At 43.0% G+C, this 72,089-nt stretch overlaps 1 protein-coding gene across 3 annotated transcripts; it reads left to right on the forward strand.

The window, feature by feature from the left end:
- The first annotated feature begins 10,305 nt into the window (after window positions 1–10,305).
- On the forward strand, window positions 10,306–54,582 carry EMCN (endomucin). 3 transcript variants are annotated; one of them, XM_081877284.1, is made up of 14 exons: window positions 10,306–10,477; window positions 24,505–24,546; window positions 25,227–25,256; window positions 26,692–26,745; window positions 29,790–29,882; window positions 34,675–34,740; window positions 36,691–36,795; window positions 40,865–40,915; window positions 41,812–41,907; window positions 43,917–43,941; window positions 49,068–49,129; window positions 52,422–52,500; window positions 53,036–53,112; window positions 54,238–54,582. In XM_081877284.1, the coding sequence occupies exons 1-13, from the start codon at window positions 10,384–10,386 to the stop codon at window positions 53,061–53,063; spliced, it is 825 nt and encodes a 274-aa protein (XP_081733410.1). In that variant the 5' UTR covers window positions 10,306–10,383; the 3' UTR covers window positions 53,064–53,112; window positions 54,238–54,582. The 3 variants fall into 3 exon arrangements, with proteins under 3 accessions (XP_081733410.1, XP_081733411.1, XP_081733412.1); XM_081877285.1 differs by having other exon boundaries at window positions 10,308–10,471; XM_081877286.1 differs by lacking the exon at window positions 52,422–52,500 and having other exon boundaries at window positions 10,313–10,477.
- The last annotated feature ends 17,507 nt before the right edge of the window (window positions 54,583–72,089 follow it).

Genomic DNA, 72,089 nt, shown 5'->3' on the forward strand with positions numbered 1-72,089 from the left:
GATTATTTAGGGAACTTTCAGGTCTTCTCCGAGATCTCCTCTGATTCCCCATTTGCTTCCAGGCCAACGTCAATGCATTAGTATTAGTGTATAAATCCCTTAACGGTTTTGGGCCACTTTACTTGCTGGATTGCCCTACCCCTTATTTGTCCACTGGACACACGCATACACACACCATTTCCTTGATTTAATTTCCTACATAAACCAATGTGACACCTTTCATCCCTTCTGGAGAGGTGGGCGAAGGCAGGTGGTGCTGTGGTCTAAACCACTGAGCCTCTTGGGTTTGCCAATCAGAAGGTCAGCTGAAATATACTCTATTTGCACAATGGGCCCCACATAATTGGCTAATTCCGGGATTCTCCTGTAGGCCAATCAGGTTGCGGATTCACTTCCACCTGGAGCTGGATTGGGTGGCTCCTGTGGACCAATCAGACTGCTGCATTCTGGGTCCTATTGTTCTAGGACCAATCAGACTGCTGCATTCTGGGTCCTATTGTTCTACGACCAATCAGACTGCTGCATTTTGGATCCTATTCAACTCAGTACATAACATCAGCGGTTCGAATCTCCGTGATGGGGTGAGCTCCTGTTGCTCTGTCCCAGCTCCTGCCAACCTAGCAGTTCGAAAGCACACCAGTGCAAGTAGATAAATAGGTACCATTGTGGCGAGAAGGTAAACAGCGTTTCCGTGCACTCTGGCTTCTGTCATGGTGTTCCATTGTGCCAGTAGCGGTTTAGTCATGCTGGTCACATGACCCAGAAAGCTGTCTGTGGACCAATGCCGGCTCCCTCAGCCTGAAAGCAAGATGTGCACCACACCCCATAGTCACCTTTGACTGGACTTAACCATCCAGGGGTCCTTTACTTTTTTACCTCTACCTTCTGGAGGGGTGGGGGAATGCAGGCACTAGCCAGCTGCCTGTAATATTTATTAATACCAGCTCAGCAACACAACTCAGTAAAGTTGTGGATGCATCTCAATAGGAAAAGAAGGGTGTTGACCTTGCAGTTTGTTCAATTCTTTTAACTGTTTATTGTGGCAGGAGAAACAGCATATGTGTGACTCGGTTAATTCATTTAACACAGAAATCATTGCTAGCTTGGCTTTTCTACTGCATTAAACCTCTCTTTGGGGGCATCCATCCAACCATCCTTTGTTAACTCATAAGCTTGACATGCTCGATGGATGAAGCTATTATGGAAGCTTCCCCAGCTCTTGTAATGACACATGATAGGCTCAGGTCTGTAATGTACTGTTATCATACTTACCTGAATGGATTAAATTATCCGTCTTTCAGAGCACAAGACACCCAGTTTCTAAAAGCCCAGCAAGAAGAATGATTGCAGATTGCAGAGGAGAATGTTCATTTTTTTTTGCTAAAGCAATGTGAACTGAATTCAGAGCAATTATGATCCCAGTGTTTTGATGTGATTAAAAAGCTTGTTTTCCTCAAAATTACACCTTCATAAACACAAGATTTCTAACCACTGCTCATGCAGATGAGTATTTATTCCCAGATTTTGCAGGTCTGTGAATGACCCAGTCTTGTAAGGCATGGTATGAAGAAGTTGGACAGAGAGGGGGGTTTTTCTCTCTCCCTCAAAATACTCTGCATTACCTTCAGGTAACATTCATCTGAACACCAGCCACTGAGGAACAAAAGTGGGAGAGGACTTCTGCCCTTATGACCTGCTTATAGATTTTCCAGAGGCATCTAAATCATTGGTCGATGTGATCCAGCAGTGCTCTTCAAATAGTCTCATGAAAATCTCAATTTTTTGTTTCGATTTCCAAATTTGGTATGGTGAATGTGCAGTCACAATTGAATAAATGTTATTGCTTGCAGTCATAGGTCATTGCTTACAGTACAGTTAGAAGAATAATGTCTGAAACACAGGCATACAGCATGACCAGTTAAGCTACCAGGACAAAGTACGATGAAAACAACAGCTTCCAAAAGCTTTCTCTTTGATCAAATTAGTGAATCGCTTTTACAGCCCACTGCCACTTTTTGCAAAAGGCCTGCAGGGATTTTCTTTGCTCAGTAAGATTTATCTGAGTGTTGATAAACCACTGCACAACTTATATTGGCCATACTAGTGCACAGGGACATCAAGAAAGTCCACTGCAGACTTGGCCAATGCTCTCCATTCATGGATACACATAAAATGTCTGAGTAATATAAGGATGTAAAGGATTTACAGTGCAGGCCTTCTACAGGACTATAAAGAAGAGAGTCCCATTGAGTTAAATGGGATTTAATCTCAGATAAATGTGACGGATCCATAGTTTATCTAGAATTAGTTTCCATTTCCACAAAATATTCCTGAATGAAATAACTTGCCCTCTGATACACGTTTGCCCAGGCAGGCGCATTATGTGACCCATGAGAGGAGCAAAAGACAGTAACCTGTACAACGGTGATGGGATAAAATCAGGCCAAATCTCTATTGACAGCAGCAGGCACGGCAAGGGTTGGCATGGCACTGGGTCCCAGGTTCAGTTCATCATTCCACAAGCCCCATGTTGATGGAATGGATCCGCTGGGTTTGGAGCGCTCCAAACCTGTACGATGGGAGTCAGTCAGTGTTGAACCGTGCCATGGTGCAGCCAAGCAAGCAAGGTCTCATGGGGGGACCAGGGGGCAGATTCCAACCAGGCAGATGCCGAACCCACGCTTGGATTTGCCATGGTCAATCATCCCCTCAGGCCCCTTGGGGGAGGGGCTATACTAGGTTGATCCTGTCCAATGCCATTTCTACCCTCATACAAACAACATTCTTCTGCCTAACAGAGGAAAGCCATAATTTCACTGAGGGGAGGGCAAAAAAACAACAACCCCCAACCAATTGCCAATCAGGTTGAGAGAGAAAAAAATCCTTTCCAGCCCTGTCAACCAACGACCCAAAATTGCTCTAACCTGAGGGTGGGCAGGTGGAAAGCTCTCAAAGCTCCAGGGGAAGCAGCCTTATATAGGCTTTCCCTCCCTCTCTTCAGCAAGGGTTCATGGGACAGGTTTTCCCCATGAGCCCATCACATAGAGGTGAGTATATCTGAAGGAGCATCTCCACCCTGATTGTTCTGCTCAGATGCTGAGGTCCAGCTTTGAGGGCCTTCTGGCGGTTTCCTCACTGTGAGAAGTCAAGTTACAGGGAACCAGGCAGAGGCCCTCCTTGGTAGTGGTGCCCGCCCGGTGGAACACCCTCCCACCAGATGTCAAAGAGAACAACAACTACCAGACTTTTAGAAGACATCTGAAGGCAGCCATGTTTAGGGAAGTTTTTAATGTTTAATGCATTACAGTATTTTAATATTTTGTTGGGGTAAAAATAAATTATTATTATTGTTATTATTATTATTATTATTATTATTATTATTAATTATACTGGGCAAAACCAACCTTCCTTCCTTCCTTCCTTCCTTCCTTGCTTCTTTTGCCCAGGAGCTTAGTTTAAAGGTTGTCTTCCAACCCTGGCTAGTTAGAAAGCCACAACAACAGATGAGTGCATGCTAGAATATACTGTTACGATGAAAAGCCCAGCAGTGTAATAAATTACTATAAGTGTGCATGTGTGAAAAATTGTCTCTACTTTCAACCTTTCTATGGGTAATTTGAAATATTGGCTTTCAGCAAGTTGCCCTGAACACTTTTGATTTTCGGCTGGTTACTTTACTGGCACAATTGATGGCTTTCCGTGGCATGGAAAATATTTCATCCTGCTTTATATGTCTTATATAAATTGGAAAGTGGAAACACAGACAGCAAGGGTGGGGGGAGGTGGGGTGGGGGAGGGGAGGCATGATAGCTGGAAGGAAGCAGATACAAGCTGATCACCAAGCAGCTGTAGTATCTGGGGTGTATTTTTTGAACACCGACAGAACTTCTGCCTATTCCTGTTATGTTTTCTGGGCTGATTTCCACAGTCACCAGTGTGTGGTAACTGCTAGAAATTTGTGGAACCTGCTGAATTATTATTATTATTATTTTACTATGCATGGTAAATTAAAATATTCATCTCACACACATATACACATTCTTCCAATCTGAGGGCCAAACGAGACATGACAAGTGCATATTTGCATTTATATGTCTTTTTTAAAATGCAAATGGGTGGGTGGGTGATAATTATGAGGATTGCAGCAGGCATATGGGGGAATGTAACCTTTTCCTTCCCTGCTGGAGTCCTAAGGAAAATCCCTCCCCTAAAACTTTGCACTGGGAAGAAATCTGCAAACCCCACCCAGCACTAATGGGGCACTTGCTCCCAAGGCTAACACTTCAGAGGAGGGAATTTCCTCATGATTTTAGCAGGGGAATTGAAGGCTTCAGTTCCCCATACACAAGCTGTTGCGGCCCTAATAATTGCCACATACATTTTTTAAATGTGAATTTCATTTGAATTAAAACGCAGGTTGATAAAATTTAAAGAGACAGAACGGCAATTTCAGAAAATAAGCTATTTCTTGCTTCCTTCCTTCCTTTCTTCCCTCCCCCCCACTACACACCATTCTAATGCTACCAATGTGGACTAATGATATAAGTGCTTAATGAGTAGACCTGGAATTATTATTATTAATAATAATAATAATAATAATAATAATAATAATAATAATAATAATTTATTTATACCCCGCCCATCTGGCTGGATATCCCCAGCCACTCTGGGCGGCTTCCAACAAAACAGGAAAAATACATTACACGCCCAAGCTTTTTCAGTAGGTAGACCAGGAGTCTGAAAATCCCAAAGCATCCTGTATATGTGTATGTTTAGGGAGGGGAAGCCTAGCCTCTCATGTTGGGCATTGGGATGGAATAACATATATCTCTATCTATCATAACTGTTTCCGACACTTCCTCCAAGGAACACAAGATAGTCATACACGAGATTTTCCTTACATGACATCATTTCATTTTTTTTCCAACAACTTTGTGAGGTTCTTTAGGCTGCAAAATAGTGGCTAGTCCAAAGCCATTGGCTCAACGGGAACTGGAATCTAGGTATCGCAAATCCATGTTTTGCTCACTGCCGCACCATGGCTTAGTCTTTGAGGTTCCAGGATAACTAGACTCCTCCTTCAAGGGGGAGGCAAAACAGCTGGGAAGCAACAGTCCAGAGCTCCATCCCAGATGGTGCCTCAAGCCATCCCTGAAGAGTGTGCACTGGAGTCAGGAACTGCTAACCAACCTATATGGTGATGGGACACTTGTGGAGAGCCATCGTGGTGTAGTGCTTGGAGTGTTGGACTAAAACCTGGGAGATTAGGATTCTAGATCCCATTCAGCCATGATTACCTCAATGGATGACTTTGGGCTGTCACTGTCTCTTCGTCTAATCTACCTGACAGGGTCGGTGTAAGGCTAAAATGAGGAGAAGTAGAACCCTGTACTTTGAGCACCTTGGAGAAAAAGATGGGGTATAAATAAAACATCAAGTCATGCCTACTGATTGAACTCTGTGAAGTGTGAGATTCAAGAGGGGTTTGTTGTTGTTGTTGTTGTTGTTGTTGTTGTTGTTGTTGTTGTTGTGTGAAAGAAGCAATGGCAAGAGATCCAATGATGCAGTGATTTGTGGAAAAACAATTTAAGCCACTATCAATGTAAGCCTGGTTTGTGCACCAAAATAAAGGAGAGACAGCTGATAGGCACGGCTAATAATGTTAAACTGAAGGAAGTTGTACCTCTTTATCTGCATTGCTAAGGCCTCTGCTCTATGACATAAACTTGGCTTTGACGGGTTTTGGCCCAGGGAAGGTGTTGGCATCATTTCCTGACTCACAGAATTGCTGTATTCTGAAGTGGAAAGCTACACCCAGTGAATTGAAACAAACAAACAAACAGGAGTCTGGGCACACACACACACACACACACACCCAAAGGCATAGAAGTCATTGCAGCAATGGAATGCACAGACTATCATCAGGTTGGCTTGCTTAAAAAGGCAGACTGAATAAATCCTGGTGTCCGCTGAGCTGGATGAAGACTAAGGCTGCTAAACCAGTGCTAGAGTATCTCAACTCACAGGAAGCCCCAGATAGCTCAGGGACTGCATATAAACTCTGTAACAGCCCTACCTCAGAAATATTTAGAGTGGTTAAAGCAAGTCACCCTTGGGGTGACAGGATTGGATCCTGGGTGTGTAAAAGGTGCTGTGGCTGGGAGTGCTTTTGCCCAGCTTTGGCTTGGATGCCCCAGCTGTGCCCCTTCCTGGAGAATACAGATCTGGCCACGGTGATACATGCTTCTCATTTGGATTTGTGCAATGCACTCTCATGGAGCTACCCTGGAAGACTGTTTGGAAACTTGAGGGGTTGCAAAATGCAGCCACCAGATAGTTGTCTGACGTGTGCTTTATGAACTATTGAAGAATAATCTTTTATCCACTGCACTGGCTTCCAAGTTGCTCATTCTTGCCTATAAGCCCTTAAATGGATTGGGATCAAGAAAGACCACCTCCGTCTCTTGTGAGCATGCCTTAAATGTATGATCTTCATCAGAGGCCCTGTTGTATGTCTCACAATTAGGAGAACCTAGGCTCATTGGTACCTGGGACAGGGCCTTTTTGGTTGCAGCACCCCTCCACACCGTGGAACTTCCTCTCTAGGAAGTTCGAGTTGGCCTGAACTTGCAAAACTTTCAGCAGGCTGTAAAAACTTTTTTTCTTTTGCCTTGCCTTTGATTCAAAACAATCTGCCCTCCAGTTCTGTTTTAATAAAGGTTTGGTCCTGTTTAAGCGGTGTTTTTTTAAAAAAAAAAAAATCCTGCATTGTTGTTTTTGATTATTTTATATTGCCAGGTTGCGGGGGCAGGGGCAGTGTTCTTGTGAGCCAGAAGGCAATAAATAATCAATCAACTGCTTAGGGGCTTACATAAAAACGACATCAACTATCTCTTATTTCCCAAAAGCCACAGCACCATCAGGATTTTGTGATTTTATTCCACCACCACAAGGGCTGAAATGTTTACAAGATAACTGAGTTATCATTTCCCATGTCCATTTAGCTTAAATATTTTTTCACCCAACCGGCCCATCCTCTCCTCCCCATTTCCATTCCTGTTTTCACGTCGCATGTCATTTGCATTAGGATGTGATTTGTACTTAGATAGATAGAGGTTGAGCTTGCACAGTCTTTTGGAAAATTGAGGCCTGGCCCCGAACACACAGCTTCTGTTTTGCTTCGTGAGAGACAGCCAAGAGTATAATCAGAGCATGCATTTTGAATAACAAAAGATGCCAAGGAGACTGACTCACTGTTTCCAATTTAATTAGCTTGGATCAGGATGTGGGGCTCATAAACACATATTGGGAAGGGGGACTTTATATGACACAATTATTCACAGAGTCCGTGGGCCTCAGTTTTGCTTTGCCTTGTCTCAGACTTCCAATCTCCTAAGCATGATGTTTTGTCTGGCTGCAGCCAACCAATAACCTTTTCCTTAATGGTGTATCAGGTTTTGCTTCTGATGAGCTGCTAAAGATGAACAAATCAACCTATTCCCATGTCAGCTCTGCGTGCTTTCAGTCGTAAGTCTGCTCTGTCCCCTTTTTTCTTTTTAAAAGACACAACATTTAAAATGTGTGTTTTAATTGCATGGAGCTTTCCCTTACGTATGCACTTTCCCTTAAAATATACATTTCATATGCATTTCCCGCCCTAAAAATAAGCACCTTTGAATGCCTTTTCCGGGAGGAGAGTAGGATGAGGTTATTTCCTTAACCAAAACTATATCGCAAACTTTGGAGCAGTGCACAAAGTTAATTAAGAAGTGCATTCTGATTTGCAGATAAGTCTAGGGACTGCAAATTAGCTAGGTGAGCATTAAAATATGGACTAAACTAAATTCTCCTCCAAACCTTACACATTGCAATGCCAAGAATATTGCTCTTTGCCTGATCCAAAGATGGATATGGGCTGGCACTTTCTCTTTTCAACAATGCATAGCTGTCAACTTTTCCCTTTTCCTGCGAGGAATCCTATTTGGGATAATAGGAATCCTATTTGGGATAAGGGATAAGTGGGCTGGCACTTTCTCTTTTCAACAATGCATAGCTGTCAACTTTTCCCTTTTCTTGCGAGGAATCCTATTTGGGATAAGGGAATTTCCCTTTAAAAAAGGGAAACATTGACAGCTATGCAACAATGTATTATTTACTTCCTTACTTACAGACTTCTAGTCTGCCTTTCACACACACCCCACAAGACACCTTACAGATAATTGTCATAAAAACTATAAATTCAACAATATGAGCAAAACAGTAAAAATAAATAAATAAATAACAGCACATCTTAAAACAGAACAAACCCGTTGGCACACAGAGAAATGAACAATAACACCCTTCCGGACTAAGGTCATGACTGCACCATACATTTAAAGCACATTTAGAGTACATAGCTCCCCCAAAAGAATCCCAGGAACTGTAAGTTTACCCCTCACACAGCTACAATTTCCATAACTCTTACCAAATTGCAGTTCCCAGAATCCTTTAGGGAAAGCAGAGGGAAATGAAATTTTTGAAATTGAAAAGTATGCAATTGTTGTTTTTTCCAGCGCCGTTAGAGATTGAAAGGCATTTTGTTACTTTAGTAACAAAGCATTATGTATAACTTGACCAGCCATTAAATTATGTTTGGTATTTTAAAAATACAATTAATTCAGTCAACAATTAAACATTGAATTTACTTTAAATTTTTTTAAAAAAATGTTTGTTTGTTTATACCCTGTCTTTCCTCCTGACAGGATTTATTTCTAGCTTTAATTAGAAATCCAAGTTAGTCATGACAATTAACTTCAGTGGGTCTACTCTGAGTAGGGTTAGCACTGAATACCACGGTCCTCTAGAGCAGGCATCCCCAAACTTGGCCCTCCAGCTGCTTTGGGACTACAACTCCCATCATCCCTGACCACTGGTCCGGTTAGCTAGGGATGATGGGAGTTGTAGTCCCAAAACAGCTGGAGGGCCGAGTTTGGGGGTGCCTGCTCTAGAGTGTCAAGCAGACATCAAGCACTCATTTCCACAAAAAGAGCCGTGAAAACAAGCCAAGATCCAATTAATACGACTTGAAATGTAATCAATCCATGTTGCAACTCATACTTCCCTGCTACTAAATTTGTATCTGACAAAGGAAGACAACTGAGCTTTGAGCAGTTCTTGCCCATGATGTAAATTATTGCCAAGAAGAAAGATCGGGAATGGGCTGCGTTGAGGATTATGTGGAAGGGCTGAGGGGTTTCAGCAAGGTGGGGAATGACTCAGTCATGGGAGTGAAAATACATCATATGCTTGTCACCCTAGGAGAGATGATTGAGGAAGAAATAGCGTTGCTTGTGGCAGGCCATGAAGACAACAATGACTGCAGTAACCAGCCAATCAGTTGCTTTGGCTGAAGATCACCTTTAGCTTCTCCTGTGAACCTCCTCCAACTAATCCTTAGATTACAGTAGTACCTCGGGTTACATACGCTTCAGGTTACATACGCTTCAGGTTACAGACTCCGCTAACCCAGAAATAGTGCTTCAGGTTAAGAATTTTGCTTCAGGAAAGTTCATGAGAACAGAAATCGTGCTCTGGCAGCACGGTGGCAGCAGGAGGCCCCATTAGCTAAAGTGGTGCTTCAGGTTAAGAACAGTTTCAGGTTAAGAACGGACCTCCAGAACAAATTAAGTACTTAACCCAAGGTACCACTGTGTCTGGTTCTGAAACTACTTTTGCTCCTCTCTTCTCTAACTTCTTGGTTCAGTCCTCAGGACAGGGACTAAGGAAAGGAAGACGAAAAATTTGTCTGAAGGCAGGAAAGCAAACTGATGGCTTTCATCACTTTATTTCCAGAAGTGCTCAGCTTATTTCTTCCTCTCGGTTGCTTTAATAAGCTGTTCCCCCAAAATGATAAAAAATAATATGAGGAGTGAAGAAAAATCAATTTGAAATTGCATGTTACCTGAATGAGGACATACTGAAGGTGTGTTAGAGCATAGGTAAACAGAGATATAGCTATAACCATAGCTATAGATGAGATAGAGACAGAGACAGAGACAGAGACAGAGACAGAGATAGAGATAGAGATAGAGATAGAGATAGATACACTGTAGATATATAAAAAACTGTGAATCTGGTCCTCTTCTCAAGCAAGATTTGCTCCCTTTGGAACCTTTCCTGACCTCTGAGGCTGAAGAAGAACAAACTAAAGTAGTAACAAAAACACGATTGCCTGCCAAGGAAAAGGAGTTCCTGCTAAAGGGCTGAAACAATAAATCTGAATTCCCAGAGGGAGTCTGTCGTATTTCCTCCTGTTCTTTATCAAGCTCCCAAAAATAAGCAGGACTGGGCAGTGGCCATTCATATGGGGAAAGAGTTTGGTGCTTTACTGCCTTTGGAGAAGGAATGCCTGCAGCACACACAACAAGCACTATGGAGCTGTTGGGAAGAGTCCTCCTCTCTGTGGCTTTGTTGACCCTCTGCTGTGTCCGCGGTAATGGTACATTCCTCTTTGCTACTCTTTTCTGGCTTGCTTGCTTGCTCGCTTGCTCGCTCAGAGCAGCTGGGGACAAGTAGAGGTTCCTGGCTAGCAAAAGGTTTGCCTGCTATACTGCTTTTCCTTGGGCTATACTACAGAGTGCTTCATTGCCACACATGCATGGACTGGCTGATTGCATGACTAGAGAAGGAAGGAAGGAGGTTATTTCTTATGGATCTCAGTGTATTCAGAGAATAATATCTCTTGCTGGTCAGCTCTTCTGGAGCTCTAGTATTTGAGAGTGGGCAGAAAAATCTGATTTATTTACCTATTGCATAGGGCCCTTAGGCATGGTCACTTAGCCTAATTTACCACAACTAGTAGCTCCTTGAACACATCATACCTCCTGGAGATTTATTTACCTATTGCATAGGGCCCTTAAGCATGGTCACTTAGCCTAATTCACCACAACTAGTAGCTCCTTGAACACATCATACCTCCTGGAGATTAACCCAATCAGACCTTTTATTACAAGCAAAGAATAAAGCTGCATTCCTAAGCACACTTACTAGGAACTAAGCGCCTTTGAAGGTAGTAGAAATTGCTTCTGGATACACATGCAGATATTTGTACTGTTAAGAGTGGTAAGCATTGTTCAAAGGAGACTGAAACAGGTAGAGGAATAAAACTGGGAGGGGAGTGTTGCCTTATTGCAGTGTCATTTTCTAATTTTGTTCTTTTTTAATTTTAAATTTTGAAGGAAAAGGGACATGGAGAATAAGAAATAAACACACAGATTAACACAGCGATATCATTGGGACTTTGCAGATCTAGGATTCCTTCTTATTTTAACTTTGGATTCTAATCATTGTATATCATTCAATCAGTTTTTGCAGTCTGTAGTGCAGAATTGTTGTGTTTTTTACAGTATTCAATTTTAAAGCAAAACAAAGGCTGATAACCAGAGAACAACTGGAGCTGTTATTTGAAAAGACAGTAATTCCATTTGACGCTAGGAAATGTTGTTTTTGCAGAAAGTGCTGTTTTGTGCAGTTGTCTCCTTTAAAAAGATGCAAAGTCTATACCCTTTCACAGATATATTATAAACAGACCAGTTGATTGAATGGTTACTAACCATGTAGCCGAATGCCTGCTGCTAAGTAATCACAAGTATTGGATCAAAGTCTTTTCCTCGGCTTACTCATTAGAATGGAAATAAATAGAAGCTTGGTGTGGCATAACCCATGTTGTTGGGCAGGCTCGCTGCTGTTCAAAAAGCTGACAAGGAGGTTGGCACCAAAGGTATCATCACTGAAAGATCTGCTTTCAAACCCATGTCATGTCAGCATACACTCTGAAAAATCCTCATTGGAGCCCCATTGGTGTCCTTCAGCATTTAGAAGAAGGAGCCCTGATGCCATGGTTAAACTTTGAAGGGGTTGTATGACTTCTGCAATTCAAGATGGAAAGGGGTCAATAGCAGCAGACACAGCTTGGTGTCCTGGTTATGAAAAAGTAGGGGTGGGGAAATCAGTCAATTTCAATTTTTCCAGTCTTCAGCTTTCCACATTTCCTCATCAGTTTGGAAACTCTTTTAAAAAAAAAATCCTCAAGAAAATCAAAAGTCAAAGCATCGCAAGAGGTGTTAAAATTTCGGGAGGTTGGATAATTACAGTGGAATGGTCTAGAGGGTGGGGTGCATATTCTTATTTTTATTTATCATTATTACTTTGTTAAAAAAATCAAAAATCAAAAACATTTTAGTGCAAATTTATGGCAATATACATGTGTTTGTATGCAAGTTTGCCTAATACGGTGGTACCTCAAGTTAAGTACTTAATTCGTTCCAGAGGTCTGTTCTTAACCTGAAACTGTTCTTAACCTGAAGCACCACTTTAACTAATGGGGCCTCCCGCTGCCGCCGCGCCACTGGAGCACGATTTCTGTTCTCATCCTGAAGCAAAGTTCTTAACCCGAGGTACTATTTCTGGGTTAGCAGAGTCTGTAACCTGAAGTGTATGTAACCCGAGGTACCACTGTATACTATTTTTGTTGAGCAATTCCCCCCATTATATGCACATTTGTACATGTTACTTGGCTGCAGAACTGCATTGCAAAATTCAGAGAAGCATGAATTTTGAAAGGTGACTTGCGCTGGTTCATGTATTGTTTCAGCAAGTGCAAGTGCAAAGATAGGTTTACCTTTAAACACAAATGAAATCTAATTCCCACCACCACCCACCACTGCAACCTGGAAAGTGCCCCCTGTTGGTTCTTGATGTCTCTCCCCTGCTGTGGCCATGCTTCATTTTCTACGTATCTCTCTTCCTTCCAAATCAATGGCTGCACCTTCCCCCCCCTCCCCAAACCGGTGAGTAATTACTACAGGTTGGGAAGGTATATTTCAGCCTGGGCAGGCCTTCTCCATTAGAGCTTCTTCCTAATTGAGTTCAGAGTGGAAGGGTAGCCAAATGACAACTTTGGATAGTGACTTAACCCAAACTGCCTAATGCTGAGTTTCATGACACCCCACATCCAACACGAACAGCCTACGCCAAGGATGGAACTCTTCAGTTGTTGACAGACTACAACGTCCACCATCCCTGACCTTTAACCATGCTGACTGTGTCTGATGGGAGTTGTTGTTCAACAGCATCAGTAGGCAACCAGTTCCCCACCCCTGTGCTATTATTTGAAAGGAGGGGCTTGCATTTTCAAGCCCCTTCCCCTTTGCAAATACATAAAGGTAAAGGGACCCCTGACCATTAGGTCCAGTCGTGACCGACTCTGGGGTTGCGGCACTCATCTCGCTTTATTGGCCGAGGGAGCCGGCGTACAGCTTCTGCATCATGTGGCCAGCATGACTAAGCTGCTTCTGGCGAACCAGAGCAGCACACGGAAATGCCGTTTACCTTCCCGCCGGAGCAGTACCTATTTATCTACTTGTATTGGCATGCTTTCGAACTGCTAGGTGGGCAGGAGCTGGGACCGAACAACGGGAGCTCACCCCGTCATGGGGATTCGAACTGCCAACCTTCTGATCGGCAAGTCCTAGGCTCTGTGGTTTAACCCACAGCGCCACCCGCGTCCCTTGCAAATACATACCCCATCCCTAATTGTACATAAATATATTTAAATTGTGTGGACAATGCCCCTAGCAATTAGTAACCATTGTCCTCAGTTCTTCTCTTCCTTGTTGGCATAAATTAGAGCAATATTAAAACTACTTTAGGAATAATCCAGTCCTTAAGACATGCTGCTAATAAGCAAAACCATTCACACAATTACCCTAATCCTATTTGTGTTGACCTAGTAGCATCTTCCATATTTTTCATTAATTAGAGATTAAAATGACCTGACCTACTTAGAGGTATTATCCAGCTCTTTGAAGGCAGTATATATAAAAAAATACACACATACACACATACTCCTCCTTTGAATATATTTTCCACAGCTTTGTCCAATCAAGGTTTTCAATTTATATGTCTTGTATGCCAAAGGATTTAGCTACTCTCTCTCTCTCTTTTCATTGCAGGCTGATGTAATGGGCTTCACCACATGGTTATTTTGGGTGTTATTCCATTTAAATGAATGCTATGACTGTTTAACAAAAATAAAAACCCACCCCATTGCTCTGTGTAATGGTCATCCCATTTCCCTTTATCTAGTTTCCATCCTACTTTGGTTTTTGGCCTTCTGATGCTTTGTGGGGTGTTTTTTTTTTAAAAAAATGTTATCCTTAGCTGGACTTCTCAGCCCAGTCATATTGAGAAAGGGCACACCCTGCTAAGAATGGGTAACCCAACTGCATCCCCACAAGTCATTGCTTTTGATAATCAGTAATAGCCATGTGTGGCACTGTGGGTTAAACCACAGAGCCTAGGACTTGCCAATCTGAAGGTCAGCGGTTCGAATCCCCGCGATGGGGTGAGCTCCCGTTGTTCAGTCCCAGCTCCTGCCACCTTAGCAGTTTTAAAGCACGTCAAAGTGCAAGTAGATAAATAGGTACCGCTCTGGCAGGAAGGTAAACGGCATCTCCGTGTGCTGCTCTGGTTCGCCAGAAGTGGCTTAGTCATGCTGGCCATATGACCCAGAAGCTGTACACCGGCTCCCTCGACCAATAAAGCGAGATGAGCGCCACAACCCCAGAGTCGGTCACGACTGGACCTAATGGTCAGGGGTCCCTTTACCTTTTAATAGCCATCTGTAACATTCTACTAGATGCCTTTTACAAGCATGGGCTTCCTTTACAAAGCTCTGCATGCAGCAGGCTGTTATCTCTGCCATTTTATTCGAAGTAGCCTCATAGAAAATGTAGGAAGCTGCCTGATACCAAGTCCACACCCTCCAACGCGACGCAGGGAAAAACCAGGATGCCATCTTCTGGGGCTGCATTCCCAGGCAAGTCATGTGACCTGTACGAGATCGTGACCCTGGGGAAAGTACTTTTCAGGGATGAGATTGCATCCTGAAATCACACAAGAGCACGGCGCCAAAAATGGCCATAATAATTTAAAATTCAGAATTAAAAACAGTTAAATTAGGTTACTGTCACAAGAATAGGCTGGGTCCTGAAAGCACACGACTCCAGTGTACAAGAATGAGGCTAAATCCCAGGTTAGAGCATCTGGTGAGTTTGGGGTTTTTTTCCACTCAGCCTAAGTCTGTCTCTCCAGATATCACAAAAAGAGCACTCCACAGCTTATGAAATGGCTTTACCATAATCCTATGGGCTGGCCGAAGTGTGCTCACCTGAACAAGCAGATATTTTATATGGAAACTACAAGTGATTCTTTCCTGAGGGGACTAGTTGCACACAGAGAATGCTGTTCAGCCCAAGAGACCGTGGTGGAAGTGCCCCTTCTGCTCCTTCAACAAGGCTGCTCATCCCTGCTGCCCAAGAATTTCAGGCAGCTTATCTTTCTGCGAGTTAAATTAAGAAGAGAGAGCCCTGACCATCCATCAAAATAAACTTCAGTGTAAGCCATAGGATTTCAATGGGGGTGGGGGAGAGAGAGTGATGATGTCAAGAGTTTGGATTCATTATGCATTTGGATTCAGGCGGGCAAAGCAAAGCAATGTCAGCAGCTGCCTCATACTTTTTGTTCACCCAGCTCAATACAGTCTGCTCTGGCATCAGCTCTCCAGGGTCTCAAGCATACACCTTCCCCTTCTTTGCTACTTGATATTTTTCTGTGGAGGTATCAAAGACTGAACCTTGCACCTTTGGTTTGCAAAGCATATGCTCTGTCACCAATCTGTGGTCCTTCCTACCTCATTGACGTCCATCAGACATTACTTTGTTTCATCATTTAGCTATCTTCTACCAAAGGCTGCTCACATGTAATCATCATATGGATGATTTGAAGTTCTAGGTGTGTATTTTCAGTGTCCTGTAACGTGCCATATTCCACATTTGTGTACATAGCTTTGGGGGACGGGACCTGGGTCATGGCTAAGTGGCAACACATCTGGCTTGCATTCAGAAGGTCCCAGACAGAACTAGATAGAACAGTAGATGAACTCTTGTAAGGCAGGTTCCTACGTTCCTTTGTTTACAAGGGAAGGACCATGGTAGAGCATCTGCCTTGCTGCCGTCTTCCCTGTGGTTCCCTGCAGGAGTGCTGAGGTTTCCCATTGCAGATTAGCAGCCAGAACCTTTGATGTAACCTGTAGCTATGTATTTCATCTCTGTACAAGCAGAGATGCCGCCTGACAGTAACATTCCCTTCCCCTGATCTAAGATATTTTGACATGTGATGCAGCTGTTCATACACACTCAGAACACTTTGTACATACGTTGTTCTTTCTAATATATATATATATATATATATGCTTTCGTAGATTTTCACGGGTACAGGAATGCAGGTTTTGGTGTCCTCGGGTGTCTTCCCGTGTAAAAGTTGGGGTGTCTAGGCGACGTTTCGACGAGGTCTCACTCGTCATCTTCAGGCTGGTGCTTTCGGCTTCTTGTTACTGGAACAGAGCAGGATCTCAGTGTTTGAGTTCCTATAAATACTGTAGAGGGGGTGTGGTGTATAGCCTCCAATGTTCTGGGCAGAGAGGAAGTTCCCAGGTTAGTGTGCCTTTTCTTCTTTTGTTCCTTAATTACTTGAGAGATATCTTGAGTGATTTCTTGAGTGATATCCTGAGTACCACTTAGGTGGGTCATTAGGTGTGGATTAGTTGTTAAAGTCTTTGTGTCTTGACCTCTTGAACTTTGTGAAGAGTTTTCCTGAGAAGATGGCTGTACTGTACTTAGTTGTGCTCTGGCTTGGCTTCGTGTATAGGGGCGAGCTGTGGTTTTGTGGCTTGTGTCAGCCAGATCTGTGTAGGGATTGCAGGGGGGTGCAGCATCCGGAGGTGCCACCATGGATTGGCTACTGGATGGTGTCTGTAATTCATCTGTGGAGAGGGTCTGGGTTTGGGTCTGGTGTGGTTGATTGGTGTTGGCGTTCTGTGTGCCTCTGGATCTGGTGTCAGTTTTTGTGGGGAGGGCTAATTTCCAGATGTCTGGCAAGCGGGATGTGTCGTCACGCTTGTTCATGTTGTGAGGGTGTTTCTCTATCTCGATGGCTTCCATGATTATTCTCTTGTGGTGATGTTCCGTGTTAAAGAGCAATTTGGAATCTGCAAAATTAATTTCGTGTCCTGTTTCTTTCATGTGTTGGAAAAGAGAGGAAGTTTTTTCTTCTTTTTTGACGGCATTCTTGTGTTCTGCGATACGTGCATTTATTCGTCTGTTTGTTTGTCCAATGTACGTGGCTGGGCAGACTTTGCAGGGTATTTCATAGATCCCTTGGTTTTCCAACTGGATTTTATCCTTGGGGTTTCTGAGGATATTGGCTATTTTTTGGTTGGTGCAAAAGGCTGTTTTGATATTGTGTTTATGGAGGATTTTGCTAATTTTATCTGTAGTGCCCTTGATATAAGGAAGGAGGGCCATGCCATTGTTTTCTTCTGTGTCTTGGTTTTTGGGGGGTGTTTCCTTTTGGATTAGCTTCGTAATCCTGTTTTGCTGGTATCCATTGGCAATTAACACGTTTGAGAGATTCTGTAACTCAGTTGTCAAGTGGTCTTTGTCAGCCAGGCGTTTGGTTCTGGAGATGAGAGTCTTGGCTACGGAGTTTATTTGTGCAGGGTGGTGGTGTGATTGTGCATGTAAGTAGCGGTTGGTGTGTGTTTTTTTCCGGTAGATAGTGTGTCCTAGGGAGCCATCAGGTTTTTTGTAGATTAGGACGTCAAGGAAGGGAAGTTTTACCCCAACTTTTACACGGGAAGACACCCGAGGACACCAAAACCTGCATATATATATATATATATATATATATATATATATATATATATATATTGGTGTCCTCGGGTGTCTTCCCGTGTAAAAGTTGGGGTGTCTAGGCGACGTTTCGACGAGGTCTCACTCGTCATCTTCAGGCTGGTGCTTTCGGCTTCTTGTTACTGGAACAGAGCAGGATCTCAGTGTTTGAGTTCCTATAAATACTGTAGAGGGGGTGTGGTGTATAGCCTCCAATGTTCTGGGCAGAGAGGAAGTTCCCAGGCTAGTGTGCCTTTTCTTCTTTTGTTCCTTAATTACTTGAGAGATATCTTGAGTGATTTCTTGAGTGATATCCTGAGTACCACTTAGGTGGGTCATTAGGTGTGGATTAGTTGCTAAAGTCTTTGTGTCTTGACCTCTTGAACTTTGTGAAGAGTTTTCATGAGAAGATGGCTGTACTGTACTTAGTTGTGCTCTGGCTTGGCTTCGTGTATAGGGGCGAGCTGTGGTTTTGTGGCTTGTGTCAGCGAGATCTGTGTAGGGATTGCAGGGGGGTGCAGCATCCGGAGGTGTCACCATGGATTGGCTACTGGATGGTGTCTGTAATTCATCTGTGGAGAGGGTCTGGGTTTGGGTCTGGTGTGGTTGATTGGTGTTGGCGTTCTGTGTGCCTCTGGATCTGGTGTCAGTTTTTGTGGGGAGGGCTAATTTCCAGATGTCTGGCAAGCGGGATGTGTCGTCACGCTTGTTCATGTTGTGAGGGTGTTTCTCTATCTCGATGGCTTCCATGATTATTCTCTTGTGGTGATGTTCCGTGTTAAAGAGCAATTTGGAATCTGCAAAATTAATTTCGTGTCCTGTTTCTTTCATGTGTTGGAAAAGAGAGGAAGTTTTTTCTTCTTTTTTGACGGCATTCTTGTGTTCTGCGATACGTGCATTTATTCGTCTGTTTGTTTGTCCAATGTACGTGGCTGGGCAGACTTTGCAGGGTATTTCATAGATCCCTTGGTTTTCCAACTGGATTTTATCCTTGGGGTTTCTGAGGATATTGGCTATTTTTTGGTTGGTGCAAAAGGCTGTTTTGATATTGTGTTTATGGAGGATTTTGCTAATTTTATCTGTAGTGCCCTTGATATAAGGAAGGACAAATAAACTCCGTAGCCAAGACTCTCATCTCCAGAACCAAACGCCTGGCTGACAAAGACCACTTGACAACTGAGTTACAGAATCTCTCAAACGTGTTAATTGCCAATGGATACCAGCAAAACAGGATTACGAAGCTAATCCAAAAGGAAACACCCCCCAAAAACCAAGACACAGAAGAAAACAATGGCATGGCCCTCCTTCCTTATATCAAGGGCACTACAGATAAAATTAGCAAAATCCTCCATAAACACAATATCAAAACAGCCTTTTGCACCAACCAAAAAATAGCCAATATCCTCAGAAACCCCAAGGATAAAATCCAGTTGGAAAACCAAGGGATCTATGAAATACCCTGCAAAGTCTGCCCAGCCACGTACATTGGACAAACAAACAGACGAATAAATGCACGTATCGCAGAACACAAGAATGCCGTCAAAAAAGAAGAAAAAACTTCCTCTCTTTTCCAACACATGAAAGAAACAGGACACGAAATTAATTTTGCAGATTCCAAATTGCTCTTTAACACGGAACATCACCACAAGAGAATAATCATGGAAGCCATCGAGATAGAGAAACACCCTCACAACATGAACAAGCGTGACGACACATCCCGCTTGCCAGACATCTGGAAATTAGCCCTCCCCACAAAAACTGACACCAGATCCAGAGGCACACAGAACGCCAACACCAATCAACCACACCAGACCCAAACCCAGACCCTCTCCACAGATGAATTACAGACACCATCCAGTAGCCAATCCATGGTGACACCTCCGGATGCTGCACCCCCCTGCAATCCCTACACAGATCTCGCTGACACAAGCCACAAAACCACAGCTCGCCCCTATACACGAAGCCAAGCCAGAGCACAACTAAGTACAGTACAGCCATCTTCTCATGAAAACTCTTCACAAAGTTCAAGAGGTCAAGACACAAAGACTTTAGCAACTAATCCACACCTAATGACCCACCTAAGTGGTACTCAGGATATCACTCAAGAAATCACTCAAGATATCTCTCAAGTAATTAAGGAACAAAAGAAGAAAAGGCACACTAGCCTGGGAACTTCCTCTCTGCCCAGAACATTGGAGGCTATACACCACACCCCCTCTACAGTATTTATAGGAACTCAAACACTGAGATCCTGCTCTGTTCCAGTAACAAGAAGCCGAAAGCACCAGCCTGAAGATGACGAGTGAGACCTCGTCGAAACGTCGCCTAGACACCCCAACTTTTACACGGGAAGACACCCGAGGACACCAAAACCTGCATTCCTGTACCCGTGAAAATCTACGAAAGCAAATATATATATATATATATATATATGGTTTTTCAAATTAAAATTTTACTGTCACATGTCCAACTTACAACATAAATACAAGATTCCAAGGAATCTCCTGGGCTTCCCTCCTCCCCTTTGTGGGTCTTATTGTTAATCATTTCCTCCTGCATCTTTTATGATAATCCAAAATCTTTTACCTCTCCATTGTGTCCAAAACTCACCATTAAACTACAAGTGATATTCCAATCCCACTAACAATTTAAACTGTTTGCACTAAAATGCGGTTGGAATTTCATGAGGATCTTTGGGGGGGGGAATAAATGCCACAAACTGATGTAGAAATGTGCAGAACCTAGCTAAAGAGTGGGTTGGTGGGAGAAATCAAGAAGAACCAAAATGGACAGATTTGCACATGTAAGAGAAGTCAGCGGATGGGGTGGGGGAACAGCTCTTCTGTTGTGTAGCAAACGATGGGCGGTGTTCTTTTTGCATTATTTGGTCGTATCTCGGTGTGTTGCTAGCTTGACCTTGCAGCTGCGGCTGTAATGCTCATATTTTTAGCATATCCTGTTATCTTCCACACACTCCCTGCAGCCACACCCTCACCACACTTCTCCCCCTGACACATTCCTGGAAGTGACTGCATTGGGATCAGGGAACAGAGACGGACTCCCACACGAAGCTTTCCGTGGGAATGTTGCTAGTCACTTCCACCAGGGATGGCAAATCCCTGCTGAATCCAGCCCAAGAGAGCCTTTCCTCTCAATGCTTGAAAAGATGAAGCTGTTGCAGCTAAAGGGATATCAGAAAAGCACAGGCTGGGGGAGGAATAAGCAGGTGACTGCTAAATAGAGGAGGCCATGAGAGGACGGACAATCTTTCTATCACTGTAACAAATAAGCGGAACAAATGAGGGGAAGGGCTCAGTGGACAGAGCATCTGCCTTGCAAGTGGAAGCTCCAAAGTTCAATCCCTGGTATCTCCAGGTAGGGCTGGGGAAACCCCTATCTAAAACCCTGAATAGCTGCATCCAGTCAGTGTAGACAATACTGAGCTAAAGGACCAATGGTCTGACTCAGAATAAGACAGCTTCTTATATTCCTATGACAGCCTTCCCCAACATGAGCCTTCTAGATACATACATACATACATACATACATACATACATACAGTCCATCAACATCTGGGGGAACCACCCTTGAATTAAAGCAGGCATGAGGAGCCCTGGTCATCCCTGGTCATTGGCCATGCTTGCTGGGGCTGATGGGAGTTGCAGCTCAGCAACATCTGGAAGACCACAGGTTCCTCTCACCTGGATTAAAGGATTAGTCCCATCCCTAAGCAAAATAGCTGACTTGTTGGTAACCGCTCTGTGAATGCTCCTAGACAAACGTTCATTGTTGACTCTGCCGCTCATGTGTGCAATTGTTGCTGGGGGGGTTTTGCAGCATCCACACAATACTGCTGACATCAAAATGCCAACTCTATTCCTCCCCAGACCATTCCAGATCTACCCTTTCCAGGGAAAACCTCTCTCTCTCTCTCTCTCTCTCTCTCTCTCTCTCTCTCTCTCTGTGTGTGTGTGTGTGTGTGTTGCCAACCACCCATTTACAATATGAAGCCCCCCTTGGAAGCCCCCTTCCCTCATCCTTGTTCTTTGTCATCAGCTTGCTCCTCATCATCCTTGCTCTTCATCATGGACGGAGAGCTTTATTTGGAGCTCTTGAGTGGACCAGAGGAGTAAAGTTCTCCCTCTGGTCCACTCTGAGGCACCTAGTCCAACTGGCACCACTGGGAGAGTAAATGGCTATCTTTCACTTACTTACTACTGTTATTATTTTTTAAATCTGCATACCGTCCTTCATCTGCAGATCTCATTGCACAGGATGTGTCCTGGCTGAAGTGGGGACCACGTTTTTGAAAGACCCACCCATTTCTTCACTATCTATAGGAAAGGGCTTCTGACATAAATAGTAAGCCTGATAAGATAGGGAAACAGGGCAGAAAGCTTCAGGTAGAGATATCAGAGAATTATGCAAAAGAAAAAGACTTTGCTTTAGTCTGTGTGTTCACATCTGCAGTTTACATTTATAGTTAGAAATGGAAATCAGTCAAGTGGCTATGATTGATATTCATTGATATAATTGTTTTAAGTTCATACATAATTAACTATGGGGGGTTTTCTGCATAGATGTTCCCTTTACATAGAAATTAATGTAAGTTATAGAAGTTATATAAATACTTAATTTATGTAATTTACATTACATAGTGGACAGTGAGATGAATAATGCAATATTGGAAGAAACTGAACTGCAGCAGACCAGAAACAGCACCGATTGTGATGAATACAGGTTGGAACAGAAATTGCTGCCTTCTTCCATCTCTAGCTCTAGGCTGCAATCCTGTCTACATTTACCAGGGAGCAACCCCCATCTTACTGAGTGTGACTTTATCCAGAGTAAACATACACAGAATTGCCCTACACATCATTTAAGAGTAAATAAGCTATTAAAATGTGAACTTAAAAATTGCCCCCCAACAAATCAGGGCCTTAACAATAAACAAAGTCTCTGAAATGACACGCTCTTGAAGGGAGAGGTTCACAACTAAAGTTGCTTAAAATCCTACAAACTTCAGCTTCTTGTATAGATGCAAACCAGCCTTTTCATCCATTCATGAAGTAATAAGATGGTTCGAATGTCACATAATTTTCTCTGCCTATGTGATTTCCCCAAACATCTCCTCCTGTGCTGCTATATATTTTCTGCAATAAGGATTGCAATTTACATTGCACATTTGCACTGAAAAATTCAGACCTGTCATCACTGGCAATGGCTTTTTTCTGTGTCTGGGTTTGCTACTATAATTTGCTTTTCACACTGTAATAACTGCCGTATAATTAAGCTTTTCATAGTGGATTGACCCCTTGCACAGCAAAGTCAATGTGTTGAGAACAGGGGCACTTAAGTCTATTTACTGGAAAGAAATTATACGAAGCCCAGCTCTCCATATAGTTAGCCTAGCTTCTTTTGGCTATGCAGCCATGCTATCGACTTCTGCTTATAGGTGCAAGTCCAGGAAAAAGCTTCCACTTAAAGGCACCAGCCAATTCCTGTTCCTGCTTTGGAGAAGAAAAAGAGAGAGAGTACATTTTTCATAAACAGGAAGCAAACTGTTCTTTCTGCAAACTGGTCTTTTCCTAAAATTACAAACCTGGTATCTCCTACTGTAGCTGTGAAATCATCATAATTTCAGTAAGGAATATCAGCAAAACACAACTGCCCACATTTTAACGAAAGGAGGATGTAAAAGAACAAAGTTGTAAAAATTTTTCCCCGAAATGAATGTGATAGGAATTTTATGGTCTTAGATATATGGTAATGTTCATAAGTGTACCAACCAAGCACGTACATAGATCAGCACAGGAAGACCAACCTGGAACCATTTTGATTCCTAAACTGAGGCAATGTTTCTCTGCAAGGTCAAAGTGGGAAACCTCCCCGTTGTCTTTTCCTTCACAAATCCTGTCTTAAGGGTATGTCTGTGTTTGAATAGGGTGTGAGCCTGTGACCTGGCCCAGGAACTAAGTATTTATCATTACAAAAGACTGGCCAGGCTACCCAGGAAATCCAATCAAGTAACCTGCCAGACAGGAGATAAACAAGGACAGGAGAAAAACAACATTCAAATTTCTGTTTAGACCGCCTTTTCTGTGATGTAGGTATGATATATCTGTGGGGTGGTCTTAGGTTACACCCCTTCTGTGATGTATGTATGACGTTTCTGGGGGTGGTCTTGATCTACAGGGTGGCAATTTCAAAAGTCTTTATAAGGCTTTGCACGCCATTTTTCTAGGTCCTCCTCCTCTCCTGCGGGTGAGGGGAGCACCCTGTTGCAACAGATCAATAAAGATCAAGCTTACTAGCTGCTTTGCTTCTCAATATTCTCTGGTTGGCCTCTGTTATTTTCTTCTACCAATAGGGAAACTTTGTAAGGACTCTATATGGGCTCTTGGATACCCCATAAGGAAAAAAGGGCAATTTTTGTTTACAACATGAACAAGCTGCCCTGAACACATTCTAGTACTGGTAGATAATAGGGAAATGCACCCAAATGGTGATTGGAATGGTAGCGCCTTATACCATTAAATAAGTGATGAGCTATAACAGAAAAGGTTAATCAATAAACCATCAAAGGAAAGCATTACCAACTGTTCAAACAGCTGCTCAGCAGAATGACTTCTGCTTTCATGGCATTGCCTCTGAGTGCTAATTCTTCATTTGACAGAGATTGTTGAGAACAATGATTAACACTCATACTTATGTGTGTGTGTTTTTAAATCTTCAGGAGACATGAATACAGCAACCAGCAAGGCCCAAACAACTCCTGGTAAGCAACAACCCTTTATTGTCTTATTTTTAACCATCTCTTGAGAACAGGCCCATACATTAGAGTGGCTTTGTTCCAGAAAAAGATACTTCTTCCTTGTTGCTGTTTATCAGCAAAGCACATCATGGGTCCTTGCTGATTCGGGGCTTAACTATGATGGTGCATGAGAGCCAGTGCAGTCAGCTTAGTGGTTACAGTGTCAGGCTAAGATCAGAAAGATCTGGTTTAAATCGCTTCTCATGCCCAGGGTGAGTATTCACTATCTCTTCCCAACCTACTTCACAGAGCTGTTGTGGGGATAAAAGAGTGAGGAGAGAACCATATATACATCACCTTAAGCAGGGTATAATGTAAATAGCAGGAGTAATAGTAATAGTAAATATGTAATGCCTTGCCTCCTCTGTCATTCCCAAGGATTGTCAGAACTCCAGGGGGTCACTAACTTTCAGAAACCCTTATTCTTGCAATCTGGGGTGCTCATATCATCATTGATCCTGTCTGTTAGTTTGTTTTATTTCTCCAGGTATTCCTTTTACGCTCCCACAACCTTCCTTTAGCATAGGTCCCCTGCCTTATGAAATCCCTTCTCAACAATTATTTTTAAGATGGCTGTTTAGTGTAACATTAATCTGAACTGCAAGATAAATCACCACAATGAATGCTTAATGTTATTTGTACAGGATCAACCACAACTATCTCAGCAACTACAAGTAAGCTATATAATTGTATATAATCATCTGGAATTTTAAATTCACTGCATATCATTTCTACTAATTCATGTAAACAATCGTTTTTAGCTTACTTCAGTGTCCATTGAAGGGTCCACTCGATTGGGTTAAACGCCTTTGCATTTGGTTTCCATTGCATTCATTTGCAAGGACTTTGCTTCAAGGTTTCCATTTCAGATCGATATATATATATATGGAGAAGTTGGAGATTAGTGTTATAGTACGTGTAAAAGGGAGGCTCCTTACTGTGGAGGTGAGAGGAATCCAATGGAAGAGGAGATATAATATTCAAAAGTGAAGCATGATAGGGCAATGGAGTCTGCTCCATTAGAGCAAATGGGCACTGCCCCACTAACCTTGATTCCACGAAGCCCACTTGTCTGCCTTCTGACTTGCAACCAGTCCTTATCTCCAGATAAGGTCCAGGCAGAAGGTACTATTTGTAGATCTCTGGGTTATTTGTAGCTAATCACCAATAACATCTGACTCCCAGTGGTTCAAAAATAGCACCAGCCTTTTCCCCTGAATTAGGCTTCTAATTTGTGGGGTGGGGGACTAGGATTTTTTTGTGAAAGAACTGTGACCTCATTTCTGGTACTGAAGACAAAGTCTTGGGCCGAGAGATGCTTTGTTCTTTCATTCTAAGTGTATATATGCCCTTCTTACATTTTGATACAGCTGGTATTTGGGTTTGTGGGTGGGAATCTGATCTTATAGGTTGGCAGTTCACCCAACCCTGCTTTAGATAATGATCAAGAATCCAGAAGTGAATTTTGAAGCACACACTCACACCCACCATTCATATTTTCATAATAAAGCTGATACCAATTTGCAGTTAACTAGGATATCTTAGGGAACACTTTCTCTCAAATAGATCTGTCCTGTCACTAAGGTCTTCTTCCTGGTGCTACTTTTCCAAATTTTAAAAAAACCAGGTTCTCTACTTAAATCATGATTTGTGTGCAGGAGTAGCTTGTCCCTCAAGTATCATGGTATGAAGACCTTTACTTCTCAAATAAAGTACAGCGAAATTGAAGGGTATTGTAACTTCAGAGGCCAATAAAAATTGTCAAATGCCTGGCTGAGCTCAGGAAGAGAATAGATTTTATTTTATTTTTTAAAAGGTATATTAAAGCAGTAAAGACACAGCAGTTTCATATACCAAAACCGCTCTCTTCATCTCCTAATACAAGCACAAAAGGGACAGGCAATGCTGCGAGATGGAACATTTGGCATGGTATATTTGAAATATGCTTTCAGGTAACTTTTATTTGAAATGTGGCATATATTGCCATGAGATATTATCATGTTCCAAAAGACCATTGGTCAACATATCTGAACCTTCTCCTTTCCCTCAAGCAGACTTGGTTGTTTTTAATAATAAAACTCATTTTGCTTTACCTTACCCTTCTCATAGCAAGCCAAAAAACCTCTTCCTCTTCCACGACCACAAGCAAAGCTGAAACTGCAGGTAATTTCTTCAACATTTGAATTATTTTTTTGCATGTGATTTTCTTCTTCTAGCTTCTGCTCTTTGATTAATCCATATCAGATGCTTTCTGCATGGGGTGCTGCACATAAAACCATGTTTGGCTGTGAAAGTGAGTTACAGTGAAGTTTGAAGAACACATTCTATATCTTGGCCACATCTGCAACATACATTTAAAGCACTGCTATACCACTTTAACAGTTCCAAAGAATTATGGGAGCTGTAGCTCGTTAAGGGTGCTAAGACCCCTCCTGCCCTACCAGAGGTACCATTTCCAGTTGCCTGGGAAGCAGGATTGATTGTTAAACCACTCTGGAAACTGTACACCTATGAAGAGAATAGGGTTTCCTAATGACTCTCATCATCTTTAGCAAACAGCAGCTTCCAGGATGCTTTGGGGGAAATCATGACTGTTTAAAGTAGTATAATACTGCTTCAAATGTAGGGCGTGGATGTGGACTTAGATTATTATTATTATTATTATTATTATTATTATTATTATTGCTGCTGCTGCTGCTGCTGCTGCTGCTGCTGCTGCTGTTGACCTACAACTCCCATCATTCCCATCCATGCTGGTTACAATGGTCAGGGTTGATGTGGGTTGTAGTTCAACAACCTCTGTGGAGCAACCCAAGCTTAGACAGTTGTCAGGCTTTGGGGACTTGGCCCATTTAAAGAGGCTTTAATGATCACAGCAAAAAAAAAAAAACAGCCATTCTCAGAATGAAGGTGTTCAAATTAAGGTTTATACCCACTTCCCCCCTTGTCACTTCCGCTTCTTGCAACCTGATCTCACAACCACTGTGCTTTTTTTGCTCTCCTTGACCTTGGACTGATAGGCTGCACACTTTCCAGCGAAAGAGTCTGTTAGCTCACTCTCTTCCTGTTCTTCTTCACTTTGCTGATCAACACACACACACACACACCTGTTCTTCCCAACTTTTGTCTTCAGAACTATGCCCCTCTGCAAACCACTGTTCCAAATCTGTACTGTTCCATTGCTCCTGGGCAACTTCAGGATCCTGGTCAGGAGCAGGGGGAGGGGGAGGTTCCCACAATTCCTCATCAGAGCTGTACTCCTCAGCCTGGTCTCTGACAACAGTATTGTAGGCAGTACTGTGCATGAGAGGCCTGTGGTCTGACTTGGAATAAGCTCGCTTCCTGAACTAAGCAGATCCAGAGCCGTCTGGGAAACCTACCTGAGAAAACCCAATGCATTATGGTTGAAAGGTAGGATATAATTGAGGTGATGTATTTATTTACTAGTGTAAAACATGTTCATCCTGACTTTCGATATCAGGGTGGTGCAGAGCATTAAACGAAAACAAACGAAACAACAGCAAACCAGCTAGAACTTGCACAGTTAAGGCTGAAATCCTATGCACACTTACCTGGGAATAAGTCCCGCTGAGTTTATGGGATTGCACTGTAAATCAGTAAAATCTTTTAAAATGTTTCAGTTTAATATCTAAATGATGGTGGGGTTGGTACTAGGTGAAGCCCTTTGGGGAGGCCATTCGGTAACTGGGCTACCACTGCTAATCAAGCCCTCTTCTTTTTAGATGATCTTCATACCTTTGATGGGAATATTTGGCTCAACCCTATCATTTTAGTTGACTTTCCCAGTATCTTCTTCCGTTCTGAGTCTTAGACACTTAACACTGCTAGCATAAGAAGGGAATGGAGCTGCATACACACCCACACACCCCAGTTTAAAGGGAAAGCATGCACTGGCATCCGGAACAGTGTGGCAGTAAAAAAGCAAATCATGTTTGGAATGATTTCCTCAGAGTGCCATTTACTCTTCTTGAAGTGATTAATTCTGTGCCACTGTCTACGAGTGAGGCTGTGTTTTCCCTTTGAAGAGCTGCACTCTGATGAAGGTGAACACTTTTTTCATTTTCGAAAACGCTTTAGCGGCATTTGCTAATTCATTTTTTGCAACTCCTCTGCAACGTAAGAGGGTAATAATATCATCATTCCTGCTTTATAGAGAAGCCCAGAGCTATTGCCAGAGTCAGCGACAGAAAAGGAGGGCAAAAATGGAAGCTGTAGATGGAGGTAGCTTTCTCAGTAGCTCTGACTTCAAAGCTGCTCTACTGTTTATGTGGGTATTTAAAACAACAATTAATTTTTTAATCATGGGGGTGGGGGAATGCTATGAATCAATGAACACCCATATAATATGGTCACAATTTACTGCACTTCCATGTTTCCCCCCTCAAATTAAAATCCCCATATGCTTTCTAGAACATGTAAACAGTGATTTCATCATGTGGAGTTGAAATCATAGAGCACCTGCCTGTGCAAAGCTTTAATAGAAATGGAGATTTAGGAAAGCAGCATTTTCCATTCAATTCTGTAATTGCCACATGCAGCACTGCTCCCATTCCGCAGCAGTTCCATCTTCTGCCCAAAACTGCTATTCATGTCAACTTAAGAGAAGAAGTCCCTGAGAAGCATCCTGAAACAGAAATAAAGCACGTCATCAACAAGGAGTGGGTGAAGTTGGTCCACTGTGGCAAAATTACATAACTTATGTGAATTACACTGGGTGGCATTCAGCTAAGTTTTACGCAGGGAAGACCTATTGAAATGAATGAACATGACTGATGAAATAATGAACATGAATGTGTGGACACCGTCAATTTTCACTCCCAGTTTTATTTTCATGTGAATTTTCTGACATCCCTACAGGGCAACAAAAATTAGACCTGAATCTCTTGTTCTTTCTCTTTGGACAATATTTCTGTCTGTGACAAGGATATATATATATATATAGTCTCAGGTATAGCCACAGGAAGTCAATAATCACACATCTGGATCAACAGGAGTGTCATTTACATATGCAGACAATGGCTTGGAGCTGCATCAGGAACACGGAAAGTAAACAGCATGGAATGCTGAGAGTTCTGTTGTCTTTTCATAAGCAGTGTTAGCAATAAACCATAAGCGTGTCACAGATCGGCTATGTTTATTTGGCAGAGGAAGAGTAACAGAAAAAAAATGTGTGTTCATTGTTTCAGGTAATACAACTACTGCGAATTCTTCAGCAATAGCCCGACCAACACAGGCCTCTGCACATGGGTCACTATCAACACCCAACAACACAGCAAGCAGTAGGTATTGTGTTTCTCTGGCTCACTGGTGAATTCATTGTAAGCCATACGTGAGGGTGAGAAAAGACCACCATGGCTGTGAAGCAGGGCACTGGTTTGTGGCGAAAGTCTTGACTCACTGATGGAGCAGATACATTGGACGCTAAAACCTCCCAGGTTCAATCCCCAGAATTTGCAAGAGACTCCTATGTGAAATCTTGGAAATCTGCTACCAATAGACCATAAAAGGTAAAGGTAAAGGGACCCCTGACCATTAGGTCCAATCGTGACCGACTCTGGGGTTGCGGCACTCAGCTCACTTTATTGGCCGAGGGAGCTTCCGGGTCATGTGGCCAGCATGACTAAGCCACTTCTGGCAAACCAGAGCAGCACATGGAAACGCCGTTTACCTTCCCGCCGGAGCAGTACCTATTTATCTACTTGCACTTCATGCTTTCGAACTGCTAGGTTGGCAGTAGCAGGGACTGAGCAAAGGGAGCTTACCCCATCACGGGAATTCAAACTGCCGACCTTCTGATCGGCACGCCCTAGGTTCTGTAGTTTAACCCACAGCACCAATAGACCCACTCCCACCAATAGACCATACTGAGCTAGATTAACCAATGATCTAACTTGGTACAAGGCAGTTTTCAATGTGTGACCCAGCTTCTTACTCCTGTGTTGGTGAACATGGGAGTGAAGAGTACTAGCGTAAGAGTGTTGGCTAGTCTTCATGCAGCCACAGCTGAAATAAAGGCTATGTACATGCAGGGCCTGGAATCTGTAGATCCACACCAGCTTAAAGTCTGCCCACCCCTGCAGTAAACCAGCATATTAATTGATGATGCTATCATTCTACAATATTTCCAGAGGGGTAGCTATGGTGATCTGCTGCAGCAGGAACAACAAAGAGGTCTGTGGCACATTAGCAATAAATCTGTTAGATCCTTAACACACTGCAAGACTCTTTTTCATGGTAGGCAGAAAAATGATGACAGACAGACAGTGTTGTATCTGCTCGCAAACTGCTCTCTGCAATGTCTCCACTGAACATATCTTGAAGAATAAGGTCATAGACCTGCATATATAATTTTACAATCTATTGATGCTTCCCTAGTCTCTCTCTCTCTCTCTCTCTGTGTGTGTGTGTGTGTGTGTGTGTGTGTGTGTTTGTTTGTGTGTGTGTGTGTGTGTGTGTGTGTGTCCAAAATATGCCTTTCAAAATAAATAGAGGAGAAGGAGAAAACTCATACTGGACTGGATATTACTTTTGTAGGGCAGTTAGTGGTGTAATTCATATGAAGCAATGTTGTGGAACCCCTCTGCCCCCTAGATCTTGGAGAAAGGTAAAATGGCAAGGGATCCGATTTCAAATCTCCACTGTCTCTTCTGTTTTTGGCCCTTGGTCTTGGGAATCAAGTGATAATGAAACCCAATTTTCTTGCACATGGTGCATTAGGCTAGATGAAGACATTTTCTTTGGCTTCTGAGCAGTTCTTTTGGGTCCACAACTCAACTTTCAACACCTAAGCCTCTCTGAATATGAAAGGCCCCTAAGGAAGGGGAAAGTCTGACCCTTCAGTTCTTTGCAGAAGGTCATTCCAGTTGACTCTCACATAACTCAAGCATGGCTACCGTCAGCTTTCTACATAAGGGTGTCTTATGGGGAAACTGTGGCTCTCCAGATTTTGTTGGACTCCAACTTCCATCAGCCCCAGTCAGCATAGCCAATGTTCAGGGCTGAAGGGAGCAAGGCCGGCCCACTCATGAGGTAAGGTGAGGTGACTGCCTCAGGCGGCAGCATCCACCAGTGCAACAAATCCTGATGTTGATTTTTCTTCCCCTCTTGTTCCTGATGTAAATATTCCCTCACCCCTTCTTCCCTGGTGGGGAGGGGGTGCCATTTTAGGGATTGCCTCAGGTGCCAAAATGTCTTGGGCCTGCCTTTGATGGAAGATGTAGCCCAACCAAATCTGGAGGGCCACAGGTTCCCCATCTTTGCTTTAGTATGTGAATGGAATACTGTAGACATTAAAAAAAATATGTACCCATAAATAATTGCACACAAAGGCATCTCAATTAACCATAGTCTTTGGGTGCACATCTTTTATTTTATACTTACCTACAGCACTAAAATACTGAACTGTCTGTCTCTGCTGTTACTGCACCAAATGAAGATTTGCTGATATAGAGCTGATGCTGTAGGCTATGAAGAAGCTTTTGCTTTTGTTTTGCTTTTGTCGTTCCACTTTATAGCAGAAGTCCTAATGGACAGAAACAAAACAAAACGAAAAGCCCACAAATGTGACTCCTTTTCTTTTAGGTCATGGAGAAGTTCCTCACTTGAGGGTATCCATAGAACAGAACCACCTATAATTAACCTGTACTGAAAGCTAAAGCTTGTGGCATGTAGGGAAAAGCTAATAAGCAAAGGCAGGCCTGTCTCTACAGCTTAGTTCATGGTAGTGCCCTGAATGAATACTGGAAGTTGACTACTTCCTTGCCCATAGTAGACCAACCTAGAACAATACCATTGGTGATGGTTTTTACGATCAGCTTCAAAGCTGAGCTTCTCCACCCATTCCAAGTGACTTCCTCAAGGGGTTTCGAGAAGAGGACAATGGCAGACGGGGCCTACCATGCCCATGAACTGCTTGTGAGCTTCCCACTGACCACTGGAGAAAAAGGATGCTAGATAGGAATTTGGTCTAATCCAGCAGACCTTTTCCTGGGTTCTTCACATTTATTTTGTGCTAACATTGTGGAAAATAGCTGTGGAAAAAACCTGGGAGTGCTGCAGCTTTTGGATTAGGAGAGGCATAAAAGCTGTTGCTCACAGAACTACACACCTTCCAGCAACCATAAAAAAGGCAGCTCTCGGGATTCTTTGGGGAAAGCCATGTGTTTTACACATACGGTGTATATGCAGCCTCAGTCAGCAATGCGCAAGTGTTGGGCAGCTGCTGACTATTCACCCTTTCTGGCATCAGCAAACCACCCCTACCCCCCAGATCATCTCGCAGCAGTCAGTGGTTTCTTCTTTTAAAAAGATAACTGTGTCACTACTAGTCGGGATGAACAGAACAGTCTATTTCTGGCCAGTGTGGTGTAGTGGTTAAGAGCGATAGACTTGTAATCTGGTGAACCGGGTTCGTGTCTCCGCTCCTCCACATGCAGCTGCTGGGTGACCTTGGGCTAGTCACACTTCTCTGCAGTCTCTCAGCCCCACTCACCTCACAGAGCATTTGTTGTCAGGGAGGAAAGGAAAGGAGAATGTTAGCCGCTTTGAGACTCCTTCGGGTAGTCATAAAGCGGGCTATCAAATCCAAACTCTTCTTCTACTACTACTCTTCTTTAAGTTTCAGGTGAGTTCATTCGTAAGACCTACTTCATACCAATCTGTGACTCTTCTAAAAATGTACCAAAGCCATTTTTTAGATATGTATCAATGCCTTTTATCTCAATATATACCTTACCATATGCATTTTATCCTAAAACACTTTTTAAAAATGAATTTGATACTTTTCGTTGTCTGGAACAGCATTGTGACATTCAGAGAAGTGCAGAATCTGAAGAATAGTTGCATTCTTATCAGTGTATTAATCCAGATGAGGTGAATTAGGCCACTATGCCCCATGATTGTAAGATGAAGGGCGGGATAAAAGTGTACCAACTAAATAATTAAACGGGCATCAAAGAAAATCCTCCTCCTTCCCTATCTGCCTGCCCCCAATAGCTTGAGCACTCCCTCGGGTAATAAAAGTTACTGATAGTCTCAAGAGGGATTGGCAGATTTTGCTGTGGGAAGATGTGCTTTGCAGCATATCTAAGTCTCTCCTCTGAAAATCAGAATTTCAAACCAAGGCATTCCTGGCCCTTTTTTCTTTAATATAACTTTATATTCTAGGTTTATATTCTAGGCTTTATATTTTCTAGGTTGGTCCTGCCAACCTAGCAGTTTGAAAGCATGTCAAAGTGCAAGTAGATAAATAGGTACCGCTCCGGCGGGAAGGTAAACGGCATTTATGTGCGCTGCTCTGGTTCACCAGAAGCAGCTTAGTCATGCTGGCCACATGACCCAGAAGCTGTACGCCAGCTCCCTTGGCCAATAAAGTGAGATGAGCGCCGCAACCCCAGAGTTGGTCACGACTGAACCTAATGGTCAGGGGTCCCTTTACCTTTACCTTTATCTATGGAATGACATTCTTCAGGTATTCAGACATTGCAGTGCTTAGAACAAAACACCACAAAGATAATCCCACCCTCTGTACAGCTGATCTCTGTATTCTGCAGAAGAGGGCATCATGCAACTAGCATTTCATTGTTAGGTCCATTGTCAAGTGCCAGAACCAGGCCTTTATTGTGACGGTGCCTACTCTTTGAAATTCACACCATCAGATAACCTCCATCCCTATTGTCTGTCTGGGAACTTGTTGAAAATCTTCCTCTTTTAACATGATTTTTTCAAACCATTCATTGTTTATTTAATTGATTTTCAAATTGTTGTTTAAATTGATTTTTTTTCTAAATTGCTTTTACATGTAATTGTTTCATGAATGTTTTTATTGTATTGTACATCGTCTCAAGAAGCCTCTTGGGAAGTGATTCATAAATGAAATAAATAACTATTAATAATAATAATAATAATAGGCACAGTTTTAAAGAAAAAGATGCAGCGACCTAAGGATGTTGAGACAACAGCTCTGCAGGATTACTCTGGTTTTCCCCACACTTGCATACTGATTATTCCTTTGACAAATATGTTTTGAGAACAGCAGTTAACACACTGTCATTTATCTTATCAAAATATCAGCAGGGACAGCTGAATCACCAGCACTGAGCTCTGTGACTTCATCTCACTTGACTCTAACAACTCCTGGTAAGACATCCCCTTTATAATCTAATTCATAATCAACTGTTGACAACTGGCCCATTAAACAATTATATGACTGTATTATAGCAGCGGTTTTGCTTCTGTGCTGCGATGTTGAGTAAAGCTTCAGTTTCCTTGCAGTAGATGCAGGCAGAGGTTTTTCGTGGTTGATTTTCCCCGGTAGCTTCTGGTTGTCGGGTAAACTTGATGAAAGGCTTGCAGGGGATGGGTCCAAGGAAAAGCATCTCCCAGCATGCTCCAGGGAGCAAACAGAATAACCTTTCAGGGGATGCTGTCCCTTTGGTCGGTTTTAGGGCATCCATGTGCCTTCCTTTGCAGAGGTGAGTACTCTGCTTGAAAAGCTATCCAGTCCCAAGCCTGGTTTAAATTGCCCACCAGCAGTTGTCATCAGGACAGGGGACTAAACAGGCACCCAGGTCACTACCCTCCCTGCTGTGATGAGATGTATTGCATTAAAAAAAAAAAGACTATTTCTAACTTTGCATCCATAAAATAAAGCAGCATGTGCACAATTTATGAAAAGCTGTGCTTTTTTATGGGTAATGCATTTTCTGATTCCCACCCCACCCCCAATGCATAAGCATCCATACTGGTTGACAGACCTAAACTATATATAGACCAATGCTCTACCTTGGTATAAGGCAAGTTTATTCTGCTCATATGTCATCTTGCAGCAGCCCTTGGGAAGGCTACACCTTTTGTCCTGGCATGTTGCTACAAAGCATGATGAGGCAGGGAAAAGATAGGGTTATCTCCCCTCCTCCCCTCTCCCAATGTGCCATGACTACTCCGACCAGCCAGATAAGTAGAGGAAAATGTTCTACAGATGGGAGCTGGTGGGGAAGTTGTTTTAGGAAGGCGGTTGTGGCGTTTGCCCTCCTAGCTGTGTGACATCATACTGGGTTCATAAGGAAAGGGTTAACTAATTGTAAAATGACTAACCAATGGGAACCCAAGAGGCAGTGTTAACCGTGTATAAGGTTTAAGCACAGAGGGGGGTTTTTTGGAGGAGTTAGAGTTAGGGTGGTTGAGAAGACAGTCTGGAGTTAGAAGAGACAGAGAAGATAAGTCTGTGGGTTGGGCTAGTCTGGTGTGAGAGAGGGAGAGAATTTGTTAAGAGGAGTCAGTCAAACAGTTGAGATAATCAATCAGAAGATACAGTGATGCCTCACAAGACGAAAATAATCCATTCTGCGAGTCTCTTCGTCTAGCGGTTTTTTCGTCTTGTGAAGCATCCCTATTAGCGGCTTAGCGGATTAGCGCTATTAACGGCTTAGCGGCTTAGGAAAGGGGGGGGAGGAAAAAAACTCGCAAGACTCGCAAGACTCGCAAGACGTTTTCGTCTTGCAAAGCAAGCCCATAGGGAAATTCGTCTTGCGAAGCGCCTCGAAAAACGGAAAACCCTTTCGTCTAGCGGGTTTTTCGTCTTGCGAGGCATTCGTCTTGCGGGGCACCACTGTATTAGGAACGTATAGGCCAGTAAAGAAACTAAGGTTAAGATACTGATAGGAATATTATGTGCGAAACCATAAACTTGTTAATGTTTGTACAATAAACTTGGTGGGTTTTTCTGGTTCACTTTTAACAACTGTCTGGACTCAGTGTTCTACCAGAGAGTAACTGGTTGGTGGCAGCAGGGAAGTGAGCACAGTGGTGGCACAGGGATCAATAGGCTTAAACATCTGGGGACCCTGTGTGATCGTCACAGTGGTGGACTGGCAAAGAGGGGATTCACCTCCACCCTGCCTCTCCAGATCCACTTCCACACTATCTCACCAGATCTCTCAATGTTTTATGAAAAGTCTGGTATGGGCACTCAGAAAGAGAGAGGGAGAACTGCCTTTGTTTCTGACTGAAAGCAGTCCTTCCTACCTAGACAAGAGTCTAAACCTTAGGGTGGTGTTTGTGTTTAACATGAGATTTCCTTCCTTGCAGATCAACATAACAAGACAACGACAACAAGGGCACTTCCCAGCGAGAAGGCCACTGAGAGAAGCATACAAGACCCGCTTCAAAAAGTAACTGAAGTTCCAACTGAAAGTAAGTAAAGGCAAATACTTCTCTGCTATTTTACCTCCAGACTGCCAGCATTTTGTGGGAGGGATTCCAGTGAATATGGAAAATTTAGCAATTGACATGGGTTAAAGTGCTTTATCCCCCTGGCGCATCAAATTCACTTCAAAAAACCAGTTTTGCATGTTGGGAAAGTTGTGGGGTAAATGCATTAAAATGTGTGGAATTAATAAATGATTATCAGGAACACCATTCTCCCATTCACACTGTGATTCCCCCCCCCCCTTCTTGCTTTGTGGCAAACCATAATTTGATATTATATATACAAAGCAGCAAACTTTCAGCTTGCCCTACAAATCTGAGTTGATAATCAGGACTCATAAATGAGTCACAAACAGAGCAAACCAGCCAGTTTAAGTTCTTGAGATCTTCTACTTTTGTCCTTTTTTCATTTTTGAATTTCTATCCCACCCTTCCTCCCCCAGGAGCCCAGGGCAGAAAACAGAAACACAAAAACACAAAAACAAAGCAAAAACATTTTAACACTGTAAAAACAATTTAAAAGCTGTTACAGTTTAAAACATCTAAAAGTAGTTACAGTTAAAAATATTCTTCCATCCAACAGTCTTAGGATTGCCACCAAATGCCGGGGTAAACAGGAATGGTTTCAAATGCCTCCTGAAAGCTCCAGGTGTTCAGGATAAAGGACCTTCCCCGCAGTGGGTTCATTTGTAACCACGTTTGGCAGGTTTTATTTCTATAATTTGGAGAATTGGGAAGTTTAGAACAACATACGTATGTGTCATTTTTAAAAAATGAAAAAGTGTAGATCTTGTTTGAGCTCCTCCACCTCCAAATTACAAAAACATACTTTGTGTATTTTAGCATCCCCTTTGAGCAATCAGTCAGGAGCGTACTTGAGCTTAGCTTCATTTGGTTGCCATCCAAAAAGGAAGGGGGGAAAGAAACAAATGGAAGAAGACTGCAGTTGTTTAGTCAAAGGGCCATTTGAGAACACAATGGAGGGAGGCTGGTTTGGGGTCTCTGTCTCCCATGCCATCTGCTGGTCTGTTAACCACCTACTAGAATGAGGCAAGGCAGCAATGCAAAAAAGAAGGGGGAAAATAGGAGGCTTTCTCTCTCCCCGCTTCATAGCTCATTGCCCAACAACAACTTATTCCAGACAATATTGCCCTCCTCATTTTTCAGTAATGAGTCTGGAAGTCTTCCCAGATTCCTTTTATAGGGCAGCTGCCCCTCTAAACTCACAGCCCCCAAAGGAGCGTGAGGTTGACATGGAAGAGGAACAGAACAAGTTCAATAAGTCTGCCAGTCATTGTCAATTTCTTGGGCTTTCTATAGCGATGACTGATGCGGTGCAAATTGCTCATTAAAGGCGAACTGAAAACCATGATACTGTTGACCAGATATGCCTAACAGCACAAGGATATAAGCAGCAGCTTGAGATTACTTGTCCATCTAGATAAGCACAGTAGTGCTTATTCTGACTGATGGCAACAGTCTGGTGGTTACAGGAGATCCTTTAGGTCAGGTCTGGGGAACCTTTGACTTCCAGGTGTTGCTCAACTGAACCAACTTCAGCCCTAGCAAGCATGGGTAATGTCGGGGGATGATGGGAGTTCTGATTCAGCAACATCTGGAGGGCCAAATGTCCCCTTCACCTACTCTATGTGACCTTGGGAGATTGAAATATACTCAGAGTCGCAAAGTGATTTCATGCTCTTTATTCAGCTCATAGTGGTGAGGAGGAATGAATGAATGTCCCCTCAAAGTATCTGCTTTATATACTTTATTTACACAATGGGCTGCACATGATTGACCAATTCTGGAATTCTACTGTAAGCCAATCAGGTTGTGGATTCACTTATATCTGGAACATGATTGGGTGGTTCCTGCCAACCAATCATACTGCTGCATTGTTCTAAGACCAATCATACTGCTGCATTGTTCTAAGACCAATCAGACTGCTGCATTCTGAATCCTATTGTTCTAGGACCAATCAGACTGCTGCAATTTGGATCCTATTGTTCTAGGACCAATCAGACTGCTGCAGTTTGGATCCTATTCAACTCCGTACATAACAGAGATACCAACAATTTATCCTGTAGCTTTATAGCAAAGGGTGGGGAGTTTTTGCAGCCCAAGGATTGGACTCCCCCTTGGTCAGCCCTTCAGGGGAACATGGCAGTGGCCAAGACGACAGTGAATGTGGCCAATGTGAGCATTTTAGCTTTTTCCAAGCCTTGTTGCTGAAGGATGGTTACCCATTCCCTCCTCTGCTGCTTTTTCCAGGAAGACCTTCCTTTCCTCTGAAGCTATGAGTACCCTGAAAATGGCTCCATCACAATGCAGTTAGGCTTGGAAAAAGCCTTCCATTGGTTCCAACAGAAGGCTTTCGTCAAGCCTTGTTGCATCAGGGAGGGGCAGATGAGATTCTGTTGGCTGTGGGGGGAAGGATGGCAGCAGGAGCTCTTAAGGCCTGCAAGTTAGTGATTCCACACCCTTGTTTTACAGGCCTTTGCAGACAACGTTTATGTTCTGCTACCGTGCTATAGGGCATTCAATTCTCAGCCATATGGCAAACTTACCTTTCACAAACGGAGGGAAAGGAAACCCTAGGAATAAATATAATGATCATGATTCACAACAGAATTTATAGTAAGGTTGTAGTCCTTTGATATGCCCTATTTTAGTAAATACTGACAGAAATATAGGAATTAAAGCATCTCAGAAACTTGAGGAGGTTAATATGTAGGCTTTTTATTTTTAAAAAAATTCACCTGGGATTCAGATAATAAGGTAAAGGTTAGCATGGATTGAGAAATGCTATCACTCAAGAAAGAAAGTAAAACAAATGGATATTTTTAAGATAATAACATCACCTAGAATGTAGGTTTCTTAAGTGTATATGAAAATTCAATAAAACATAATAATGGGTGCCAGATTATTTTTCAAATAAATAATATCACATAGTAGGGAGGCAGAAAACTGCTGACCAGCATAAGATTTTGGTTAATTCAATAAGGTTGAACCTGGATCAGCAAAAAAATGTAATCTAGTTTTAATGAGACCAGCAATGTCAATGAAGAGAGCTATAACAAAATCCCTGAAAAGCATTAAATAAAACATATGCTAATTGTGTGTGTGTGTGTGTGTGTGTGTGTGTGTGTGTAAGGGGGGAGAGATCTGTGAAGTTGAGGTACTTGGATTTAATTCAGTCTAAATCTCTTGGAAGCAAATTATATTTAGTTGGCTTAAATTCTAAGCACTCAAAATGGAATCAGGGGAGTGAAATTGGGTTATATCCAAGTGGACTGGGCTAATATTTGAGTTATAGATCATTCCTAGCTTGGGATGGAAAAGAAATTTGATTCAGTTCATATTTTAAGCCATATCTACCCGATTTGCTCTTTTTAAAACAACACATGAAGCACAGCCATCCTTCTCCAAATTTTTCAAGGAAGTTCATCGCTCAAGCAGTATGTGTATACTTTAGGGTAAAATGTGCAGACCCATATATTAGTGAAAATAACGTGAAAATGGGGAAACAGATTTGCAAAAATGTGTACAAGCAAAACCAGGGCTTTTTTTTCAGCCAGAACTCACTGGAACGCAGTTCCAGCACCTCTCAAGTGGGCGCTGTTGTCATTCTAAGAGAAGACGGGAGGTGTTTGTGGCGAGTTAAGACACTTCTTTTTCTTGAAAAATAGCACTGAGCAAAACTGCATACAAAAAGGCATCTTTTGGGAGAAATTTGTTACTAAAATGCTGGTGAATTTTCCAATGACAATAAAAAATAAAAAATAAAAAATCGCAAACTACTGTGGAAATGTGGAGAACTGACACTGGGAAAATGAGAAGGGAGAGAGGTGGAACCAAAGCAGCTTTTCTTGTCAGAGTAGTATCATAATAATTGCTCTTCAGTCTACTGGTGACTTGGAACAGGACACCAGTGGGATGTGGGGTGATAAGAAGGCTGCAGTTGTGTTCAACTGCTAGCTGATTTTTATTTTTTTAAAAGCAGAAACCATGCAAGTGAATGTTTTACTTTAATCACATTTTTTCTTTCTCGTAGGCAACACTGTAAATGCACACGCTGAAAAACAGGATCACCCCTCTTATACCAGTAAGTACATTGAGTGTGGTGGTTTTATGGCAGCTGCCGAAATAAATTTGTCAGCAACTTAACTTCAGTCCTTGGTGGACAGTGAACCTAATTACAGAAAGCTGTCTACCTGCCTGCATAAGAGCTTATCTGCAAGAGAGACAGGCTCTAATGAGAGCAGAACTGACATCGCCTTTCACCCTCTGAGCCCTGAAATTATTCTTGAGTTTGGAGGTCAAAGCCGCAATATCATGCAAGTGATAACCCTGGATCAGGTCATTCTTACAGAGAGCATGAACAAGGGGATATGTCTGCCCAATAACATCACAAATACAACATAAATCATAGAGAATAATTAACAAATCATCAGTAAAACAATGTGTGGCATTTGCCTCCTATCAAAGGCAGCAGTTCAGTCCCGGACAAAGAAACACACATACACACACACAAACAAACGTAACGTAACGTAACAACATAACATAGCATAACAACATAACATAACATGCACACACAATGCAGTGCACATACACAAATTGGAATTTTACTGCAGTTGCTGCTGACACTTTTTTGAAATCTCATCCTTAATTCCCCTAGGAAAAGTGTTAAACACCTTTAGGCCTGTCAAGGAAGGGTATATATGGACGCAGGCCTCGCAGCAAGGATATTGCTGTTTACTGCAGAGGCCTTTGGAACCGGGGAGGAAGTCAGGTTATGGTCTTTCATAATGGCTGTAAGCCTGCCACCCAGTGGTTGCACTGGAAAATAGGAAAGCTGGGAAATTAGGTAAGAATTTCCACTGCAGACACTGTGTAGAAAGGGGTCAGGGCGGAACATGTTTTGCGTGTTTTTTTCTTTTAAAAAAGAATCTAAGATGTTGACATGTATGAATTAAAACAGTTTTTCTCCATTGCATGCAGCCATTATTTTGCCGGTCATCATTGCCTTGATAGTCATATCCCTTTCCGTATTCCTTCTGGTGACTTTGTACAGAATGTGCTTGAAGACAACTCCAGGTATCTATTCAACTTTTAACCAAAAATAAATAAATAATTTTTTTGGAAAATATTTAAAACGAGTTTGAATTATATTTCCCGTTGTAATTTCAGCTGCAGCATGTTTTTGAACTGATTGGAATTTTTTTGCGATGCCTTGCTTTATTTGTAAACATGATGTCCAACATGTCGCACTGAGTTGTTGCTTATCCAGCCTAAGCATCATCAACCAGCCTCCTTGCCTCAAGAGGGAGCTGTCAGCAGGCTTTTGGACACCCCACGGTTTGCAGAAGAACAGGAAACGAGTCCAATGAAGACTGAGCATGCTCAGTCTTTGCGGAGTAATGACTGATTGCAGAGGGTAGCTAGAATCCCAAATATAACAGCAATATTAACTTGCAGATCAACATACCCATGACTAAACAAATAATGCTTCGGTGCATTATTTCCCTTCCCTGGGGGGTTGTGTATATGAGTTTATATTTTATTCTGTATCTATGTTATGGGTCGTTGGACCGTAATCAAGATATTATATATATAGTTGCAAGAGGGAATAGGGGGGATTCAATTCAGTTCACATTTAAAGGCATATCTGCCTAATTCACACTTTCTGAAACAATATGCAAACCAAAACACAGCCAGCCTTCAAAATTTACACTTCTCAGAATTTTGCAATGCAGTTCTCCTGCCGAGTAATGTGTACAACAATACATATGTTAGGGTAAAGTGTGTGACAACATGCATAGATTAGTGAAGATAACATACAAAAATGCACTATATTAGAGAAATTATAAGTATATGGGGAAATATACTTTGCAACTAATATGTATATTAGGCAAAAGTACATACCAGAAAATAAGGGTGTAACTACTTTTATTCTGAATTTTGATTTGTTTTAACCCACTCTGGGGCTTGCTGCTGAACTAATATGGAAAGGTAAAGAACTGAAGATTTGAAACCTAAGGGATTGTGAGAAACTGTAATTCACATATGTCAGGGGTTCAGGAGCAGAGGCAAAGCAGAGTGAGCAAATCGAAAGTGAGGAGGAGGAGTACGAAGGGGGAGCAGGCAGTGACAGTGGGCAGAGTCAATCCACAAGCCTCTCTAGCGAATCGGAGGACTCACAGAAGGGAGCACCGATGGCCAGAGCGAGGGGGGTTCCAGGGGGGAAACCCCAGGAGGGAGGAGCCAGCGGGGAGTCCCTGAGCAGCAGTTGGAAATCAGGACCAGCTTCTCCACCAGAGCGCAGTGGGGAGGGGGAGTCCCAGGAGTCGGGACCAGTGTTCTCATCTCCAGCGGGAGGAGAGGAGTCAGGCTTGGCAACGCCCACATCAGGGAGCGGGGAAACGGTCAGAAGGAAAGTTACCGGCTGGGCGCGCGCGCCAAGTTCAAATGTACAGGAGAGCGGCACAGCAGGGAGTCCTGACAGGGAGCCAGGTCCTAAAGCCCGCCGAAAGGAAGGGCGAGACTCAGGGGGGTCAGCGTCAGAGGAATCCAGGAAGGAGGTAAGATCAGAGGGCAGAAGGACCCAGAGGAGGAAAGAACAGCGTAGGAGGTGGAGCAAGGCTAGAATCTTAAACTGGTGTGGGTTCAGCAGCGAGTCAGAGGGAACTTAGCCGGTCTAGCGTCAAGACGTGGGTCTGCGCGCCCAGAGCTTGGAAATGGAAACTAAACTTCAATAAAGACTTTTGTATATGACATCCACTGGGCGCTGGTCCTCTGTGAGCTGGGACCTAGCGGCAGGCCTGACAACATATTTACCCATCCGTACTCAGAAAAGAGGCGGCAGTTAGGCTCCCATTCTTATTGCTCCCGAAATCACTTACAACTGTATAACCCTAGCAAGTAAATCATTCCTTATTGCCAAATTCAGTGAATGCTCACATTGCATGATTATTCTGATATGCAAGAAAGAGAAAATCCTGTCATGTGAAAGAATTACATGTGATGGAGAAGACTAGGTAGGAATCTTACTCCCTGACAATTAGCTTTGGGATATCCATATCATGTGAATCTCCTTTTCCTTTCAGAGAGACAAGAAAACGGAACTGAACAGTAAGTTGTTTTCCTTTCCTCCCATCCTATGCTAATATAAAGGTGCCTTATGGAAGCGGTTCCTTGAAGGCAGCAAGAGCCAGGATGGTACCCTCCAGATGCTGTGGGGCTCCCCACACCCATCAGCCCTAGCCAGCATGATGAGAGTCATAGCCTCATGTTGGCTACCTCTGCTATAATGGTCCAGGTTTTGAAAATAACTAGGCCATTCTGCCACTAGTTCAGCTATCTTGCAATTCCTGTCCCTGCAACCCAGCCGTGCATGTTCTTCAAATTCAGAAGAACCCCACTGTGGCACTGGCTTTCTGACAGTTTCTTTTGAGATACAAATCTGGACTTATCAAGAAGGTCTTGACATCTCTACAGTACATGGTCAGGGTCATTCCCATAAATGAGAGAGAGACGAGAGATTTGCAGAAGTCCGTTCACAAAAATACACTCTGACACGGTCCTTCTTGATCTGTGTGCATTGCCTCTTCATATTTGTCACTGTGTGAGAACAAAACACACCTGATGTCTGCACAGATTCATGCAGCTTTATAGCGTGCCTCCTCTATTCAGTAGCTATCAGCCTCTGTAATAACCAGTGTGGGCTTGTTTGGGAGATAAAACTTCAGAATGAGGGCAGCTGAGAAGATTGATTTCTATCACTCCCCTGACAACACAGAGCCAGGCAACATCTTTCTTCCATAACTGCTTCATGGAATCATGGAGTTGGGATGGTCAACTGCAAATGCAGAAAATTGGCTGCTACAGAATCCCTCATAGCCTTTTAAAAGGTTATTAAGCCTCTGCTTGAAAACTACCACTTTCAGTCCTATTCAGTCCCACTGCTGAACACTCTATATACTCTGTGGTAGCCAGTCCCGATTGGGATTGGTAGGGCAGAAGACAAGGAGGCCGATAGTAGGTGGCACCAGAGCCAGCAACAGATTTGTTGTTGTTTAGTCATTTAGTCGTGTCCAACTCTTCATGACCCCATGGACCAGAGCACGCCAGGCACTCCTGTCTTCCACTGCCTCCCACAGTTTGGTCAGACTCATGTTTGTAGCTTCGAGAACACCGTCCAACCATCTCGTCCTCTGTCGTCCCCTTCTCCTTGTGCCCTCCATCTTTCCCAACATCAGGGTCTTTTCCAGGGAGTCTTCTCTTCTCATGAGGTGGCCAAAGTATTGGAGCCTCAGCTTCAGGATCTGTCCTTCCAGTGAGCACTCAGGGCTGATTTCCTTCACAATGGAGAGGTTTGGTCTTCTTGCAGTCCATGAGACTCTCAAGAGTCTCTTCCAGCACCATAATTCAAAAGCATCAATTCTTCGGCGATCAGTCTTCTTTATGGTCCAGCTCTCACTTCCAACAACAGATAGTGCCAGCTCATTCTCACTTTGACCCCTGTTGATCTTTGTGAATCTTCCTCCCTGTTGAGTTCTAGAAGGCTAAGGAGGAGGAAGTTGATAGCCAGGACCTCCCCACCACCTCACCCTTCCCACCCTCCATTTCTCCCTCCCAGTAAGCAGCAGTAACTCTGCTGCCAGAAAGTCATGTGAGCACCACCCTCACAGTCTGCTACAGCAGCCTCAGGACCACTCCTTGGAATGGGAGTAAGTAAGAGGGCAGGCAGAAGGGCATATTGAAGTTATTGGAACAGTGTCCCATTTGCCCTAACAGACATGCCTTTGCTGTTTATTCTGCCAGGAAGTCCTTCCTCACATTAATGCAAATCGTGTCCTCCCTAAAAGAGGGCACGTGTTGCAGTGAGACCTGGAGACTGACCACCTGTGTTGTGGGTGGGTAAGATTGGTCAACCACAACACCCGATTGGTAGGTCCCTCGATGTTGGGTTCAGTCTGACCAATGGGGTGCAGTCTAAACGGATCAAGGGACCTATATATATACCCATGCACATGACCCAGAGCTTCCTCTTTTGGCTCGTGCATTCGGAACACCAGCCCACCTCACCCTACTTTTAGGTCATTTTGCAATTGACCTTGCTGTGCCGTCGTGTGTCATCTGTCGTTGGGACAGGGGCACGACAGGAATTTCCCCACTTGGCTGATTGGCGGTTGCCATTTGGGTTTCACCTGCCACATAGCAAATCGTCACAACTTGTAAGGTTGTGGATAGGCACTGGTTCAGGTGTTAGGGATGGAAGAACGGTCTCGCCATCCCTTTGTGAAGGGTATTCCATTAAAGGAATTCAGGGACTCAACTGGTTTGGTCAATCCCCAAGAGGGGGTTGTGCCCGTGCCTGAGTCCCGGGGGGCATCTGGGTGGTGAACATAGTCTGTTCCTGGCTTTTCACCTACCCAGGTGTTCACCCTAGGCTAACCTATGCTGGTGCCCTGGGTCAGCGCTGCAGGGAGCTAGTCGAACCAGAGCCTATGTAACCACTCACCTTCTGTAATCAATAAAGCTTTGGCCTAAATTCTACCAAAAACCAAAAGTAAAATTTGAGTCAAGTGTGTCTTTATCTAGTGGGGAGGTCTCTGGGTCTGAACACGCAATTTCCCTTTCTTATAATTTGAATGACTTTCGTGTTGTAAATGTATTTGGCAGAAAGAGTCCCAGGTAGCTTACTATCGCCAATACAAACCTAAATTCTGTAGCAGCAGTGACTGTTCCCAGTTCTCAAATGGCCCATACCTTGTCCATCCTTGTTTATTTATTTTTTTTTAGAAATCAATTATGTGCAGGAAGAAGTTGCCTTTTTCTTTATTAAGTCCTTTATTTGCTGATTCAGGTGGACTTCCTGGAAAGGTTTGGCACATTCCTCTGCTGCTGACCCAAATACCAAGCTATACTCTCTAACTACAATAAAATTCTTGACAACTTTTTTCAGCTCACTGTTACCTCTGGAAGATCTTTTTCAAACTTTTTCAAACAGTATTTTCCAAATAGTATTATGAATTTATTTATTTTTTAATAATATTTATTAAAAATTTTCAAATATAACAGAAAAGAAAAACATCCAAATTTAAGGCCTTATTTTCAGTATCATCTTTCCAGGACTTCCTCTCCCCTCCCCCTCTTGTATTCCAGTTCTTTCAAATAGATTCAGCAAATTCTTACCCCAAGTTTTAAAGTTATTATCATTAACCCAATTTAAAAAATATTTTCCCATTCCCTAAAATCGACCTGTTCCCTTCCACGAGTTCCCCTCTTTAGTATACAATACAGATTAACATAAAAAGAATAGAAAAAAGAATAAAATGTAATTTAACACCCTTTGGATTCCAAATTTCCCTCCCCCCTTTCCCGGTTGCGTTCCCAATATCCGTCAATGTCTACTGTCGTCCTGGAGCTCCCACATCTAAGCCATAGTCCTTCACCAGTCCGCTTTGCCGTCTTTTTAATAGTCTCTGCCGTCTTTTGGTCATCTTTGATTTCGAATGTCCAATCTTGGAAGGGGTCTATCTTCCAAGTTTGTCCAGTTCTTGTTATTCTTGTTGTTCTTGTTGTTCTCTCTTCTCCTCTTTTTTTTTCCCCCCCTGCTCTCCTGCACAAATGTTCTAATTCCAAAAAGCTTGTAATTCCTCTACAGAGGCTTTGTTATTCAGGAACAAAACATTACGTCAAGTCCCTTCCATTCTTCAATAGATAAATCTATTGTCTCCTTTAGTGTGTAGACCTCTGTAGACAAAATAGTGTTCCATTTCTGCAGTTTCCCAGGAGATAAAAAGTCCGATTCAAATTCCATGCCAGCAATACTTGTAATGACCCACAGCTCCTCTAGAGGGATTATAATAACTCAGTTTCCTTCCCGATCACACCCACCAGTCAAAGTAACTTATTATTCCTTGTTTTAAACAGTTTATATCCAATTTATAACAAATGTAACCAGCAAAGTCCTCGTAACAAAGTTCTCTTTTTGTTCTTCAGTTTTGGCAGCTCCTTTGACAGCTGTCAAAACCTCTATTTCTCCTCTCCCGGCGCTCTCACGGATCGCTCCCGGGGTTTTTCGGGGGGGGGGTTGTATTTTAATTCACATTCCACTTTTCTCCTCCAGCCCAGCTTATAATTTTCCATCGCGAAATTAATAACTTTATCAAAAAAAAAGGTTGCACTCGATCTTAGTTGTCAGGTCCTTTGCTTTAGCTCCTCTACAACAGGGGGGAGGCTGACTTCCTTTTTGCACCTCCCCCGCTCGCTCCGAATTTAAGAAAAAATTTGTTCCCCTTTTTAATCCAAGTTCCAATTACTCACGGGTTATTCTTTTGAGTCCAGATTTTCAATGGAAGAAGTCAGCGCTCTCCGCCAAATGGCATGCGGCTTCACTCGGCAGGGGAAGCGGAGGACTCACAGCACCACCCCCTCCCTGTCACCCGCTCCGTAGCCTTTAAAAAGGCTCCTTCGCGTGGTCAGGGGGGCGCAAACGGTGCCCGCCGAGTCACCATGCCCATGGGTTTCAGCGCCCATGGTTTTTGAGGGTCCCCGCGTCGCCGGCGCGGTAGAACCCAGCCCCTGCCGAGCAGGCTCCCTCCGGAGTTCGGAGGGAGTCCGCCATTCGGCGATGGCGCCAACCCGGAAGTCCTAGTATTATGAATTTAGTCCGTTTGGCTATTCTTTCAGACAGAGTTGGTTTTTCCAAAACTCTACTGTCCCTATCTGGTTAAGAGAATGCAGTTGCTGCTTACAGTAACTTAGAGTATTCATCTTGAAAATGCATTGATACAGAACCTGTTTCCTTCACAAGGAGTACTTCTAGACTCTTGCTATTTGGGGGCAGTATTCAACCGTAGATTGGCAGATTAAGGTTGCACAGTTAAAGTTGATTCCATGCTCTTGAGCAACAAATCTATCCCTCCCTCCCCCCCAAAATTGATTTTTTTTTTTTTTCTGATAAGGAAAAATACACTGAAAAGTGTGAGATAGCTATTGTTCGATGCAACATCCAGCTCTGCCCCAGAAGGTGCAGGTGTCCTCAGTGGCCAGGAGTTTCTTTTACTAACTTCAGTTGGTAAGACAGTCCTGGCCATTCCTGTATTGGAATAACTTGACCACAGTCTTATTTATTTAAATACAGTATTTATGTACTGCTTGGATCGGCTAAATTGAATCCTCTTCTAGAAATGTACTCTGTCCCCCTCATGCTTTAAATGTCTCCAAACACCTTCAACATCTCCCAACAGAGCCCCATCAGATAAAGAGAATGTGAAGCTTATTTCTGTGAAGACAACTTCTCCAGAAAATGGTAAGTCATGATTGCTCATCACTGCCTATACAGTGGTACCTTGGGTTACAGATGCTTCAGGTTACAGACACTTCAGGTTACAGACTCCGCTAACCCAGAAATAGTACCTCAGGTTAAGAACTCTGCTTCAGGATGAGAACAGAAATTGTGCGGCGGCGGCAGGAGGCCCCATTAGCTAAAGTGGTACCTCAGGTTAAGAACAGTTTCAGGTTAAGAACGGACCTCCAGAACGAATTCAGTTCTTAACCTGAGGTACCACTGTACTGGGAACTAGCAAGAAGTAAAGGGTGGGTTTCTTTAAAAATGGTTAAGTTTAAAGGAAACATCTTTTTTTCTATTACCATTTCTATTAGACGTCATAGTTGGCCTGGGCATGAAAAGAGTGTACCCCTGTGGCACTCGGGGCAGAGACCCATGTGACACAAATTTGCATTAAATTTGCATATTCTAAATTATGTGTATAAGTGCCTCCGCTGGGTGAATACAGTCTCACCCAGTAAGTTTCTTAAAAGCTACAGAATGGGGCGAGAGGTTTGGAGCCCAGCTCAAAAAACCTGAAGCTCAGCCCCTCTAACAATGCCCACAGCACATCTTCACCATGCCCAGCACACCTCTGAGGCTCCCCATTACAGTCATACTTTTCTCTATTTACTTACCGTTACAATCCCTCCCCTCTATGGCTGGCCCTACCATGAGTCAGAGTGAATCTGCTGCCTCAGGTGGGTGGATGCTGTGGGAGGGGACGCCATCTTGCCCTTCTCCTGAGGCGACAAAATATCTTGGGCCAGCCCTGCTCCTTCCTTCCATTAAAGAACTCAAGAAGGTATATAACAGGAGCGAGGCAGCAGTAAATCATGCCACGCAAGTTGGAGTTCACTCTTTATAAGCAAAAACACGACCTGCACAGGAGTGTTAAGCCTCATGAGCACAGCAACTCGTATTCAGTAGGTCTTGTGCCCATGAAGCAGTTGCTAAGACTGAAGGCCCCTGTCTCCCCACAGCTGCCTAAGTCCCTTCCTTGCTTGGATTTTTTTCCAAGCAATCAGAGACTGTGTCTGTGCATCGCCCATCTGTCCTCCACCCTTTTCATGGCACTCCTGGTTCTGGGAGACAAGGGGGAAGGGGAGACACCTGTGACTCTTCACCAGCCTGATTCATCTCTGCCATTTGGCCTCTCTCCTCCCATCCTCCTGCTTCAGCTTCTGCCTCTGATTCAGGATCTCTTTCTGCCACAGACTTTCCCAGCTCACTAAGCCCTGTTGCCTCCTCAGCTTCCAACACCTGCTCCGAGTCTTCTCACCTCTTTGTTGACCCACCAGCACTCCTCAGGCTCTGAGCCTTCTTCCCTTGGGGGTTCCCCAGCTGGTTCCTCCTACCATTCCTCTATGTCTAACCAGTACAAGACAGTATACCTGTGGTTCTCAGGGACTCACTCATCCCTGCACTGGCCAGACCCACACCTGAGCTCCAGCAAGATGGTTCCTTCAGACCAGACCCTAAGATTGATTATCCCACTGAAAAATCCCTAATAAAGCCTTCCCAAAATTCTAGGACTCAGTAGAACGCAGTTCAAAAAACACTACTATAGAGTTATCAAAGTATTCCTCTTAGCCTTGGTGATGTCTAACTTGCAGCAACAGGAGAATCACACTGACAGATTCTTTATTTTTTTAGGAAATTGGGAATGAGCTTCTAATGCCTCTGGGAGCTTCTGAATCTTCCACCTTGGCTCTGAGTCCTCTTTTTGCAGAGCAAAAGCTTGATAAACTCGTTACTGAACAATGTCGTGTGCATACTATATTTGGAAGAGAACTGAGTCATAACCACTCGAGAAACATTATTTTTCCCCGCTTTCCTCTCACACTCCAGCTAATTTGATTCATATTTAATACACTTTGCAGCTGAATTTTCAGAAGTTTAATACCTTTTCAGCTCACACACATTTCCATAAGTATAAAATCCACTTTTGCCTTTCAGGTCCTATAGAATGTTGAGTGGTTTTTTTTTTTCTTCAGGAAAAGGGCTTGAAAGTAAAGGTTCTTCTCCCTCTAAATCCTCCTTGGATGTTCCTTTTTCATATGTGTAAGCACATTCACCTTTATCTGTGTCTTCTAAAGGAGTGAGGCTAATTTTTTGAGATCTGTACACAACCCAGGTCAAAGCAGTTCAATAACAGCAGGAAATGCACAGAAAGATGGGCAACTGCCCAAAAGGTACAGCTTAGTTCTGTGCTGAAGTGTAGATTTAACACATAATCATGGTTTAAGAAAACGTAACCATGGTTATGGGTTATCTCTGCTCTGGTTCGCACAGTTGCTGCTTGACTTGGGATGCGAATGAAATTTAATTCAGTTCTCATGCAAAGGTGATCTTTACATCCACATTTTCCAAAGCAAAGCACGAACCAAAACACAACCATGCTCTGAAATTCGCACTTCTCTGAATTTGGCAGTGCTATTCTCCCACCAAGTAATATACTAGGGTAAATAAGCACAACAACATGCATGTATTTGTGAAAATAGAATACACAAATGTTAGGAGAAATTGCTTTGCAAAATATATTAGGCAAAATTGCATATTAGGAGAAATTAGCGTAAAAATGATGGTGAATTTTCATGATGACTTTTTTAAAAATCACTAACTGACATAGAAATGTGGAGAACTGAACTTCAGATTAGAGGTATTAGAAATGAAGAGGAAAAAATACAGATTCACCCATCCCTATTTTTGGCATAACATAGACTATTGACCCTGTCAGTCATCTTTGAGTGATGGCACATCTAGTACCTGTTTTATATTCAAGACAGTGAATTAACTGTGCACTGTCCCCTGAACCAAAGCACAACCCATCCTCTCTCTTTTTTCCTTGATCTGGGGAATGGGGAGAACTCTTGCAGGACTGCACTAAGAGCCCTGCCAGAAAGCTCCATAAAACCTTGTTAATACACCAGTGATGTTACCAATATCTGTTTGGGGCCTGAATTCCTTAACTGTGATTCAAGAGACAGCGCAATGCCTTTGTAAGCATAATAAGCACCCTACTGGATCAGACCAAAGGCCTATCTAGGCCAGCATTCTGTTTTCACTATGGCCAACCAGATGGGTCTACAAGCAGGATGTTAGCACAATAACACTTTCCTGCTCATAATCTGTAGCCTCTGGCATTCTGTATGCTGATGGTGCTAAGCAGATTTGGTTTTCACCTAATATAGTTTAGTAAGATTTTGTATTATGCTTTACATCTCCAATATATATCTACTCCCCATTAACATTTATTTTCCTTCTGGGCCAGGAATGTCCAGTTTCTTGAATCTTTCCTCATATGACTTGCCTTTAGGCATGTCATTACCTTTGGAGCCCTTCAAACCAATGTGAGTACTCCCATTGGTTACAAGATTTCAGGCAAGGTCCATGCATTTGACTGTGTGCTTAGAAATTTGGTCTAAATTGATGCCATGAAGGTTGGGCTTAAGTTACTTCCAGAAGACACTTACCGTGGTGGTGGAATATATATGTGTGTGTGTAGAGCTACATCAGGGGAAGCCAATGTGGTGAGACCTCCAGATGCAGTGGACTACAACTCCCATCAGCCCCAGCTAGCATCACAAACTATAAGTGATGATGGGAGTTGTAGTCCAAAACATATCTCTGAGCTACCTATATTTGGGAAAAGATTAACCTTTGCCCCCCTTTTTTGGAACTACAAATGAGTAGCTGAACTCATTTCTAATTATGCATCTATATGCAATGCAGACATACTAGATTATGTGGGCCACATTTCTCTGGATAGCTCTCATTTCTGTGGCTCTCCTCCACTGACTGCAATGGCCTATGGCTAATACAGCAAATTCTGGTGTGATTATGCCTTTGTGCCCAATTAATTGACATGCACTTCCTGTTTCTTAGGCGATCAGGCTACTCAAGGGAAGAATAGAACTCGGCAGCAGAATGATTCGTCTTCTTCACACCTTGGCAACAAACGGGTATGTTCAAGACCTTCCATTTGCTAAACATGGCCTTGATTTTTTTTTGATTTTTTTTAGTGCTAATCAAATGTTTTTCACTGGGAAAGGCAGAGAACCCTTTTCTTAGATAAACCTTCAAAGGGTTTGGAGCAAATTCTGCTATGGATTCCTGAACTACAATAGCAAAGTGGATATGGTGCCGTTTGGAGCTTTGGAGCATCGGGATTTATAAGCCCTGGAGAGAGAAAATGGAAGGTTGTTTATGGAAGTTTTAGGTAGAATCTGGCCAGAATTGAACTTGGGCCTCATAAGACACTGCATAAAGGTAACATGGCACCTCCCAGCTGTATCATGAAGCAGAATACTTCAGCTGAGACCATCAAACAACGAGTTTCTTCACTCCCACTGGCAATGGCATGGGTGTGAGTCACAGGTAGAGGAATTCAAACTTATGCAATGAATTTTTTGCAGTACATCCAGGAGGTAGAAAACTTGCCACCAGAAGACAGTTTGTCATGGTGTAGGTCAAGGATGTCCAACCGATTAACCACAATCAACAGGTTGATCCCCGGATGGTCACGGTCTATCTTGGTCAATCACAGGATCTCTATTGATTGGTAGAAGAGAAAAACAATGGATTGAAAGCGCTGCCCCCTGCGCTTTGTTCCTCTGTTGCGTCAAATGGGCAGTCTTCAATCATCTGTTGCCGACGTGTTTGCATACGGAAGTACTCATTACTGCTGCATCATGGTTTAAATTTGCCCCCCCCCCCAAAAAAGGTCAACAACTTTGGCCTTATACTGGGAGTAGATCGCAGTCTCTTGAGAGTTGGATGTGCCTAGTGTAGGTAATGTCTCAACTGGTTCTTAGGTTGTGGTTAGGAAGGACTTGGCTTCTACGTTCACTTGTCCTAGAGATGTTAAGATAAGATAGAGTGGTGGGAATTTACATCTCTCCAAAGTACTGCCCATATCTGCAAATGAACCAACTCCATCTAAGAATTTAAGCTTTGTAACTGCAGCTTGATACAACAGGGCTCATTTTGTTTTAGCACCCTAAAAGCAGCCTAGCTGACCTTCCTTTTATGAACCCAGAATAATCTTTCTGGAATAAATAACCCTGTGTAACATTACCATGTTTCAGGTGTGAAGACATCCTGTTTCATGAATTCCTCCTGGAAAGAGTCACTCATCAAAGCGGACATTCCAATGGAGCACGGTGGATTCATGGCGTCTCCACATCTACAGACAGAATGTGCACACTTACTTCATAATAGTTTTATCTACAAATTGCCACTTTCCCCTCTTATATGCCTGCTGTTTTTATATTTTTTTATAGTGGCTCTGTTAACTGGTGTATAGTACATATTTATTGATATCCCCGTATGTAAAAGCACTGAAATGTTCACATTTTATAATACTAATGTCAAATCAATATTTGACTGGTGGTGAGAAATTCTGTATATATAAAAAATGTTCTGCCTGTAAAGGGGGAAAAGTTAATACATTTTCTTGTACTTCCAGTTTTTCAAAAATAGTCATACCACATGGACCACATGGAGGGCTTTGTGTAGGCAGAACTGCACACTGGTGTCCTAACTTTCCATCCATAAAAGAAAGGAGTTTGTGGAATGGAGCTTTCCAACCACTCCCTTCCCTTTGCAGTTCCCCGTGCCCTCAAAAAACTCTGCTCGCAGTGGTTGGGGGACCCAGTGGTTGGGGTAGAGCCAGTGTGGTGTAGTGGTTAAGAGCGGTAGACTTGTAATCTGGTGAACCGGGTTCGCGTCTCCGCTCCTCCACATGCAGCTGCTGGGTGACCTTGGGCCAGTCACACTTCTCTGAAGTCTCTCAGCCTCACTCACCTCACAGAGTGTTTGTTGTAGGGGAAGAAGGGAAAGGAGAATGTTAGCCGCTTTGAGACTCCTTCAGGTAGTGATAAAGCGGGATATCAAATCCAAACTCTTCTTCTTCTTCGTCGTCTTCTTCTTCTTCTTCTTCTTCTTCTTCTTCTTCTTCTTCTTCTTCAGAAAGCTGTGTGATCTGGGGCAGAGTACCACATACAGAGTGTGTGTTTGCAGGGGAGAATTCCCCCTGCTTTACTTGAACTGTTCTCCAAGCACATATCTAATTCTTCAGATAATGACCTGCTTTACATATCACATACGGTAAACCGGAGTTTAAAAATAAACCATGGTTTATTGTGAACTATCAACATGCCGGGTGCATCCTACTCAAAAGTTTCCACGGCACTCCTCTCCCACTGCTGCTATGCTGTGGATGAAGCAGGCCAAATTCTGCCTTATCATGCCATCCATACCTGTACTGATGGTTACCGTAATTCTCTCTCCAAAACACACACTTTTTTGCTCCTAGAAAGTAAGGGAAAATGCCTGTGCATGTTACGGAGCGAATGCACTCGACCAGAGCCACGGCTGCCGTCAGTCAAGCAAAGCGGGAGCCGCTTGCAGGGCTTTGCACGGCTCTAGCTTTGCTTGCTTTACAGCCAGGAGGAGGGGGAGGAGCCGAGGAGGAGGGAGGGAAGGAGAGCCATGGCAGCAAAGCGGGCAGCAGCCGCTTACACGGGAGGAGGGACAGACGGGAGCCATAGCGAGCCGGAAAAAGCGCCGCGTAGCCAGCAACAGCTGCTGCAGCCTCAGCTAGCAAAGGTCCGTGCGCTCTCTAAACGGAGCAATGAGGCTGCAGAGGGACGGCAGGGCACAGGAGGGCTCTGAGCCACGAGCGCAGTGAAAACCAGTAAAAAAGTTTTTTAAATGGCTGCTGGGGACAGGAGGGCACGGGATGAGGGAGAGAGGGAAATTACGATTCTCCCAGCGTCTCAGCTGATCCGCTGAGCAGGACTTGGGTTGCAGGGGATTCGCCATTAGCTGCGTAAAGCAGCAAAGAGGGAGAGAAAGAGCAAAGCGGGAGAGGAAAGCAGCTGCTTACACTGCTGTAAGTGGCTGCTGTCCGGTTGGCTCCTTTAAAGCAACAGTGCTCTTTCCCTCCCCCCTCCCCGCTCAGCTCACCGAAAAGCTCCTTTTCCACACACCCCACGCGAGCTCCTTCTCCCCTTAAACCCCTCTCCTGCATCATTAGCAGCATCCTTCTCCACACACCCCACGCGTACTCCTTGTCCCTTGAATGCTTTTCCTTCCCTCCCCACTTAAAACATGGTTACAAAGCACGGATCCACATGGATCCTCAGGATTTTTGCACTGGGTCACCCCAAGTTCACCATCAGATCACATAGCATATCCATGGCTACAGCCTGCACCAAAAAACACCCACCCACCCACTGTTTCATGGGGCTGCAATGGCGCAAAAATGTGGTTACAAAGCATGGACCCACATGGATCCTCAGGATTTTTGCATTGGGCTACCCCAAACTCACCGTCAGATCACGTCTGTGGCCACAGCATGAACCACAAAAATCATACATCCACTGTTTCGTTTAGAATATTTTTTTCTTGTTTTCCTCCTCTAAAAACTACATGCGTGTTATGGTCAGGTGCGTGTTATAGAGCGAAAAATACGGTAGTTTCCCCTCAAACAAACCATGAGTGGTAATCAAGGTTCATTCATGGCTTACCACTCATAGTTTGCTTGGAGGAAACAAAGTATGAGCTCAGTTTTGATAACACGACAAGCCAGACTATGGCTTGGTTTATCTGTGGCATGGCAGCAGCAGGAGTGGGGAAGAACTTCCACAGGGAAAGAGCATGCTGCCTCGTCGCATGAAACCATTGTTTACAGTATTTTAAACTATGGCACAATGCAGGATTGGAGATCCTGCAGCCATCAGTATGTTGCTAGACCACAACTCCCATCATCCTTCATTGTTGGCCATGGTGGCTGCAGTGGCTAAGGTTGATGGCAGTTGGAGCCTAACAACAACTTGAGGGTTACAGTTACCTCAGTCCAAGTTTTACATGATTTGTCAGCTGTGACGATATCACAAATGGTTCCAGTTCCTTCAATAAAGCTTTCCAAAGCTCGAGCTCATTAAAACTTATCTGTTCCCAGTGGCTGATGAGAGATTGACATTCCTTGCCATTTGATCGAATGAAAATGCCACAGGCCAGTCTTTGGATCTCAGCAATGCTGTGCTTCATTTTCCAAGGGCAAAGGTGGAAAAATGACCTTTTGAACTAACAGACCAAGGCACGCTGGACTCTAAAGCTGTCACCTGCTGTGTCTGCTCCACCCAGAGGAGGTGCACAGTTCCTGGTGTTACCACATTTGTTATTCTTTAAAATTATAAAGGTTCTGTAAGCTTGGGGGTAATACATTAGTTTTATTTACTTATATATGGCAGGAACAAAAAAAAAGATGTACAGAGATCCATGTGAGCAAGTGAATGAAATAAATCAAATGTGCAAATTGTGCATCAAAGCCATGAGATGGGATATAAATGCATTAAAAATAGAGTATTGGAGAAATTGAGGAGGTGCTGAGTAGGCTCCTAAGCTTGGGTTCCACTTGGGGCTTTCCTAAATTAAGAGCATTATTTAGCTGTTTATACCATATTTCCCCTATATGAATTAGACCAGAGTAGTTCACACCCAGGGATGCAGGTGGCACTGTGGGTTGAACCACAGAGCCTAGGACTTGCCGATCAGAAGGCCGGCAGTTCGAATCCCCATGACGGGGTGAGCTCCTGTTGCTCGGTCCCTGCTCCTGCCAACCTAGCAGTTCGAAAGCACATCAAAATGCAGGTAGATAAATAGGTACTGCTCCGGCAGGAAGGTAAACGGCGTTTCCGTGCGCTGCTCTGGTTCGCCAGAAGCAGCTTAGTCCTGCTGGCCACATGACCCGGAAGCTGTACGCAGGCTCCCTCAGCCAGTAAGGCGAGCTGAGCACCGCAACCCCAGAGTCAGCCACGACTGGACCTAACAGTCAGGGGTCCCTTTACCTTTTAGTTCACACCCACACATATTTGAATTTGTTCATGAGGAGCACATTTGGTTGCTGATTTTAAATATGGACCGGGCATATGTAGTAGTGGGCATGGAAAGGGGAGCAGAAGGACCAGAGGTGACTAGCATTAGATGAAGGTTGAATTCTTCCTGTGTCCATCTACTTAAATAAAAGATGGGGCACTTTGGACGACTGGTGTGTGTGGAAAGTTTCTTCTGCATCTCCCCCCCTTATCAACACATGGTGGGGGGGGGGATTGCATTTGAACATTAGCAGGGGGGAGAGAAAATCCTGAAGCAAATCTCATGGGCTAGGTACATAGGTTTTGTTGTGCTTATTTTACATTTGAGGCAGCTGAGATTTTCGTCAGTGCCCTGAGAAACAGGAGGGAAAACAAAGGATTATTTGCAGAGGACTTGGGGGGGGGGGTTATATTGTTGAGAACCGCCCTGAGACCTGAGGGTATAGGGTGGTATACAAATTTAAATAATAACAACAGCAATTTATGAGGGCACCTTTATGCACAGCACCACCCCTGAAAATCCTGGTAATCTTCTTCAGCCTTCCCACTTGTGGAATTTTAAACCTGGATCCAGATTCTGCAATGCAGGTAAATATTTGATGAGTGCTGTAGGGGAGGCAGAACTGGTTAAGACTTCAACTCTCTTGTCATTATGAGAAAGGTTAAGCCTCCTGGTTTTATAATCGCCCAAACCTGCCTCAGTGCTTTCGAAATTGAGAAGTGAGGATGATTTATTGTGCTGGAAATTCCTTATCCTCTGTTGCTTTTCAGTTTAGTTGTCACTGAGCTTCTTACAAATCTCACATAAAGGGCACGGATGTGGCAATTTGCAAATGCTTGAAGGTAATCCCTATAGTTTTATCTACACTTTCAGCTAACTTTGTTGTCTGCTGCAAGCATTATGCAAACAAGGATACAAAATCGGAAAGATTTCTCACTCAGAACTGAACAGATTATCTCAACAGAAGCCAAACCTTATTTAAGGGATTATACTTGAAGAAGGATAAATAAATATTAGATGTTTTTAAATAGAGCTGCTCCAGAAAGCCAGCAACCATTGTGTTCAGGTAGGATATTGGGAGTTTTCTGTTGTATCTAAATATTGCTACAAAAATTCTGGTATACTTAATCTAATCCACAATACCTTCCTTGTAAGCATCTCAAAGTTTTTCAATAGGTTCATGTTGTAGCAATACCATTCTCTGCTATTATGGTATATTTTTCTACTCTGTACTGGAATCCTTTCAAACCAGCCTATCCTCTCCCATTATACCGAACCCTGCTGTGTTATTTTTACCTTAACATTGCACATGCACTTATAAAGACATCACATCACAAACCCAGGAAGGTACTATAACAAATAATATTACTGGGTTATGGTAATTCAGTACACTAGGCAAAAGCAGGGCTTTAAAGAATCAGAAGGAGATTTTGGCCCCTATTACACTACACATTTAAAGCATCATCATACTGCATTAAACAGGCATGGCTTCCCCCAAAGAATTATGGGAACTGTAGTTTGTTAAGGGAACTGAACATTGATAAGAGACCCCCTATTCCTTCAAATGAATTTCTGCCATTTGGAGAAATTGCACAAACATCCCATTCTCACTTTTTCTACTCAGACACCCCCCCCCCAAAAAAAACCCCAAACATCCCAGAAAATGTTTCTGTACATGTGCAGCAGCAAAGTTTATGTTGTTAATTCATTTTTCCAGGGCTGAGTGTCATATAAAGAGGCACCAGGATAAGGCCCTCAGTTCAAATTAATCCCTGGCTGTGTATGACAATGACCTAAGCTGATCATATTTCCTAGAGCAGAGGTCAACAAACTTTTTTCAGCAGGGAGCTGGTCCACTGTCGCTCAGACCTTGGGTGGGGAGAGGATGAACAAATTCCTATGCCCAACAAAGAACCCAGAGATGCATTTTAAATAAAAGGAAACATTCTACTCATGTAAAAACACGCTGATTCCCAGGCCGTGCATGGGCCAGATTTAGCAGGCCTTAGTTTGCCTACCCATGTCCTAGAGTAACTCTAGAAGGAAAAAGTAAATGCTTTACCTTTCCAATTCTGCATACATGTCCTTTGGTTCACAATGGTGAACCACCCCAATATGAATATGCCCTCCACATCAGCCTTCCCTACACCAGAGATCCTACAAGGCTTAGCTGTTGTTGTTTTTTTAAAAAAAAAATTATAATATTTATTACCTTTTCCAACAATTTAGACACTACAGAAAAGAAAAACCATACAATACAATACAAAAAAAAACTACATTGAACTAACAAAACACTAACATTAAACTAACAAAACAAAACAAACACAATTTAAAACACATCAAATACTTTCAATAACTTATCTTTCATTTACTTGTTTCCGCAACCTCCTCACACCTCCCTTTTTGTATTCCACTTCTATTAATTTTTTCAGCAATTCCTTTCCATCTTCCTCTATTTTTAATCTTATAGTTATCTTAACACATTCTAACCTTATTTTCCCTTTAATACTCTATTAATCTATTTATCCTTAATTCCTTATAACATTTCTACTAAAGCCATATAACTTCATTCCAACATTTTCCTAACATTCATTAATTTTACAGTAATTCCGTAAATAATCTTTAAACTTTTTCCAGTCTTCTTCCACTGACTCTTCTCCCTGGTCTCGGATTCTGCCAGTCATTTCGCCAATTCCATGTAGTCCATCAACTTCATCTGCCATTCTTCCCGGGTGGGTAAATCTTGTGTCTTCCAGTATTTTGCGATGAGTATTCTTGCTGCTGTTGTTGCACACATGAAAAATGTTCTATCCTTCTTTGGCACCAATTGGCCGACCATGCCCAGGAGAAAGGCCTCTGGTTTCTTCAGGAAGGTATATTTAAATACCTTTTTCATTTCGTTATAAATCATCTCCCAGAATGTCTTAATCCTTGGGCATGTCCACCAAAGGTGAAAGAATGTACCTTCAATCTCATTACATTTCCAACATTTATTACATTACATTACAAGGCTTAGCTGTTGAACCAAGATACAAACATCTAAATTAAGTCAATAAAATCCCCATTATTGCTGTTGGGGTGGGAAAACGGAAATGGGAAATTATGAAGTCTTATTAAATGTTTGCTCAGGCAAGCTCACTTTGCTGCACATTTGCATACCATTTTCATCCCAAGGTGCCAGGCATTTCGCAGATATGCAAAACCTGCATGCTAAATGTTTGGGTCATGCCAGATATATAAAAAAGACAGGGCAGTATTTTTTAAAGAGCAACCATGACAGAGAAATTCATTGCTTTCTGTGCAATTGCTTGCCAACTTCCTGCACATACTTTTTTCCTAGCTGTAAAAGTAGCAGCCGTTGCAGTGTCTTTTGATGCAGGACCCAAAATGGATTACAGAATGTGTATTGTTCATGCTCCTTCCTTCATTCTCTTTCTTAACAGGCGTAAGCATAGCCATCAATCTCCTTAGTACCTCCTCCTCAACCCTGCCATATAACAATACTAAAAGCTTATTGGCAGTCTCATTAACAGATGGGTTAAGGAGTGTGTGTGTGTGTGTGTGTTCATTTCAATGTGAAGTGAAACGGCTTGTAATGGCCTTGAACGTATTTTCTGGTGTGTCGTTTTCCTCCCTTGCCTTCTGCATTGATAACATTCAGAAAGACACAGGGCAATCTGCTGTTTCCAAGTGAATACTGGTGACAGCCTTATGTTCATGTCAGTTAATCTTCCAGTGAATGAGAACCTGCAATCTCAGCAGGGCATTGGCTTTCTTTGAAAACGGAGTTATTGGCGGGCCAACCTGAAGATGCTCTCGCTAAACACTAGATGGTGCAGTGTGCAGGCTCTGACCTTTAGTTTGCAGGAATTGCTGGTAACTGCCGCAGCTGGTAAGGTTACTGGAACTGAGCATTTTGCCATTATTTCTATCTAAGCATATTCTAGCCTTGTGGCAAGGGAGATGTGATTATTTCTAATTTGTCATTCATCATATTTATGCATTTGAGGTAATTTGATGAATGGCAATATTGGTGAAGAACCTGCCTTATAATGAGTCAGATGAACAGTCCCATCTAGTTTGGTAATGTGTACAACAAGCAGCAAATTTACAGGGTTACAGGCAGTGGGAGAGACCTTTGTTTCAGCAGCACCTTGCTGCTAGCAAAGTGCTTTGAAGCTGCAAGTTTGGGCATTCAAAGCACCAAATGGTGCCATCATTGCGAGATCAGGTGATTGACAGATGGGTGGTCCCACATTCTATCAAGGCTAATCCTGATAAGGATCTGGCCCACGGAGTCAAAGGGTTTTCCCGCTCCTCCAACAGATGCTCTAGAACCAACATAAGTAAATAAATTTTCTTTTTGTGTGCATAATATCTGCATGAAATCCCAGGATCATAGAGTTGGAAAGGCTCCAAAAGGTCACCTAGTTCAATCCTCTACTGATGCAGGATATCCCATACTACAACAGTGACCATCCAGCCTCTGCTTCAAAACCTCGAGAGAAATATGTACAATACTCAAGCTGAATAGGGAGATGCACACTGACAACAACAAGGTAGACAACACCGAATTCCCTAAAAGCAATAGCATTTAGCCCTCCTAAGAATCTACTTGACTGCTAGGTACACTAAAGCAGGCTTCTACAACCTCGGCCCTCCAGATGTTTTGAGACTACAATTCCCATCATCCCTGACCACTGGTCCTGCTAGCTAGGGATCATGGGAGTTGTAGGCCAAAAACATCTGGAGGGCCAAGGTTGAGGAAGCCTGCACTAAAGGGTAACTTCTTCCTCCTTCCTCCTTCCCTAGCTGAAATCAAATTTCATATTTCATATTTTGTAAAATATTTCTATCCTGCTTTATGTCAACCAATATCCATGTAGGGTACGTATTCCACAAAATGGTTAATACAATGCAACTGAAATTGCGATCGACAATAATATCAGCTACCAGGAAGATCAGAAATCAGCTACCAAGCAGAAGGGATTTGCTTAGCTATTCCCTTTGGCACCCATCCAAAAAAGCAGTAGGGCATCTTATATCTAATAGCCGCCAGCCATTGAATACTATTAATCAAGCGATCAACCTTGACACAAGAGGTCTGCCATAAAGCCACAGCTCTATATGCATGCATCCTTGGAAGTATGCACCACAGGACTAATGATGATGACTTGCACCTGAATATGCATGGGATCATGGTTGCATACAGACTGAATGTGTAGTAAGCATACTTTTTTCCTATCAAAAGTTACATGTAGTGCAAATAAGGTCTTTCTCCATTAATCATCCTTTACTCAGTTCAGCTTACTTGATTCATTCAGGGGGGTTTTTAATATGCTGTTCCAGAAAGTATTTCCTGATCTTAAGAAGTACCCTATTGCTAAGATCGCTTCAGAGAAAGGTCTTTGCAATAATAAGGCATCTGCTTCAGGGATATGTTCCGCTATCTCGGTGACATCTGTTGCAAACCGATAATCCTGTTTTATATCGCACACTGGCTTATCCACATTAGCTGATTCTCCCCCTTTGGTTTTGAATTTTATTTTATTTTTACAGTCAGGCAAAATAAAAATGTTCAAGCCTCCATTGAACTTAAGCTCCATGCTTAACGCATGGAGACCTGGCCTCCAGCATTCGTTCGTCAACCTCAGAAATAACATTTATAGGGCAATCCTATTACCATTGACTCAGAAATGAGTGCCATAGAATTAAATGGGGCTGACTCATAGGGAAGCTGCTGTCATATTCTCCAACAGACCTCTCCTGTCTTTGTAAATAAGCTGTAACCATTGTGTGATAATAAGCAAGTGTTATAAAGCTGGTTTTTGTCTCACTTGCACGCTACCTGGAAATAAAGGTAAAGATAAAGGTATCCCTGCCCTTGTGGGCCAGTCGTGTCCGACTCTAGGGTTGTGCACCCATCTCACTTAAGAGGCCGGGGGCCAGCGCTGTCCAGAGACACTTCCGGGTCACGTGACCAGTGTGACGAAGCTGCTCTGGCGAGCCAGCACCAGCGCAGCACACGGAAACGCCGTTTACTGTCCCACTATAAAGCGGTACCTATTTATCTACTTGCACCTAAGGGTGCTTTCGAACTGCTAGGTGGGCAGGAGCTGGGACCGAAGACGGCAGCTCACCCCGCCGCGGGGATTTGAACCGCCGACCATGCGGTCGGCAAGCCCTAGGCGCTGAGGTTTCACCCACCTGGAAATATGAACTAGCTGAAAGAGGCAACCCCCTACCATTATGCAGGGGGGCAATCTCTATAACGTATTTAAAGTAATTGTTAATCCTGCCCCCAAATATTACTCATTTCCAGTATGTCAATGATTTCACTTAGGGCAAACCCTTCCAGGGCACCTCATGTACATTGTTAAAAACATAGGGTGGGAAGCAACACCACACCTGCTCAGAGTAGACCCATTAAAGTTAATAGGTATTACCAACTTAGGTTCATTCTGTTATGTATTAAGATTAGTGGCAGTTCTCACTCAGGGCCACCAGTATGTAAATGAAGGATTGAAAACTCTCGCTCCTGATTGGTTAGCTAGTTGTGAGTTGTTACTGTTTCAAGTTACTTAGTATTCTATAAAGCAGCCAGCCAGGCTGCAGTCAGTCTGATTCCAGGAGCAGTTCTAACTGCTGCAATAAAGAGCTGTGAATCCAACAGAGCTGTGTCCTTCGTCCATCTTTCCCACTATTCAACACATTCACTTCAATGGGTCTAATCCGAGTAGGATATAGTTGAATACAACCCATTACAATTTAAACAGTATCTTCACCATTTTGTACAAGAGGATAGAATCTGGATGAGTAGTTGGGGTTGGGTGCTCAAGCTTGAAAAACTTCCATTCGCTTTCAACCTTTGTTGAAGCTGGTTGCTGTCTGTGAACTCTCTGGGCTCTGAACACGAGAGCTACAGCTTTTAGTTTATTAGCGATCTCTGGCTGATTTTGGGCTGGTTCCCCTTTTCCATCAGGGACAATGCCTTCTGAAAGTGTCCATCTAAAATTGGTCTTCTTAAATTGGTCTTCAATAAGGGCCACTACCAAGAAGTCCCTCTGCCTGGTTCCCTGTAGCTTTGCTTCTCGCAGTGAGGGAACCACCAGAAGGCCCTCGGCACTGGACCTCAGTGTCCGGGCAGCATGATGGGGGTGGAGACGCTCCTTCAAGTATACAGGGCTAAGGCCATTTAGGGCTTTAAAGGTCAACACCAACACTTTGAATTGTGCTCAGAAGATTCCTGCATTGCAGGAAGTTGGACTAGATGGCCCTCGTGGTTCCTTCCAGCTATACAATTCTATGATTCTATAATACTGATACTACATGCCAGCATAGAACTCTCAGAAGGGAAAACGGAAGCCCCCCCACACACACACATACACACACACAAAATGCTGACCAACAAACCTCAAAATTACCAAGCTGATTTCAAATCAAGCCAAAGAGCTTCACCCGTCACTGATGTTTCCCAAAAATATTCACATATTCTAAGTGGGAAGTGCTCAGAAAAGGAAGGGGTTGCTGGTATGCCCTAATATTTTTCTCCAAGGGTCTTTAATTATGTTCAGATGAGACTCCAGACCCATTCGGTTTTCAGCAGCAGCTTCAGGAATAGGATCATTAATAGGCTGTTGGTATTCAGAGCCAACATTAAATCTAGCCAAGTGGTAGCCATTATGCAAATACATTCCGCCTTTGCTTATCCTGGTCTGATGTGCAAATTGGCTGTTTCTCTGCACTTTTGAAGCTGCATTAATTATTCTAGAATATATACAAACAGCATATCTGATGGATTGCACCAAAGAGTTATAGGCAGCATTAAGGATCTGAACATTGTGAAAGATTTAAATTCACCTGTGCTCCTCAGAATGCAGGGGAGGAAGTGGGCAAGGGAGAAAAGGAAAATTCCCTTAACTAGAGACTCAGAATAATGATCTGCAGCAGTTGTCTAGAAGTGTGAAAATACAAATCCCAGACCATGAAGGAGAGATGCAACATATGGACCATAGCTCAGTAGTAGAGTACATGCTTTGCAAGCCCCAGATTCAGTGCTCAGCATCTCCAGGTAGAGTTGCCTGAAATCCCATCCTGAACCCCTTGAGGATTGCTGCCAGTTAGTTAAAAAATACTGAGCTAGTTGTATCAAGTTACTACAAGGCAGTTCTCAGCAATCCGATGCCCTCCAGTTGTTTTGGACTACATCTCCCATCAGCCAGGGCAACCGTAGAGTAACAAAGGAAATGGAGCCACTTCCCCTTTCACAATGCAAACAGTTTTCCCCATGCATTGAGATCTCTGATTTTCTGTGCATGTGCGTTTGTACTCAGTTGCTCCACATCATGGGTTGTTGTTGTTTTTTGAGAAACTATTCTCCAGTAGCACTGTTACAATTTCCACTTACAACTGGGTTTTTGACAAAATTCCACAGCAGTCCAGAGTACCACGTTGCCTCTTTGGGTGCATCCAGGTGGGAGTTTTGAAGGCTGGTTTATTCATGTCGAGCGTGCATCTCCCCATTCTGTACCTATACAGCCACAACTACATCCCACAATGCTCCCCTATCTTTCCAGGTCATTAGCTCTGCAGGTGGTGATGCTAGAAGGCCAGTGTTCACAGCAGATATTGTACTGGGGCCTGTAAAAAGAGATACCCATATCCACTCTTTTTACTTTCTCAGTTCCTGCCTTCTAGTGTGGGACAAGTACTGAGCCAACACTATGATAAGCTGCAAAGCTTTTTGTTTTATTTATTTTTAAAAAAATATTTAATTGACTACACCGTGACTGTAATAAAAGATGAAGCAGAGGATGATTTATCTCTGCAACAGCTTTCACAATGTGGAACTATTGATTGTTGTATGTGAAAGAAATTTTCAATTAAATTTCTCATCCTCTAGCCTTGGCTGCTGATTTAGAAGAAATGGCTTGTCGTTCTGTTGATGAAACAGCTGTTTTTCAGCCAGCTGGAGCCTGAAGTTGCTGGCAAGAGTTCCCCAAACAGATAATCACAGTTCCGTGGCAGAGAGGTAGTGTAGTGTGGCTTTCCTCCACATTCACAGAATGGGGCTTTCTCAACACATCCTTCACTCTACAATACTCCGCAGCCCCTCATCTGCTCCTGGGGCTCTGGGTGCTTTGTATATGGAAGGGGGGGCTCCAATGAATGCAGGAGGAACTTAAGATCCAATGATAGCCCTAGATCAGCACTCCTCCAGCAACTTCAGCTCCAAAGAAGAAACAGACCCACTCCCTGGTCCATGCCATGTGAGGCCATGGACCCCAGAATCTTGAGCTCCAAAAAGATGCTTCTGCTGTCAGATTTTGGTGGGTTGACCACAGACTCTTAGACAGATCAGGAGAACCCAGAGGAGAGATCATCACAGCTGGAAACCTTGAAGGATCCAACAACTGCAGAAGGCCATGACACTTGAACCAGCAGCTTCCAGGCAATGGCTACCTAGCCTTGCTCTAAAACTCAGCCAGTTGCTTCAGGATCTCGCTGAGAAAAGTTGGATGTCTATCTGTAGCAATCTCTGTGATCCTGAGCATTTTCACCTTGAGCTCTCTCCAAGGTGCTGATTTTGACTAGGTTTACCTTTTGGGGGCCTGCCTGAAGAACGGAGAGCTACCAACCACTCCTTGCTAAGGCAATCACCCCTCCATGGTGGGGGGCATCTCTGCAGACACATCCAAGTTTAAGAATTCAAATCTCAGATTACTTGGCGGATTAGCCAAGCCTTACGTCCCTATTCTGAGTAGGTAGTTTGATATTATTGGCCCACAGAGTCATTTAATGATTCCTGGGAAAGTGTTGGCAAAACACTTTGAGCAATCAGCAAATTGCTATAGAAATGCGTATGATTTTTGTTGTTTTATCTCATACATACCAAAAAAGCTGCAGATGAGCAATTAGAGTCCATGCAGACCAGCATTTTTAGCGCTGTCTACCTAGATTCAAAATTGTCTCTTCCTTTCTTCCAGCTTTTCTCAGAGGAATGCTGATTCAGGCATAAACTTCTTTTGCAGGTCTTCTAAAGGTCTATTGTCAAGCAGAAAGGCAGGATCAGAAAAGGAGAAAAGAAATCCCACACGAAAATTGTTAACCAGCACAGCAAAAAAAAAAAAAAGAAAAGAAAAGAAGAAGATGTTACCTAGTGGCAGATCTGCATTACAAGCATATATTGGTATTATACAAGTTTAGCTGTTTGGGATTCAGCCCCCCCCCAAAAAAAAAAAAATTTGGGAACTGTAGTTTTGCAAGAGTGCTGAAGAATTCCTTATCAGATATCCCTACCCTCTCAGAATTATAGTTCCTTAGATTTCCTAGGGAGATGAAATTATTGTTAAACAAATTTAAGTCTGTGGTAAACAGATATACTATATCAGGCTTCCCCAAACTCAGCCCTCTAGATGTTTTTGTGACTACAGTTCCCACCATCCCTGACCATTGGTCCTGTTAGCTAGGGATGATGGGAGTTGTAGTCCCAAAACATCTTGAGGGGCGAGTTTGGGGGTGCCTGTAGCTGCTACGTCTTTCCCAGCCCTCTTGCCACTTCAGCTGTTAAGTGTTTACAGGGCAGAAGCAGGATTCACCCAGCTGCAATTTGATACCAGCAGCAGTGCTAACCTGGCAGTCTGTCAATATGTGTAGGATCAGCCACAGTCCTCATGCCCAATATTCAGGAACCTAATTTTAGCTTTGTTGATTTTATACCAATGATTCCTACTCAAAGCCATATTTTTTATGGCTTAACCACAAGTCACACTTAAAGTAGTACTGCTGGCTTGTAAAGTAGGCTGTTTGTTCTCAGAATAACCTTTCAGTACTTCTAATGCCACTGAGGTCTTAGAATTTCCCTGCAAGTGTATTTGTACACAGTCACCCTGCTTCATGGTTTTTGTAGTCTTAAGAGTGCAAACAGCCATTGCAATGCATATGTATTTTGCTCACTAGCAATAAGATAGTTAATAAATGGGTTTGAAATTAAGTTCCAACTGAGAGAGGAGATACTGTGGTTAAACAATTTAGGGGCCTTTCAAAGGGCAGCATTCTTGCATAGAAACAGGCTTTCCACTTACAAATGTTTTTTGAAATGTTACCACATTTCAAAAGCAGCACATGATACTCAAAACAGTGTGAGAGAGAAACCCTCTCATTTGGGGCATTTGGTTCACACCTAAGTCTTTTTAATGCCAGCCCAAATGGAGGGGACAATTTAAACTCATGCAAATGACCTGGAAATTAACACAAATAACAAAAGTTTAAATCCAACCCAAAGCTGAATGTTCCTTCACAACCTCATATTTTACTATCAAATCTTGAAATCCAAATCTCAAATTTCAGTATTTAAAGATCAGCATTGTTACGTACAGGTATGAAAATCGAGCATTTGAATATGACTTGTCCCGCAATGCAGGATGTATCTGCATAGAGGCAGCATAGCTTTGTGACTGCAGTTACAAATCGACAAAGGGGTGTTTTTTGTATTATTATTATTATTATTATTATTATTATTATTATTATTATTATTATTATTATTTTTTTCTCTGGATCCTGATTCTGAAAAAGTTTGAGTCGAGTCAACCTGAAGTGTTCTTCCGTTTCTCTCCCTCTCCTGCTGCCCCTTGAATTTTCTGTAAGGCATTAATGATGCCCAAGTAAATAGATGCTTTTATTTTTTTGTCCTCATACAAGATCTTAAAAAGCAACTATGAAAACTAGCCAAATCCCATCATCTTCCACATCTTAGTTGTTTAAGCCATCAGGCCAGAGACCGAAAAGGAGCCACATACAGCCACCTACCACTGTTTGGCCAAGCTGCAAAGTACGATAAAAATAGCACAGCAAATTTCAGTAATAAGAGATGCGTGTAGCAGCAGGTGGGCTGGGGACTTATTTTGCCCTCAGCATCTTTGGCAGGGCTCTTGAAAATTAAACTGAAACATGAGCTACAACACGGTGTAGTAGTAAATACTAACCAGGAATAAACAATCCTGCAGCCTGCAGGAAAGTTTGACAGTTTTCTTGCAAAAGGTGTTCCTTGCTGCAAAAGGTGTCCATAGCAGAATGACTCTCTCCCATTTATTTCTTTAGTTATTCATTAAATTTATATTCCACCCTCCCTCCCAACAGAGCCCATGGTGGCAAAAAAAGTGAGAAAACAATAAAACCGTATGAAAAGCAATTGTAATACAGATGAAGACCGAGGAAAACCTCAGCTTAAAAGGCCTGTTGGAAAAGGAAGGTGTTCAATAAGTGCCAAAAAGACATCAGAATACAAAAAGGCAGGTTATAAACGTAATCATAAATCAACAACTCCTTAAAATCACTTGGCCTGTAATCCTATGCACACTTACCTATTGAACTCAGCAGGACTTGCTACTGAGTAGACGTGTGTGTAGCTCTGATCAATGACTCTGATCTTAGCTCTGATCTTAGGAGCTTCCTAAGAACATTATAGAATACATTTCCACCAATTCCTATGGATCAGGGCAAGGGGAATGGTTATCCTATCTTATGCACAGCATAGTAGCCTGATGCGAGCATTTTTAAAAAGTTCCCTATACAGAGGTCTTCTAAAAGTTGTATAGTCACTTATCTCCCTGGTTTGAGGGGTTGCATAACTCCATACCCCCCACCATTTCTCAACTGAAAATAGGGACATCCTAAAGCAAAGCAGGGGCGCAGGTGGCGCTGTGGGTTAAACCACAGAGCCTAGGACTTGCCGATCAGAAGGTCGGCAGTTCGAACACCCACGACGGGATGAGCTCCCGTTGCTCGGTCTCTGCTCCTGCCAACCTAGCAGTTCGAAAGCATGTCAAAGTGCAAATTGATAAATAGATACCGCTCCGGCAGGAAGGTAAACAGCGTTTCCGTGCACTGCTCTGGTTCGCCAGAAGTGGCTTAGTCATGTTGGCCACATGGCTCCCTCGGCCAGTAAAGCGAGATGAGCGCCACAACCCCAGAGTCGGTCACAACTGGACTTAATGGTCAAGGGTCCCTTTACCTTTTAAAGCAAAGCAGGACATTCCACGATCAAATAAGAAACAGGGACATCTGTAAATTTAAGTCTGTCCCTGGAAAACAGGGACACTGGGAGGGTCTGCTGATTAAAAATTTTAACTGAAACTTTCCAGGTCCAAATCTAAAGCTTGTTGCCCTATTATTTGTTTTATTTATTTGTTTTCATCATTTTTATACTGCCTCAATATCGTCCACCACCCAGAAGCTCCCCCACCCAAAGAAACAGGAAAAAGAAACTATTCAGGTATGCTACATTGATAACAAGTCTCTCTGGGATTATGGAGGTCATTTGGCCACACCAATTTTGAGATGTAACCCCCCCCCCCCGAGGGTTGACCACAGGTCAATGTGTGTCTCTTGGCCTGAAAACGGTTCCCCACCCCTTATATTAGGGGGACCAGATGCTGAGGTTTTCACTTTAAACCATATCAATACCCAAAACACAGAGCAAAATACAGATCTCAAAACAGCATCTGGCTGCTTCTCTTAAAAAATAAAATAAATAAACAACCCGCACCTGCTCTGGCTGCATCATTATACACCAGATTTGTTTTAATGCCTGCTAAATTATGTAAAATGAAGCCAATTAAGATATACAGTAGGAAAGATCTAGTTTGCATATCGTTCCGTCCAGAGTAGCTGGTGTGAGAGAGGCTTGGAAACTGGGAAAGATTAATATATATATATATTCTTTTTTTTATTTGCTGAAGCCATGGGGGGGTGGCATGCATGCAGTAAACTATAAAGAGCAGATAAGTACCAATGTATAAAGAGGGGTTGAGTCAAACACATTCTAGTGGTTTCATTGGGTCTTAGGCCCCATCTGCAATATACATTTAAAGCAGGATAATACCACTTTAATCAGTCATAGTGCTACCCAAAGAATTCTGGGGGCTGTAGTTTGTTAAGGATGCTGAGTACTGCTGGGAAACCCTCATAGATCCACAATTCCTAAAGTTCCCTTGGAGGAAGGATTGATAAACAACTGGAAATTGTAGCTCTCTGAAGGCAATAAAGGTAAAGGTAA

This window comes from Podarcis erhardii (assembly GCF_964252035.2).
Source record: "Podarcis erhardii genome assembly, chromosome: 9".
Lineage (NCBI taxonomy): Eukaryota > Metazoa > Chordata > Lepidosauria > Squamata > Lacertidae > Podarcis > Podarcis erhardii.

Bases quoted from the DNA above. Each gene is read 5' to 3' on its own strand.
- EMCN (XM_081877284.1), top strand. From the start codon at position 10,384: ATGCCTGCAGCACACACAACAAGCACTATGGAGCTGTTGGGAAGAGTC. The intron at 26,746-29,789 runs GTAATTTCTTCA...TCATTGTTTCAG, and splicing joins AAGCAAAGCTGAAACTGCAG to GTAATACAACTACTGCGAAT. The intron at 34,741-36,690 runs GTAAGACATCCC...CCTTCCTTGCAG, and splicing joins CTTGACTCTAACAACTCCTG to ATCAACATAACAAGACAACG.